The 72,089-nt window shown below is 40.7% G+C and overlaps 2 protein-coding genes across 2 annotated transcripts; one reads left to right on the forward strand and one right to left on the reverse strand.

Moving 5' to 3' along the window:
- Window positions 1-856: 856 nt before the first annotated feature.
- PNPLA8 (patatin like phospholipase domain containing 8) lies at window positions 857-36,187 on the reverse strand. Its single transcript, XM_033163484.1, has 10 exons — window positions 36,061-36,187; window positions 32,259-33,432; window positions 30,304-30,453; window positions 29,175-29,326; window positions 25,663-25,757; window positions 25,065-25,236; window positions 24,200-24,257; window positions 14,340-14,534; window positions 5,117-5,312; window positions 857-2,190 (listed from the first exon to the last, which is right to left on the reverse strand). Exons 2-10 carry the CDS (start codon window positions 33,345-33,347, stop codon window positions 1,916-1,918), a joined length of 2,382 nt encoding a protein of 793 aa, XP_033019375.1. The 5' UTR covers window positions 33,348-33,432; window positions 36,061-36,187; the 3' UTR covers window positions 857-1,915.
- Window positions 36,188-49,282: 13,095 nt separating this feature from the next.
- Window positions 49,283-51,364, forward strand: LOC117054427 (isotocin receptor-like). Its single transcript, XM_033163231.1, has 2 exons — window positions 49,283-50,328; window positions 50,813-51,364. Exons 1-2 carry the CDS (start codon window positions 49,416-49,418, stop codon window positions 51,010-51,012), a joined length of 1,113 nt encoding a protein of 370 aa, XP_033019122.1. The 5' UTR covers window positions 49,283-49,415; the 3' UTR covers window positions 51,013-51,364.
- The last annotated feature ends 20,725 nt before the right edge of the window (window positions 51,365-72,089 follow it).

The following is a 72,089-nucleotide window of genomic DNA, read 5'->3' on the forward strand; positions in this document are numbered from 1 at the left end:
AGTTGGCGGCCTTATAGCCAATTAAAATAAGAACCACCCTGCTGGATCAACCCAAATGTTCATCTAGCTGAGAAGGGGACAAGGAGGAACTGAAGGCAAGAATTCTCTCCAAGGGTTGCTCCCCCATGCAACTGGTCTACGGAGGCAGAATGTTTCTGAACCTGGAAGTTGTATACAGGCGGGAACCATTTTAGGCACGTCTGATTGATGCACAGGTCCTTTTGGAGCTGGAAGGCAGGGGCAGGCCAGAACGGGGCATGCTTATATGCATTTGGCTGATGCACCCAGGGGCTAGGAATGGAACCCCCATGCGTAATGTTCACTGCCTGTATAGCCATCATAACCAATGGCTATGGTCTTTTTAATCCAGTACTGACAAGCCAACTGACAGCAGTGGTCCATTATTTTTCCAACTAGATATTTCTGATCTTAACAAAGTTCTTAACCATAGATATCATTGCTTAAGCCAAATACTTTACATATTGCCACGTCTGTGTCTGACTACCAAGATCTCACAAACAAGCCTTCCAGGAAGGAGATTTTTAAGGGCGGCATGCAAGGCATTCATGGGGTTTATGAATAAACACAACTTGAGAGTGTTTGAAATCCCCCATTGCCACTTTAGCGTATCAGAATGAACCATGATTAGCATAAATGAGTCTTGAGTTATCTTAAACACTGGTACTGAAGTCATGTTGACTGTATACAAAGTTATACAAGGTTAAAACTCAAGTCTTTGAGCAATTCAGGCATAGAATATGAGGCACATGAGTAAACCTGTTTATTTTTTACCAGTAACCAGACTTAGTATACATATCACTAAATATATCATACAGTACTATGAACATATAAGAAATCATGTTACAAATTTATTTCCTTACTTTCAAGACATGAGTTTGTGTTGTTTTTAGACAGGGAATTACTCTGGAATAGAATCTTTGAACTTAAAAGTTCTGAAAAATCTAAGTAGGTTGCTACTGTAGACCTTACCGTAATCAGCCAAATACTGATAATATAAATTGGATAAACTATTGAGACCCAATGCACAATATACAAAGCATTTTAACATTATTTTAAAATACAAAAAAAATTGTTAACATGCACAGACTTTGTGATAAGGCAATTAAATTGCCATTAAATAGACGGGATGGCATTTAGTGGCAGTGCCAAGAACCTGTAGAATACTGCAGGTTTATAATACATTGCAATCCAATCTGATATCAGACAGTTTAGTTCCAATAATTTCTATTTGACCAGAGTAGTTTTATTTATTCTGGCATAAGTGCTTTGTAGAGCAGGCTGCCCAGTTGGTTTGTTTCCTATTCTCACATCAAAAACATTTTTAGTTAACAGGTAAACCACATTTTGTTTTTGTCAACATGATTTTGGTCTGCATTTCCAACACATAACAAAATTTGTGTCCCATAATTGTCACAAATTTAGGCAGACCCTATCAAATGTCAGATTAAAAAAAAACCAAGCCATACCAGAATTGCACTTCTGAGGAAGTTTAGGAACAGATATCCAATAAAATCTTCACTTCAAAAACTGAAAAAAACCCAGACATGAATCCTTAGATTCCACTGCGTAAGTAGGATGCACCTCCACCAATGCAAAAAGGTGTGCGAGGGGCATCATTACCCTCATCTGCATCCTGCAGAAATCTACCTTCAATCTAGCCCAGGGCTCCAGATTGGGGGAATAGGAGGGGAAAGAATCAGAGATTGTGGCAACTTTTCCGTCTGCTTTAAGTGCCATTAGTGTGCCACTGCTGACCGAAGTACTTTCCCCCAGCCTATCGTGTTCATTATAATCACAAGTAATTACATAATGACTAATAAATGTTGATCCCTTTTAGCACAGAACCGATTTCTGAAACAAGGTCCACACCTGAGACTTTACAAACTTCACATATTCACAATTTGGAAATAACTGGAAGCCCTTCGTACATGTCAGATTTTAATCTTATCCAGTCGTTAAATTTCTGCAAAGTTGATTTCTCCTGGGCTAATATTTTAGCGGCTTTTTTCAGCTTTTCTTCATTTCTTTCTAAATACCGGATGCCATCAGTCCTCAACTGATTAAGCTTTTCCTTGCGATTTTCATCCAGAGCTATATCTTCATTCATCAGAGGATTAAATCTGAAGTAGGTGTCTGAAGGTAGAAAGGCATCCAGCATAGTGTGGACTTCTAGTTTTAAAACCAACACAATAAAAACAAAACATTAGTTTGGGAAGACACATGCAAACTTCAGCTGCACTTTACTGAAGAATGAGGAATAGGTTTAGGTGTAGCACTCCCTTCCCAAATTTAAAGGGTTCTTGCTTTTTAAACTGGAACCCCCACACTCCACTTTTTGTATGATTGTGTTTAAATGGTGTTTAGATGGTGTTTAAATACATGACTCTGCCACCAACACGTGTAGTTTGGGTTCAAGTATCTACTTACCGTCGTTTTACTTATCAATAGTGATGATGGCAACCTTACTCTAAAAGTTGAAAGTAAAACAGTTGTTTTAAAATAAAACATAGTCTAAGGGAAGCATGTTTCAGCCTGGAATGTGGTACTCAAACTTGGTCAGTAAGTACGTGTACCTGGGGCACTCAACAGCCCATTGTACTCATTTGTTACTGGGATTTGTACACTATGTGGGTATGCATCTATATCTATGTGATATAGATGCATATCCAATTATTTCTGTTTAGAACATTCATCATATCCAGCTCTACATTCTAGGAAGCCAGTTAACATGAGGCTATACCCGTACAATGAACCAAACATTACCTGGCCCACTGCATCCCCACATTTGTATCAGGGCCACCCCATGGTGGTGATACAATTTCTGTGATTATAAGATGTTTTAATGATGTAATAATAATAATAATAATAATAATAATAATAATAATAATAATAATAATAATAATAATGTATTTTAAGCAGCTAACTCACAGGAAATAATGTATCTTCACCTTTAGAAGTGAATGTTGCACAGTGACATTACTGGTTTGGGAAGTGAATAATCTGAAGGCCATGGCTATGTAACCAACCAATCATTACAACAACCCCATAAGCCCGCCCTGTGGAACACCCTCCCATCACAGGTCAGGGAAATAAACAACTACCTGACATTCAGAAAAAACCTGAAGGCAGCCCTTTTTAGGGAAGTTTTTAATGTTTGATATTTTTGTATTTGATTTCTGTTGGAAGCCGCCCAGAGTGGCTGGGGAAATCCAGCCAGATGGGCGGGGTACAAATAATAAATATTATTATTATTATTATTATTAATCACATAATGCCTAGCCCACCATTTGACCAGAAAATCAGAAATCCTTTCATTGTATTCCGACTCCCGTAAATGGTGGAAAAGAGGCTCAGCTGTTAAACGATAAATTTTAAAGCCAGGCGATTGTAAATAGTAAGGCAGTTCTCTGGCCACTAGAATACAATTTTGAGATTTGGGACACCTTCGGAGTAGTCAAATCCTTGCTGAAATGCTACACCTGGCCCTTTAGTAATAATAGTAGTTATCATCATCATAAACCGATCTAGGAGAAGGTGCAACAGGATTGGAAGAAATTTAAGGACTATTTAAAAAATCGTGAAAAATTGGATATTTGAGCAGAATTAGCTTGTGGAATTGGCTTTAGCTAGTTGATGTTAGATAAAAATAGTATATAAGAAGTATTGTTATGAATCATTTGAATGTTTAGGAATGTTTTAGGATATGCAGTTTAAGTAATGTATTGTATTATATCTGATTAATTAATAACTTGAAGACTATTAAGAAGAGTGGTTGATGTTAAAAAATAGATACAAAGTTACTAAAGTATATTAATATTGAACGCAGTTGAGGGAACGGGGGAAGTCCCCCCCTAAAGAAGATAGAAACTATAATTAAATAATGATAGCTTATTGTTCCTGTGTATGTAGGTATGTATAAGTTTTCTTTTATTTTTTGTTATTTTGTTTAATGTGTTTATTATGTCTTTCTTATTATGTATTTGTGTGTGTATTGTGTTTTTGTTGTTTAATGTGAAAATAATAAAATATCTTAAAAATATATATATATATGGTGCCTTCCGTGTGTTACTAGGTTACAGCTCCCATCAGTCCCAGCCAGCATGGAAGGGGATGCAAGTTGTGGTCCAAAACATCTGGATGCCACCGAGATGGCCTTTCTCATAAAATATCTTAAATAGATTTCACACTAAAAACCATTACGCAACTTCACTTTTAAAAGTCACTCCTGTTTTAATTTAGTGCCTCTCTTCAAAGCAACACAACACAACTATGCAATTTATCTCCTGGTGGTATTCCGTATCAATCCTGGAAGGTTTTCAGTTTTAAAAGAGGCAAATGTGTTGCTGATTCAAGTCAAACAAGTCCTTAAAAATAATTTATATGAATGTGCAGAATGGAGGGAGATAGTGCTTTTCCAACAATATCAAAATAGGCGATTTAGAATTATGTTCCTACTTAACCACTACTCCCAGCATGCTCAAACCTATACCAGTCCTTGCCATGATTATTTTAATGCTCATTCTGGCATTCCTACTGAATGTCAAGGCAAGCAACACCTCCATCAGCACTATGGCCCATTTTTAGATATGATGTATTCATCAATCAAAGAGAGCTTAGTAACAACATAATCAAGGTACAGTCTCAAGCAGTTAATTTAAATGCATATTTGGCATGCTTTATCATCAGCTGCCAGCACAATCCTTATTCACCAAATATCCAGTGCAATATATTAGTCTGACAAAAAGGCTAAATCATAAATGTATCAAACACACAGACTCATACACAGACTGATTTAACACAATGCATTCTAATTCTCTTTTTATGCTGGCTTTTTATATGAACTAAACCCCAAATCCTCACATGGATGGCGGGAGATAGGGATTAACAAAATAATCTCAATTTGAACAAAGATTATGAAACATGCCCTTGATGGAAACAGAATGTCCTTTGATGTTTTTACTACCGGTAAATCTTTTTCTTAATATCCATGTATGCTGTGCTATTCCTAGTCATGAAAACCTGCATTTTAACTCTCTAAAGAGCTACAAAAAGGCATGATACGAAAACAAAACAACCTTAGCCAGTAGGTACCAACCTTCAGTATCAGTGGCACTGCTGATGACATTAGTCAATTTAGCTTTCAGACTTGTATAGGTGACGTTAGGTTTCCCTTCATTTTCATATCGACCTGTTCCCAGGGATATTACACACTGCAGTGGAACATTTGGCCAAAGACACTTGCATTCGTGCACTGCTAAAGCTGTAGGATTATTTAAAAGCAGGCCTCCATCCTGTGAATAAAAAAAAAAGGAACAAAAGCAAGGTGTTTGAGCCATTCGTAACTATAGGTGTATCATTAAAATATTACAAGATGCAAATAAAAAGTCCCAGTGTTCTGTTTTTATTCACTTTCTGCCAATACTGAAGCAAGGAAGCTACTTAAAATACACTGCTGCTGTACATGCTCAATTTAATTAGTAATGCTACTCTATGGATTCTATGTGACTGGTAAATTTTGTTTCTAAACATGTACAGTATCAGTAGCTTTGGGTAATTTAAACTAAGTAAAATATATACATTAATATTAAACAATCATTCCTTTGATGAAAGCCCCAGGCAGACAAAACAGCCAAAGCTTTAGATGAGAGCAAGGGAGGCCCTGCACAAAACTGTTGCACTATGGAGGATTCGGTCTACTAGTATAGGGTACAGCTCTGTTCAGTCACTCCATTGCCCTAGTTCTTCTTCTGTTTCTTCCCCAGCCCAGCACAATGGCCAGCAATTCTGCGCCTACAAGCATGGTCAGTCCTCACAGGTCTACTCTAAAGCATATGTCCAATGCTTTAAATTTTAATCATAATAAAACAGATAATGAATAAGTTTGTACATAAGCTACTGCATGGACACTTCTTTTGCACATATATACATTGATTGCAGCTATGTTTACTACAAGCCTAGAATATAAGCCAAATAGCCTTTTGAGACATTTATTTCTACTAGTTCAACAGGACCTATGTTGAGCTTGTGCCTTCCAGAAACCTACAAAAAAATTGTTTTGCAGGGAATGCTTGTAGCCTTTTAGCAGCTGGAAGCAGAATCATATTTTAGTGGTACAAGACACTGCAAATAAACATTTCCACATAAAATATTAAAGGGTTATTCGTGCACAAATACATAAATTGTCTGCTGAAACCCTGCCGGAGCTACAGTTGTGCCTCCTATTCTCCAGCAAAAAAAGCAAAAATAAAAATAAAATATTGCATCTTAGCCTGAAGTGTGATGGGAGTAGCTTTTCTCCAATATAGTTTATCACACAATCAAGGCTCTTCCATTGCATAGCGCACAATTGTTAGTTCTATCTTCCTAATTAGAAGTGGTGTCCCACATGCAATGCTCATTGTGCAGTTATAAAGATTCCTTTATATAAGGTTATAATGTCATCTTTCTGACAAGCTGTGCTTGATTATGAATTGCTACGACTGAACAACAACAACAACAAAGATATTTAGGAGACTTCCCTTCCCTCTGCACTCACCCTGCCCCCTGGACCCTCCTCCCTGTCTACAACACCCTGCTGCTGGCCAACACCTTTTCAGGGTATCTGGATGACACCCTAGAGGTTCAGAAGACCCAGAGGTGTCCTTGACCCCAGGGGGAAAAGCTGAGGTTGTAGCAGCAAAACAGTGACATTCATGTCTGGAAAGCTGAACTGCGGGCGTAAGAGCTAAGATGTTCTTGCTCCAAATTAAGTTTCCATCTAATCACATATCAAAATGACTTTCTGAATCATGGACTATCTTACCAGTTAGAAGCAATGATCACAATATGAATCTGCAAAATAATGGCATTGACATGGGGGGGGGGGCAGAATGACCCATACAACCAACTGCAGGTATTGCTGTCTATGAAACGGACTTTGAAATTTGGACCATTTTTTTCCTTGAGATTGTAATAGGAGAAACCAAATTCTGTTTCCAAAGGCATGTAAAGACAAGTGTTTTTGGTTTCTCCATGGGACTAAATTTTTTTTTAAAAAAAACAAAACTGTTCTAATTCTAAATTTATCACATCCCACCACAAGAATATCCAGATCACATCTACTTAATATATTGTTCAAACTGCATTCCAATGAATTCTTTATTGAAAACAGAAACTCTTTTTTTCCACAGCTGCAGTAGATAAAGTAGGATGCAGATCATTGGCCTGTTGAGAAAGTCCTTTGATTAAGCTTTCAATACAATCTACAAAAGCTTTTTGAACTCTTTCTGGACCAATTAGTATATTGTGCCTTCAGCAGAAGTAAGAAGAACAGTAGCCTCTTAGTGCACATTTTAAAATTTTGGCTAAAATCAGATTTCGCCTCAGCACCCATAGTAAACACTGTGTTTGCTCTATGAATAAGTCTACTGAATTCAGTTTAATACCCTGGTTCTTTTAAAGCTGAAGATAGTAAATATTAGCAGCAGCATCTACTTGGGATATATAACATTTAATTTTAAGCAGACCAGATTCCTATAACTCTACATCATATGTGCTACAACAGTCTAAAGGCATAATCCTGCAAATACCTTTTAAGGCATACTGATTGCAATAAAGTCACATTCCACCTGACAGTTGTGAAAGGGACAGGAAAGACAACTAAGGCCTCTCTGTCAGCCTGGCTAGGGCCAACTGCCACTAGGGGTGCCCCTAATGAAACTGACCCCACCAGTGACCATTCTGTCTCGGTTCCTACAGCACCACCACACGGTACAATGCTATGAATTTTAAGCATGTAAAACTATCAAACCTTATGTGTTTTCATTATATAGAACACAGGAAAACCTAAATGGACAAAAGCTACACGGCTTTCATATGAGCTTGTTACATGGATATTTCTGTCTACAAAAGGCAGATGGCCAACTTGTGCTCAAAAGGGCAAACAAGAGTTCACAAATGCTCTGTTTTGAACATTTAACATATTGTGCCTTTACTTATGCTCTAACTAAAGTTTCTATTTGTTTTCGTAAATACAGAACATAACTGAGGATCTGTTTAACTGCAGTTCGATCATTTGTTGAAAGCTTTGCGTCGCTAAAGGTTAAAGCTGAATTTAAAATTTCACAAGAGTAGACCAACCACATAATGGCATCTTTAAATCTCATATCCCTAGATACTTTAAAGTGTAGAAAAATCGTTATGATGGATGCCCATCTCTTTGAAATGAATGATCTAGTAACATCCATATGAAGTGTATGCACAAGCCTTGGATTTTATTCAACTGCGTGGAAACTGGCCAAAACTGACAAGCACTTCATTGCATTTATTCTCTTTTCACTTCTCATGTTGCCTTTCCTTGCCCTCTATTTTGTCTTCTCTGCTCCCTATTTATTCTTATTCCAACTGCAAGTTTCTCTCTTCACTAGTCCCCAAATATACATGAGCCACCCCTGCCTCTCTTTGTACTCTTGCATTCTTACACTGATCCCTTGCCCCGCTGTTGCCATAAGCACACTGGGAGCATTTAAAATGTTTTATGCCACTTTTGGCTGTGAATTAAATTCAAATTTAATGCTTTGACAAAAAAAGAAAAAAGTATTTGACAGCTATCGCAATCGTCAACACAGAGCTTTGATCTCCAGGCCCTTTCTGGTATAACAGTATCTGCTTATTTTTAGATTGCGACTTCTAAATGTCAGACTGGCAACTGCCAAAGGAATTTATCTACGCCACTTTTTATTATTATTTAAGAACTTTTTTTAAGTGTGAAAGAAACAAATTATGGGGCAGAACACTGTCACTTCTAACTTAGCTTTGTTTGTTCCTTGCCAGAGCAAAAAACAAGGTTTTCCTTTCTCTTTCTCTCTTTCTTTAAAAAAGAAGTCCCATGTTACGTGCTTTACTCAAAACATGTACATGGCAGTAAGGAGACAGAAACCTAAAAGTCAAATTCCACTGAAATCCATTCTTTAAAGACTTGCATTTCTTCCTTTAAGAGCTATCTTGATTTCCTTCTCCCTTTCTCTCAAAGTGCTGCAGACCTCCCTGCTGTTCATGGTGGGCAATGGAGGAAATCACTTAATATGTATGGTTTTTAGACGTTGCTAGGAATTTTACCAGTTGTCTTCTTTAAGATTTCATAGCTCATACGCTCAAGAAAATAAATTTTATTCTTCCTATTTAGTATTTTACTGCCTAGTCTAGGACAACTGGTGGCAGCACTTTTTAGAATGTTCTGTTGGCACTGGAATATTTGGTGCTGTAACAAGTGGCATCAGTACACCTATGGCAACAAAAACCAGGGCAAAATACATCCATCCTAAACTCAACAGGAGACTACTAATTAAGACTTTAAAATCTTGTTACTCATTTTCAACAGTACCGTACATGTAAAGCCTATTGTGCATTTCCCCCCCAATAAAAAGCCGGAATTTCAAGTTACACTGTACCAGGCACTTTCTTCCTTTTCCTAAAACACAGGTTTTTTTACTTTGACACAGTGAAGTTATGTGAACTGAGTCCCATGGCACTGAAAGATGCGATTTAGCAAAGCCAATTCCAATACTTGGAGTTTGCTAGCTCCATAGCAACCATTTCACCTCAATGCCTGTGCAGACATGCTTTGCATTTCTAGTTCATTTTCACAGACTTGCTCTGTTTACCTTCATTGTGCTTGTGAAAAAGAAAACTCCAAACTAGCCAAGGGAATAATCGCTTACAGAATTGTTCTATTTTAAAATTAAATTCAACATTAAAATATGAATAATGGGCTTCTGCTATACAGTACGTAGAACGGGTTTTTAAATTGCTGTCTTCTGAGAATGTTAGCACTTTCTTTTGTCTGATAAATATAGGATGGAACAGTCAAGGTAAAATATGATAACAAAAGTGTTAATGGAATGTCATTCTTGATACATGAGCATCTTTCAATCACTCCACTGAATTGTGGATTTTTATTTATATAAACAAATTAAGACTGATCTTTAACATTTATTGGTATCCCTTGGACTCCCATAAAAGCTGTGTGTTCAATAAACACTCACTTAGCACAAAAGATGTGCTTTTGCATTGCTTAAGATTTACAACCATTTCTATAGTATTCAAAATGGGAATTAATACTTGAACAACAGCAGAAAAATGACACCACCACAATTCTAAACAAAAAGGAGTGTTTGAGGGGAAAGAAAGGACATTAATTCAAGTTCTCTTTAAAATTGTGCAAGGCCAAAGTCTATACTTAACTGTCATAGCTATAAAGTTCTAGTTTCCACTCCCTGTTCACTAGTGTTACCAAATCACAGTTCTGCCACCTTTGTAGTCCCTGGAGTTCCAAGTTCATACCTCTCTCATTTTTGATGGCAAGCACAATACTACCTCTAGTCTAAACAGATGAGTGAGGAATAAAAAGCATTGCTGGACTACACTGCAAAGAGGTATTAAGGGTACCAAAACCATGTCTGGGTTAGCAGCTGACAATCCCATCCCAATTCCAAAGCTGCCCTCAACGCACACAGTTCTATTCCCTGCCAATTTCCAGGACTGGAATTTAAAACCATGGCGGAAAGGCATGGGAGACATTCCTGGGACAAAGCACTCTTATCATGTTCCAGTATTCATACCCAGCTTAAGTCCTGTTACTAGAAAATGGCCAAGGAGATGAAATCAAGCACCCTTAGCTCCATGCCACAAATAGTAGGAGGTCCCACCCCCCTCTCCATGTCTATCAATTTTTAACAACTTGAGCCCGTGTTATGATAGAAATGCTTCTTGTGTTTTGTTAATCTCCAATGATATTTCAAAAATTATCCTACGTAACTGACACAGTGATCCTAACAGTGAAGCATGGGCATAACAGTAAAGACCTTGCATAAAATCTTAAAGTTCTCATGTGGATATAAAGTCTATTCATAAAGGCAAGAGAGGGGAACAAAAACAACAAAATTTAATTGTACATACGTTGGAAACAGGCTCCCAGTTACTGTTATGAAATGAAAGCTTTCAGTGACGGTCACACTCTCCTTGTCCTATATGCTCGTCCTAATACAATTGTTTTACACATACGGAATTATTTAATCATTCTTAATTTTGGTTATGTATGGAGTCCTTTTTACATACGGAGGTTTTTTATTACCTTTTTTTTAACCGTGAAATTGTTTCAAGGTATATTTATGGGAACCAATTCATGAAAGGACTCAAAGAAATACAAGTTGCGATGAAATTATATTGGGCTTGCTTGCCAAAAAAATTAATTCTTCTTTGTGTTAGGAGCCAGCTGACATTCTGTACGGCAGAGGAACTTGACCACTAGCAGTCACATCTACATGTAACACTAATCCAGGGTAGCTAGCATGATGCTTTCCAGATGCAGTTGAATTACAGTCCCATCATCCCTGACCACTGGCCATGCTAGCTGCAGCTGCTCAGAGTTGCTGGACTCTCCTTCATTGGAGGATTTTAAGCAGGGGTTGGACGGCCATCTGCCATGGATGCTTTAGCTGAGATTCCTGCATTGCAGGAGGTTGGACTAGATGGCCCTTGGGGGTCCCTTCCAATTCTATGATTCTTTGAAGCCCAACACCTGGAAAACTTTGACAGTATCTATCAAACGACAGTATGAAAATGAGTTTAGTTGTGTAACACACAGTTAATGGAGGAAGTACTCTAAGCAGATGGCAGATTATAAAAGGTGTTACAAAGAGAAAAATACTGGCAGCTGCTGCAGTGACTGTGACAATAAAATTTAAGTAAAGCAATCCAGTTTCTTGTACCATGCAGGGAACTTTGAGAACAAGAGAAGGGGTGGATTGGAAAGTTTTACTACATCCTAAGTGGTCTGATCTCACCCCCTCCCCATTCTTCCAGAGAAATACTTTTTCAAGCACAAGGAGAAATAAATCAGGGCTTTTGGAAAAACAACAACAAAGCAGCATATGTATACTATCCTGCTTGCCTGGAAGACAATGCTTCCCAAGATTTGTTCTGAAGCACTGTTCACTTCTGAGTCACAAAAAAACCCCAAAATACAAAATGTTCCTCGCTGCGGAAGTTTAAGTCTTCATGAGTTGGAAGGTAACAGGAACTGTGACCCTTAAATGTTGCACTTGAATGTAACAGTTGAAAACAGCTCTTGAGTAAAGCCTATTCTCTTTGTATCACAAGCCCCCTTTTAAGATCTGCACAGCACAGGGTTTTCCTTTGCTTTTAGCAGCTGCTTGCAACATTTTGAGATATGTAGCATTCCCCCCCTTTTATCTACTTGTTTAATATACCACAGAATCCCAGCCCTGCCACAAACCAGAAATCACTGATCATTATTTATACCTCCCGGTGGGTGGTATTTCAGTCTATACTGACTAATTGCTGTCTGGGTTGTTGAGAAAGTTCACTGGTCACAACAGTTCTATTTATTGACAGGTCGGAAGAAGGAGCAGCATCTGAAACACTCTTTGCATCAAACTACATGTGCTATGGGAATGCAGATTCTCTTAACTTCTCCTTCCTCATAACCGACTTGAACTATAAACCGTATAAGCCTAGGAGTGCATGCATTAAGGATGCTAAGAAAAATGTATAAAATATGCTAAGTGATGCAATAATGAATAATGATATGCCTTATAGCATGGTCATTTGTCATGCTGACTGAGGCTGTTGGGAGTCCAATGACAATTGGATGGCCACAGGTTTCCCACCCCTGCTATATAGAACTATCTGCCATGTATCCTTAAGCTTTGTTTTAAGAAACCACTGTTTGTAAACCTCACTTGACAAGTATTAACAACAAATATCTCTTAACAGCTTCATCATTCAGAGTGCCTTCAGGCTCTGGAGCAGCCATTCCGTAAAGCTGGCATTGCCACCAAAGAAATCCTCTTCCGGACAGACTCCTGCTGAGCTTCAGTCAACAAGGCACTCAGAGAGAGGATCACAGCTGCTGAACTGAGAGCATGAGGGACTATATACAAGGGAAGACAAGAACCTAAGGTCGAAGCAGTTTTAAGGCTTTGCTAGGTAGGAATCAGCACACTACCCCAAGAAAAATCCCATTGCTGAACAGACTGCAAGCGAATATGGAGAACGAACAGAGCTATTAATTTAGTTCTATGCAACAGAGATCTGGTGGAGGCTGCTGCAGGGAAAAGGAAGGGGAAAGTGAAGTGATTTTCGCCAATTCCCCCTTCTTTCTGCAACCCACCAACACCCCAACAGGGCATCTTCTCAGGGGGCAAAGGAGGAATTAACAAAAAATAGTTCCTTCCCGATCCTCCAGTGAGAGGATAACACGAACAGTAGACCATCAACGGATCTCTGGGCCAAACCCTTTGTGTCTAGTTCAACTAAAACTTAATCACATTTCAGCTGAATTTAGTCTATGGCTGAGATACCATTCAATGTAATCACTATTTATTGTTAACCTGACAATTAATATTTATTTTTCATATTTATAAATTCATATTTATACACACTGTTGTCACTTCTGTTTGTTTTAGCTTTGAGCTGGATTTTAGTGCAGCAATTTTATTTCATACTGTCTTCTTAAAATTGCAAGCCACCTCGAAGTTCCTGTTGGGAGGTGGGATAAAAATATTTTAAAATGAACAGAATTCTAAGAGCGGCTTCCATTTTTCTTTTAGGGGAAAAATGCCATACAGCTGATCTGGGTTTCATGCCCCTTCCTCACAGAAATGCTTTACTTTTAGCAAATTAGCAACATATGAAGCAGCCCTTAAGACTCTCAATATTGTCACACATCAAAGAACTGGTATACTTAATAAACTGGTTCATTAGGCAGGAGGCAGAACTAAATGCAATGAATTTTTAATGCCACATATCAAAGGACTCTTCCATTCAGTGAAAACATTAATTAGCATCAGCATACAACCCTCACAGCAGATGCCCTGGCATTAGAGTTTGTCAGCATACCTTGAAACACGCAGGGCTTTGTGAGAGATCACAGAACTATGAAACCTTTATTGTAAGGTTAAGCAATTCACCGAAATCAGAAGACTCTTTGAACTACTGAAATCAATATTGCAGTATGAACACTGAATAGTGTTTCACTGCCTGAATTCATGGCAAGGAGCCATGGTTAATCTTGCTTCCCTAGTGCACAAACTATTATCATACATATGTAACCATATGTCTAAATCATGCCTGCGTCATATAAGGTACATATGTAAGGCTCACTTTAAAGCAATATGTGAAATGAGATGCAGTCTTGTTTAATAGTACTTGCTGTTAAATAATTAATCCCATTTTAACTCCCATTCTCCCCTAGATCATTTTTGTCCACAAAGAAATCTAATTATTATTATTTAAAGAAAAGCAACATTACAACCAACCTGATGAAGGTCATGGCCCAGCGCATACTCCTGGAAGTAACCTGGTGCAGCAGATGATGCTCTGATAGCTTGCCATAATTTATATTGGCAACTTCCAGGATAGTGAGACTTGACTCCGGGAAGGTGATTGTAATTTCTAAATACATAGGCTTTCAACGGTGTCCCTCTGCTTACAATGGTGCTTATTGCAGCCACCTGACAAGAACAGGGAAACAAAACATTAAATGAAGCCGATAACTGTTTCCTACAACTTCAGTGGTTAGAAATGGGACACATACACCTTATTAGACAAACTTTATTTTCACACTCAGTTATATAACAATGTTGACGGTCTTAAATGGTCTTATCAGTCTAACACTTTGATTAGAGGATGCCATAATAGTTAAGGTTTTATAGAAGTGCTTTAGTAGTTTAAAGTTCACAAAGAGAAAACAAATATTTACTGATCAATGGGGAAAACGTAACACATGGCACTCGTTATGAATAGTTAACTGAGTTTCGACAGCCCCCATCACCTGAATTTTGGAGAAGGAAAAGATATAAAATAGAAATCAACCACACAGAGTCAGAAGATGGCAGGAACATGTACATCCCTAACACTGTTTTTATTCCTCACATCTGAAGATCTTAGATTGGAAATTTATCACACAAGCATAAAGTGAGTGATAATTCATAAAGACTTCATCATATGCTTTGGTAAAAGATAAAATGCTCAAACCAACTAACTCCATTATCATACAGTATCTTGAAACACTGCAGTTTGTGAAGGTAAAATAATTTGCAAAAATTTTAGAGATTACTTAGCAACTTTATTATTATTTTTGGATATATGGTAATGTAAGGAAAGCAGATTAGCTTATGGCAGTTTCACTGATGCAAATCTATGAAAAAAGGTTAACCTAGCTGAAACAGGTTAACCTAGCTCAGGGTCCCCAACCTACGGCCCATGGGCCGGAAGCAGCCCACGGAGGCCATTTAAGTGGCCCACGAGCCACCCCCGAATAGAGCCGCATGCTCAGTGAGTTCCCATGCGCTGCACTAAAGTGGCGCAGGGCGGCATAGGGACTCTCTTCCGTGGCTCAAGAAATCGCTTCTGTGCATGCCCAGACACTAGAAAACGTGTCTGCACATGTCCGCAGCACCGGAAATCACTTCTGCGCATGCCGAGATGCCGAAAATTGCTTCTGCGCAGGCACGATTTCTGGCATCTGGGCATGTGCAGAAGTTATTTTTGGCGCTGCAGACATGTGCAGATGCGATTTCCAGCGCTGCGCTGCGCTGGCCTGGCCCACGGAGGATCTCGTGGGAGTGATCTGGCCCATGCCTGGTAAGCCTTGCCGACCCCTGACCTAGCTAATAGAGATTCTAATTATTTTTTGGCCTTTCTGTTAGGTAAACAGCAATGAAAGAACATCAAGGTTCTGAGTTTTCTTTTCCCCCTTTCTGTTCCCAATTGCTCTTCCCCATCTTGTATTTTAGATTGCAAAGCTGAGGGCAGGGGCAATTTTATTACTGTTCACAATAACCCACTCTAACAGGTTTTGGGGGGATAAAAACACTTGAAATGAATAAAATATTTTATAAATGTGGAATCACTAACACACTTTTTACTTTTATTTCATAGTTAAAACTGTAAATAAGGTGGGCAATGCAACACTAAAAGCTACCATAAGACAAGCAATCTTCCAAGTATTCTGTAGACAGAATCATTTTGAATATCAGCCTCTTAGGAAGCAAGGTAAGATTTGGAAAATCATTCACTAGTTTTTGTGTTCACAGTTCTTATATCTTCTGAATTTTCATTTATACAGCAGTGACCAGTTTTGTGCTCATAAAAGAGAATGATGGAGCTGAATACAATGAGATAGTTAAGTTGCTAAATTACCTAAAGGCAAGCAGAATGAATAGCCCCCACATTTAACATGCTTAGAAATAAATTAATGTCCCCCCACCCCACCCCCAAGAAAGGCTACTTTTAACCTCCTACACAAGTATGCAAGTTTCTACCCCAGAACAATTCTAAGAACTAAACATATAAGAGAGATTTATAGGTTAGACTTTACAGTTAACAGTGAGTGCAATACTATTTCCTATCATGTAAAAATTAGCATCAGAAATATTTGAGACATTTAGATCATGATGCACACAGCTCAAATACCATCTTTTAAATGGTTACTCTTAACAAGTCAGTGGGTGTATATTTCTATTTGTATCCCATTTAAGAATTTGCCTTTGTTTGAGAAATCATGACTCAAGCACTCAAACCCTGCATTTATGCTATTGTCGTACTGTTTTTCTCAGCCCAATTACAAAGTAAAATCATTCTATTTTTTAAAAAATAGCTTAAAAACAGAATTCTCACATGCAAAGCTGAAATGAAATATCACTCATAAAGTATATTACTTGGCTATGACAAAGGCAATGTACAGATTTGTACATTTCTAGATAGTGCTAACACAAACCAATGCTCTTCAGTATTTAATGACGCAAGCCAAATTCACCCTACCTGTACAGAGACCCTGAGCCCTGGAGGTGGAAAGAATGAACTCTCTCTGCTAGAGCATTCAATTCTAAAGCCACCATTGATTTGCAAAGCAACAGAAAGTAACAGGAGCCTAGGAAAAGCCAATATGAATCAGTCTTCAGTATCAAGACCACCCACTTCCTTATTGACTACAATCAGGTCTGCATCTTGATCTTCTGGGGAAGAAAACTATTGCTGGGATAGACTATTGCTGGAGAACAAGACTACTGCTGAGAAGCAGGGCTTGAGTACTTATTAAGAGCTTCTCCACAGTTAAGAAAGTGAGGACCTGGAGAAGAAACATCCCTGCTTTCAGCAAAAACCACAGCTGCAGAAGTAACCACTGCTGATAGTTGAGAGGCAGGCTGAAGTACTACAGATTGAGGGAGCCCCAGTGCTCGTGAAAAACTGAGAACTTGAAACAGGTTATGCTTCTGACATCTGGGCATTTGAAGCAGGCTGAAAAGGGGTAATAAAATCCTTTGCCACAGCCTGTAGTCAGGAGTAAAAGGAAGCTGCTGTTACTGAACATTTAAGTTACCAGACATATTGCCACACTGTTGAAATGAGCCACTGCTGGATTGGGACATAATAGGCAAGCCAGCACCCACTTGGGGCCGAGATGGAGAAACAGGCAAACCAGCACCCACTTGGGTGTTGGAAAAGCCCTGCGTGGGGGAAGAAGAAAAACTGAGGAATTCCTCTGTAGAGGACGGCAGAGATGAAAATCTATGTCCTTTTCCCCCTCAAATGGTTCTTCCGACTCTGTGTGAGGCACACTTGGCCAGCTCTGAGGAAAGACCAGCAGGTCTTGTATGCATGGCTGCATTAAGATCAGCATTGAAGATCAGTTTCCCCCAATATATTCACCTTGGTCAGGACTGAAGGAGTAGAAGGGCCAGGTCTAGCCCTTAAAGCCAGGGGTAGAAAATCCTAATACTCGCCTAATACTGAATCTTAAGTCTTTCTGATGCCAGGCAAAAACATTTTTACTCAGTCAGACCATTTAAAAGTGCTTTATCTTGTTGACCATTTGCTGAGAGTTCTGGAAGAGCAGCTGCTCTCTGTCTCAAAGGCCTTTTCCACCAGGCCTGAGATGGTGGGGCCCTGACTGACTCCAGCTACAAAAGCTGACGCTGCTGAACACACTCTTAGGCCAGGGTGTTGTTGCTGTTAGTTTTTTGTAATTTTTAACTTATTATTTATGACTACTTTTGTTATGTTGTAGGTTTTATTTCCCCACGTTATAAGACATGGTTTGAACTGCGGAAAGGTGGAGTATAAATAAAATTATGTATGTATGTATGTATGTATGTATGTATGTATATTGTTGAACTGCTTTGTTGTCCTGCTGTTTAAGCAGTATTTTGAAACATTTTTGTATTGTTTTATTTTTGTTTACATATTTATTGTAAGTGTCCCCAGAAGTTGTAAAACTGAAGGATTGGAACTAGATGTTTCATTACAGTCCAGATCTTAAATGGGTACTAGGAATAAATTACATGACTCAGCTCAGGCACAGGACAATCATGCCTTGCCCAATTATAGCTGGTTTTGTACAAGCTCTTCCAGGCTCATGGCAAAAGATGAGGTGGAAATCCTTTTGTCCAATACCAAGTATTTAGGGTTAAAGAAAGACAGTGGCCAGGGAACCTCTTCCTTGATTTTCTTCCTGTCACTCTCTCCCCACTGGCAACTGCTTGCTTAGAAGACACATACTGCAAAAATTAGAATCGTGTTCATATTGAACTTTGCAAGGGTGACCAAGAAATTCAGGAATCTAGGTGGCTAAAGTATATATGCACTCATCCTACTGTGCCTCAGTTTCCATCTTTCATGCACAATTACATAGCACCCAGTGCAGATTCTGGAACTAAGGACACAGTTTGGGCAGCAGATTCAATGGTTCTTCTTGAGCAGATTATTTGACTGTCCTCCATAGATGCTACAAGATGGCGACGGGAGCAGCAGCCCTGTTAGAGCAGCTCCCCCGCTCCAATTTACTTTCTAATTAGCCGATAGCTGTTTCCCTGGTCTTTGTTTGTTTTAGCCTTTGGCAATTGTTTTATTATTCTTTTTACAATCTTTTGTATTGTTTTTAAAGCCCATTTAAGCCTGTTTTACTGCTTTATGGCTCAACGTGATCAGCGAATTGAGGAACGCTAAGGTGGGTGGATAGAAGCCGAGTTGAATAATAACCCGACTGATCAAGTAGAAACTTTACTCTGACCAACAAAACTCTACCAACTGCTGGAATTACGGAAATGCCGGCCAGAAAGAGAAAACAAGGTTCAAAGAACCAGAAAAGTGAAATTGGGACCTTTAACCCCCCTAAATCAAGGAATCGGCAGAAAGCCAAGACCATCCCCCCCAGCTCAGAAGCAGACCAAACTGAGCAAATTGAGCAAGATGTGGAGGTTGAACAGGCAGAGCAAACAGTGAGTAACAATACTGGGGGAATCTCTCCCTCCCTTTTTAAGGAGGATGAAAATAATTTGACCTCCCCCCCTACCCCCCCAAAAGCCAACCTGCCCAAAAAAGCAAGGGCAGAAAGAGGGGCCCCTCTCACTCCCAATGCTCTTAATGCCAACGTATCCTCACCTCTAGAACAAGACATTAGAGGAGCCTGCAATCAGCCACCTTCCGATATGCTCCCCTACAAAGAGATTTGCCTGTTGTCAGCTGAAACCACGATCCTGGTCCTTCAAAGACTAAATGAAATTTTTACCAAAATAACTAACATTCAGAAAAAATTGGACACCAGCTCTTCCCTTTCCAATGTCCAAAGGTGTAATAGGGGGACAAACAATGATGACGTTAACAACCCACAAACCCGAACCTCGGTTGAAGTGAGGTCCTGTCGAATTTTGCAGATGAACCAGTTAATGTTAGAGATCCACCAATATCAGCATAGGTGGATGAACCGCAGGCAAATCATCATGTCCTTGTCTCAACTCCTGAATTGCCATCATCGAAATATAGATCTAGAAAATCACCACTTCCTGCCGACGATGGGAAATATTACACGTCTATTTATGACTTTCAGAACATCAGCCCTCCCATCTCGTCTTATGGAAATCAAGGATACTCTATGGTGGTTTCATTTTCTCCGCCCAGTGAGGGTATTCAAGGATGATACAAGGAAGCAACTGATCCCCAGCAAAGAGTCAAAGCAAATGTGGACAAGGGAAGTTAAGTCCAATACCAAAAATATTAACTCCCCAATGGAAGAAAAGAATCCCGTTAGTCTAGAACTACGAGATTTGAAGGAGAGACTATTGAATATAAGGACTGAGGTTTTAGCTCAAAATATAAGAACTGTAGCACCTGGGGCTCATTATTTAATGACATCCAACTCCTCACCCCATAATAAGACAACAGGGCAATTCCACGCTTCCCCTTCAAGTATTACTGGAGATGAGGAAATTGGCCCCTCCAATATCCGCACGACAATAACACCAAAAGAACTTCTTGCCATGGACAGCCTGGAGAAATCCAGCATTCAACCTGGACCTTTAACAACTTGTGAGAAGGATCGACCTTCTCCATTACACTTTTGGCGAGACAGAATAGACAGGCCTTCTGAACCCGAAGTTGGCTCTCTGTTGGCTAGCGATCCTCATTTTACTGCCCATGCTGCATTAATATTCCCACAATCACAGACAGATCCAACAGCACCTCACCCTCTTCAGGAGGGAGAGAGGGACTGACAACCAGAGAATCACGGGGTGAACGTCTGCCCCAGCCGGGGTGTGGCGGATTGGGGTTTATCTTTTAGACACATCTCCCATATTGAATACTCACCCCTCCATTGGCCCAAAGATGATTTATTAGCGAGGTGTTGTTACCCCCCTATTGGGGAGGCTAACATGAAGCTTGGGATCTCCACTATTGAAGGGCTAGGGAGGTATGGCGGTGGGGCTAGATATCACTACGGGCGAAGGGCTTTGAGATGCAATAATGCTCGAACCCCTTCCAATCTACGCCCCATCCCGAAGGACGAGGGTAGGGTGAGCAGGGATTATCCACCTCCGTCATTGGTGCTGTGCAATGCCAGGTCCATTGGCAATAAAACCGCCACCATGCGTGACTTCTTTGTCTCGCTGGGGGTTGACCTGGCTTGCGTGACGGAGACCTGGGTGCGGGAAGGTGAAGTAGTCTCCCTACGTGAGATAGCACCCTTAGGTTTTTCCATCCTCCACCAATCACGGACTGTGGGTCGGGGGGGAGGAGTAGCATTGTTAATCCGGGAGGGTTGCTCTTTCAGAGCTCTGCCAGTACCGGCGATCTCCGGTATTGAATGCGTTGGTCTTGTGTGGGGTTCCAAGGAGAACTTGGCTGTCTGGCTGGTGTACCGACCACCCAGCGCACCAGCAGCCACCCTGTCAGACCTGTTGGAGGTGGTGGCGGGCTGGGCCTTGGAGTTCCCAAATCTACTGGTCTTGGGAGACTTCAACGTCCATGCCGATGACACTCCCTCTTCACAGGCTCTGGACCTAGTGACCTCCATGGCGACACTAGGGCTCTCCCAGTTTGTTTTGGGCCCCACACATCAAGCAGGCCACACACTGGATTTGATCTTTGGTGCTGGCATAGATGTGATCATGCTCCCCTCTGTGGAAGTGCCATGGTCTGATCACTACGCTCTGAGAGCCAAGATTGACTTTCCGCTCCTCCCCTGCTCGGGTGGCGAGCCTATTTTGGCTCGCCCGCGAAGGCTGATGGATCCAGATAAATTCCGTCAGGCTTTGCGGGACCCTGCCCCCCCTGGCGACTCATTAGATGACCTTGTCGAAGACTGGAATAACCGACTCTTGACGGCCATTGATGAGATCGCACCTAAGCGCCCTCTGCGACCCCGCCGAAACCGGACCCCTTGGTTTACTGAGGAGCTCCGGAAAATGAAGCGGGAGCTCAGACGGCTAGAGCGAGTATGGCAGCGTGCTTGCGACGGAGCCTCAAGAACATCTTATAGGATGTTTATGAAAACCTATGAGATGGCAATGAAGGCGGCAAAGAAGTCTTACTTCTCAGCTTCCATTGCATCTGCTAGCTCTCGCCCAGCACAACTCTTTAGAATAATTAGGTCTTTAACAACCCTAGAGGGACAACCAAATTTAAATACAAATTCGACTCATAGCTGTGAGGCATTTGCGAGCTTTTTTGCGGAGAAAGTCTTGCTGCTCCGCCGTGACCTCCCTGCCAATTTGGATACAATAATGGAACTGGAGGCCCCTCGACTGTCCTCGGGTCCAGTATTGGACCACTTTGATCGGATACTCCCTGCCGATGTAGACAGATTCCTCCAAGCTGGAAGGCCCACCACTTGCCCCCTTGACCCGTGCCCATCTTGGCTGATTAGAGCGTGTCCAGACGAGGTACGGGCCCCTCTGGGTGAGATCATAAATTTGTCCCTTGGCACGGGGACTTTCCCACAGGAATTGAAGGAGGCAGTGGTGCGTCCGCTCTTAAAGAAAACATCCTTAGATCCTTTAGATCTATCCAATTACCGCCCAGTTTCGAATCTTCCGTACCTGGGTAAGGTAATTGAGAGAGCGGTTGCTGAACAGCTTAGCGGATTTCTGGATGAAACATTGGCTCTGGATCCGTTTCAGTCCGGCTTCCGCCCTGGTTATGGGACCGAGACAGCTTTGGTGGCGCTAACAGATGATCTTCGTAGACAGCTGGATCGAGGCGGTTCGGGCTTGCTGATTCTTTTAGATTTGTCAGCAGCCTTCGATATGGTCGACCACGATCTTTTAGACCACCGCCTTGCCGACGTGGGGATTCAGGGCACAGTCCGACAATGGCTGCGCTCCTTTATCTCAGGTCGGGGACAGAGAGTGGTGCTAGGGAGGGAATTGTCGGCGCGACACTCCTTGGTGTGTGGAGTTCCGCAGGGCACAATCCTTTCCCCGATGCTTTTTAATATCTTTATGCGCCCTCTTGCCCAGATTGTCCGGAGTTTCGGGCTGGGCTGTCATCAATATGCTGATGACACCCAGCTTTTTCTGTTGATGGACGGCCGCCCTGACTCGGTCCCAGACACACTGGCCAGGTGCTTGGAGGCTGTGGCTGCATGGATGCGTGGGAGCCGGTTGAAGTTAAACCCTTCGAAGACAGAGGTCCTCTGGCTGGGTCGGGACGACATGGGGTTGGGAGGCCAACTCCCATCTCTTGCGGGGGCCCAACTAGTGCCAGCGCCTTCCGTCAAGAGTTTGGGCGTAACCTTTGATGCCTCTCTTTCTATGGAGGCACAGGTTGCAATCACAGCAAAGGTGGCATTTTTCCATCTCCGCCGTATTAAGCAGTTGGCCCCCTACCTCTCTCGCCCTGATCTGGCCACAGTGATCCATGCGACGGTCACCTCCAGACTTGACTATTGTAACTCGCTCTACGCGGGGCTGCCCCTAAAGCTGACCCAGAAACTCCAGCGGGTGCAGAATGCCGCGGCGAGGCTCCTTACCAGGTCTTTGCCGCGGGACCACATTCATCCAGTGCTTTACCAGCTGCACTGGCTCCCGGTGGAGTACAGGATCAGGTTTAAGGTGCTGGTTTTGACCTTTAAAGCCCTATGCGGTTTGGGACCCTCGTATTTAAGGGACCGCCTCTCCTGGTATGTCCCATGTAGGACCTTAAGGTCCTCAAGTGATAATCTTTTGGAGGTCCCGAGCAACAAAGACGTTAGGTTGGCCTCAACTAGGGCCAGGGCCTTCTCAATATTGGCCCCGACTTGGTGGAACAGCCTATCACGGGAGACCAGGGCCCTGCGGGATTTGGCATCTTTCCGCAGGGCCTGCAAGACGGAGCTGTTCCACCTGGCCTTTGGGTTGGTTTCTGTTTAATATTTATGCTTCATCTTTTATTGGTGGGTTATTTTGAAATTGAGACCTGCAGTTTTAATTGAATTTTAAATTTGTATTTTAATCTGTTATTTTAAATTGATCGTTTTTATGTTTTTTGTTGTGATTTTAATTGATGTTAGCCGCCCTGAGCCCGGTTCTCTGGCTGGGAAGGGCGGGGTATAAATAAAATTATTCTATTCTATTCTATTCTACTATGGATCTGGTTTAGAATTTGTCAAGATTCAGGAACACATTTTTACTTTTTAACTTCCAATGAACACTCACTGGATTAATGTGCCTACAGACTTAAATTCTGTACCCACTTGCATGTTTAAATGCCCATTTCCTACATGCTATTAGGAACTGAGCACTGAAAAGAGTTCTAAAACAAAGACAAACAACAACTAATAGAAATGTTGTGCAACATATGCTTAAACAATCTTACATGTTTGCAGTACATTAAAATAAAAAACCTGATCAAGTGCACTGACCTTAGGACATATGGGATTTCTGGCTGTTTCAATCATAACATCTGATCCCATTCTCTCTCTATGGAAAAAGGAAAAAAAAACATGACAAGTTACAATTTTATTTTATTTTTAATATGTTGTCTGCCATTGTGTTTTTTTATATTTCTAAAGAAATACAGCTGCCCTGATCTTCAGTTGTCATTCCTTCTCACATACTATTCTCACATACTATATATTCCTGCTCTAAATGCTTAGGCAGGGGAGATCATTTATTTGGATTCTACTAGACTGCATCCAGACTAAATCAGCTGACTGTAGCCTCTACTGAAATCAATTTGATAAATTAGTCATGTTTTACTTCCGACAGAAATCTATGGAACTGAATTTCAACTAACTTAATAGTTAACTGTACCATTTTTGTTTTCTTTTAGACCAATGGCAAGAACACATTAACATTTACCACAGTTTTAGCATTTTTACCGTACAGACAAAATTCCTTAGGTGGTGAGGAATTTTAGTGACAATAATGAATCACAATGAAGAGAGCTATTGAGCAGTTGGGCATGTAAAAAGACAACAGAGGGTCCCAACTCAATTTTTTTGTCAGAAACAAAATTATATTAAAAGGCTTTCAAATGGTTTGGCAGCCTGAACACACAAAAACCATTTAAAGAATCACCAACCACAGACTCTAAAGACAGGTGTCACCATATCTACTTGCAGTTAATATTATACTCCTCTGTTGCAATAACATTTGTCACTGTGATATGAATTCTTAGAATTTACAAGGTAGTAGAATGAGGACTGTGCCTATTTAATACTTTGATGTATACTGAAGCAAAATTAGTGATGATTTTAAACAAATCAATAGATAAATTTAACTTACATAAGAATCTTCTCCCAGATTTCACTGTCATAAAACGCATGGCTCCAGCCCATTTTAACTGTCCCAACAATGACATTTTGCTTAAACACATCAGTTCCTAGTTTACGATAAAGTTCTTCACACTCATCCAGAGGGATATGGAATAACCCCAACATAAATGCCAATATAGCACCTAAAAGCAAACATGATTCATAAATTGTAAATGTGGTATTTTATATGAATATTATCTAATGCATCATTTATAGGAGCACAGCATAAAGAGATAAAAATATTTATACTCTGACTATTCTAAAAGTCTTTTTTTTAAAAAAAATCAGGATTATTTTGGTCCCTGGAATGTAAATATTATTTCAATGTCTATGCAACCTGATTATAAATATTTTTGAGACATATTTTTAGGACAAATTATTTGTAGAGTTTAGAAGTTGATAAATGCATGCTAATATAACTGAGATATTCACATTAAGCATTCATTTATAGTGCCACCTAGAGTGTAAGAAAATAATGGCCTGGTCTGCACATCACATGAAGCCATAGATAATGTAATTGAACAGTGTGATGGGGAATGCTGCTCAGAAGCCCATGCAGGACTATTTACCTGTACTCACTCCACAAATATAGTCAAAAAGATGATGAACCGGCTTTCCGGTGAGCTCTTCTAGCTTACGAAGCGTCTGAAGTGCTACTAAACCCCTGTAACACAAAAAAACCAAAAATGTTATGCAAGTTATCATCTGTTAAGTAAAAGCCAAGTGACAGTATGTTTAAGTCACTAGCTATCAAGCTTTCAGTATCATCCACTGCTATATCCTGGGAAATGTGGCATATTTAAAGGCAAAGAACATGTTCAAAACTGATTGATCTCTCCCATTTGATATGCTTTAATAAGTGTTTCCTATACAGATCACAGGAAATATATACTTTCTAGGAAAGAAAAATAAAAAGGTTACTAAGGTTGGTAAAGAATAGAGAAACAATGCTGACTTTAAAGTCAGTAATTTCCCCTCTCTACTAGTAGCTCTGAACTGGAATATTCCTAGTGGTTGCAACCTTCTGCAGTAGTATATAGTAATGGTTATCATAGAGCATATTCAAAAGCAGAGCAGTTTTGTACCGTTCCACAGCAACCAATACTCAAAACACATAAGCGATGAAACTGCATCAGTCCTAAAGTGCCTGACCACAGGGAATACCAAAATATGTAAATTATTCACCAAAGATTATTCACCTGAACTGCATTATTCACCCTGGCAACTTAAGATCTTGTAAGTTGTGTGTGTGAGAAATAAAAGAAGCCAACAAAGTGAAACACACACATTGCTGACTTACTGGTTATCTTAGCTATCAAGTGCTAAAATACATACATGAATTATTATTCAGCAACTGTGCCCTGTCTTATTCTTCAGTAAGCCAGCACAGGATTAAAACTCAAGGTGCAAACCATTAAGTTAAGATCTTGCCTCTACCATGAGTCACTCTCAACCTCAGACTTTATTAGCAATATAGGACCATAATACTTCTGTCCGTTGAAAGGAACTTTGAGGTAAGAGTCAGTGCTAGTCCTACTCAGAAGAGACCAATTGACAATAGACACAACTAGCTTAGGCTCATTAGGTAGTGTCCAACTAAGTTATACTCAGAAGAGACCCACTGAAATGAATGGACCTAACTTAGCTGTGCTCATTAATCTCAATGGGTCTACTTTGAGGAAGAACTCAGCTGTAAACAACCCTCTGAATCCAATCCAGTATATTTTATCATTTTAAAGCTGAAATATTATCATTTTGTTGATTAAGACTAACACTTTTATACCAGGTGAGAATTTAAGAGCAAAGGTTGGTGAAATTGATTTTGTGGAGCACAAATCTAATGGCAGCTTCACCGTTAAAACAGAAATTGCCAAGGCAAAAACTGAAATCACGGCATTTGGAGAGAATGTGTGCTAGAAGGAGCCCCAATACCAAGAAGACATCAAGCGAGAAAGTAGTTGCTAAGGAAAGCAGAAACAAGAATACATTACCACATACCTTCACAGCTCACTGATTCAAAACAAGACAGAATGGTAATGATTACAAGTAATTAATGCTTTCAGGCAGTTCTGTACTTTATGAGCAATTAATTGGTTAGTGTCAAATTTATGTTAGTTGACAGTTGGTGAGATTAGTCCAAAATATTGCCATAACTGGCAATGAGCACTGAATGAAAAGAAACGACAAAGAGCTTTACAGGGACTTTACCAAGGACAATCTGTTCAACATGCTCCTAGCTATCTTAACTCTAAACCAAAGGTGGCTTGTAATTCTCATAAATGGTCCATTAAATATGACAAAATACTGAAGAAAAATGGTTGCCCTAAACCATTTCTATTGCCAGTGAAATCAACCGGATATACGCCACAATTTTTTCCACAGGCAATTATATAACCAATGAAGTTTTCTTTTCTTCTTAATTTAACATGCTCACATGCATCATTCTTTCCTGTTTTAGGAGATGGCTCTGGATTAATAACATTCAAAAGGAAACACAGATATGGCCTTGTATATTCTAGATGCATTAGCTAAATTAAACAAGGGTGCCAACAGCCTCTGTGTTTACTACATATCTCTTTGATTTTCTCTTCAGATATGAAAAAAGCACCTTGTTCTATCTAAGAAAAAATGACTATTACTCAGCAAGGTGATCAACATAAAAGCATATTATACAGCGCCTTTCCATTGGTCTGCTTAAAGCATCCACTCTTCAGTTCCATTTACATCAGTCACTCCATCCAGCTAAGAGAAGAGAGATGGGACTGCAAGACCTCTTCATCTGCTCCTCTCCAAATTTTTCGATTCCTGTTGTAAACCTTAAGATCTCTGTAATTAAGGGATTAGTGTCTGAGCTTGCTATTTTCTTTCTCCCACCCAGTCCATTCTCCTTTTGTGTCGTGTCTTTTAGTTTGTGAACCTGACAACAGGGACCTGTCTTCTCACTCATAGTTGAGAAGGTGGTATTCAAGCACATTTTGCCTAATGAACAGGATAAAAATTCTAATAGAGGATGGAGCAGGTGGTCATGACGCAAGAGAAACAAATTCACAAATAAGTTTAAACAGAAGTGTTATTTAAAAACCTTGACATATTTGTCATGTTTACACTAAAATAAACTGGGCTGAAGATGCAGGTTGCTATCGTTATCAACTGAGAATTTCAGTCTGTTAGTAAATGAAAGTGGGACACTCTCAAGTGACCCTCATTCAAACAAGTATGTGGGTATCAAGCACCGAAAATAATATAGTTGTATACACTTCTGTTAGGAATTAGACTTGAAAGATCATTTTATTTAAAAGAAACAAAATTCAGGCTAATGACAGGCCAAAAGCAGGCAGGCAAACCCCCTCCAGCACTTTAATATGATGATAAAGTCAGAGACCCATAATTATTCTACGGTCTTGTCACATTTCCATCTTGCTAATGGAGAAAACTTTCCAGTTATCATGGTTATAGATAAATTCTGAAAAATGTGTTAAGGCTGGTGCATCCTTTACACTGATTCATTGTTTAACATTACATGTATGCCTGTGTTTTCTCCTCCATTTCAACTTTAGTTCCTTTCACTTTTGCAGAAAGTCTAGTTTGCCACTATGACTGAATCCTCAAACTATATTTGCATGAAGATTGCAAACTAGCATAAAGCTATTCAGATTATATATTTGTGCAAACATTATTTGCTTGTTCAGATGTAATGGCAAACTCAGGTTGCACAGAAAGGGGAAGACAACATGAGGAGTGAGCATGTAAACACAGTCATGTTCATGAATTGGCACACAATGGTGCTGCGTGTAAATCAACCCTCAAGAGACTGACTTCACTATGAGAATCTCCAATGCTCTTCAAACGGAGGCAAACTATTATAGTCCAGCGGCATAAATGTAAATTTACAAATCCAGTGACACAACGAAGCATGCAAAATTGTATTTTTAATCTCCAAGAGTGCTACATTATTTTTCTCTCACAGCTCAAATAGGCAGAGGACTGCCTCTGCTGATTATACTAAAAGGGAGATACACAAATTAATTAAAACTTTTAAAATAATTCACTCCGTAAGGACATAGATGTAACACAGCCCTACCTTGTTCCCCCGCCATCAATAGTGAGAACTCGAATGCCCCACCCTTTTACAGGGTCTGTATAGCCAATTACAGCCAATGCTTCCCTGACAGCAGCCTGAAGAGCTTCATCATTTGCCTGCCTTAGTCGCAACAAGCATGGAATGCTTTTTTCCTGGAAACAAAATAAAGATTTTAAATGCAGCACAAAAAATGTTAATCCAGAGCACCAGATATAAAACTATAATGAAATTTACGAAAGTAAATATTGTTAAATTTAAAAGAAAGCACTTTTCTTACACATACTATACTTGGCCTGAAATCCTAAGCACACTTCTCAGGAAACAAACCCCAATAAAATTTGTAGGACTCACAGGATCATGTTACCGTGTTTCCCCGAAAATAAGACATACCCATAAAATAAGCCATAGCAGGATTTCTAAGCATTTGCGTGATATAAGCCATACCCCGAAAATAAGATATAGCGATAGGCGTGGCTATGCAGCATACCAACGCGGAGCGGTTAAGAAGATGGGCAGCAACTGACGTAATAAAATAAGACATCCCCTGAAAATAAGCCATAGTGTGTCTTCTTGAGGAAAAATAAATATAAGACAGTGTCTTATTTTCGGGAAAACACGGTATTAGAATCTTCCAGTTATTGAAAAATGTAGTTAGTGTTATTTTTCAAGTTGCAGGGCAATCATGACAATCAAAATACAGTACTCAAAATGTGTAACTAGGTATCCTCAACTCCAGATTCTACTATAAGTCAGAAATTACTGTGATTATCTCCAGAAAACATTTGAACCTTTTGTGTATTGCAACCTTGTGTTGAATATTATGTAACATTACTGTCCCTGCACCAGAGAAATTTATTGGTGTAACTTTAGTGCAGTGATGGCTAACCTGTGGACCTTCAATGCCAATTGTTCCTGACAAAAGGCTATGCTGGCTGGGCCTGATGAGAGCTGGTGACCAACATCTTGGCAGGATATAAGAAGCCACTGGTTCTTATAGCCTGATATCAAGTGGAATATGCACTTATATGTTATATATTGTTTTAAAATACATAGCTCACAATTATTATTTCCAAAATGAGGATGTGATTTCATTCCCAATTCATGGTTAGATGATAGAATTGATTTGTACCTTAACAGCAACTCCTCTACTTTCTGGAAATTCCAAGAGATGGTATGTCAGTTCTTCAACCCTGTTGATACAGACTCTTCTGTTAGATGATCTCCGTAATGCTTGCACTAAAGCCCGGGTTCTGTTATCTATACTCACCCTTGCAATAATCTAAGAAGAGAATGTTTTATTAATTTTAAAAATCCATCAAATATCTAAGACAGATGTCTTCAACCAATTCAAACTCAGGACCCACCTTCAACCCAAATGTGCATTTGAGGCACCCATTTCTTAACCTTTAATCATATATTTGTATGTTGGCAGTGCTGCTGCTGTGACCCAGTAGTGGGTCCCGACCCACCTGCTGAAGATGACTGGTCTAAGGGATCTAGCAACACAAGCTTTTGTGGGCCAGAACCCACTTTATCAAGCACATTTAAAAAATGACAGGCAGGCAGTTTGTTCCCTCCTTTTCTCTATGAGCAGAAGTTAAATACCCATCCACTTAAGGCTGCAATCCTATGCACACTTATCAGGGAGTCCTTTGAAAATACAACTTCTAAACAGACAAGCATAGATTTACCATGACCATTCCTTGCATGTGATTACATGAACACATGTACTACAAGTGTCATGCAGTGCAATCCTATACATGTATACTCAGAGGTCCCATTGACTTTAATGGGGCTTACTCCCAAACAAATGGGTACAAGACTGCAGCTTTTAAGGTACCAGAAGGGTTTTGGTGGTTTTGTTCTAAGAAAATGCCCCTGGAATGAATAAAAATGCATATATATATTTGCTAAATAATATTTTCATCATTTTTATTTTTTTAGACCAAACTTGAAAATAACCACTTACCTTGTTACCTCTGCTGAGTTAAGAATTGTAAGAACATAGAAAAGCCTGCTGAATCAGAACAATGGCCCATCTAGTCCAGCATTCTGTTCTCAGAGTGGCTAGCCCATGTGAAACCTGTAAGAAGGACCTGAGTGCAAGAACATCCCCCCCCCCCCCGGTGTACTTTCCAGCAATTATTTCTATGTCTGACAAACAGGGAGAGCTTTATAAGCATTTCAGATTTATTTTTTTTTAATCTCAAGGTGCTGGGCTAATAAATAAAGTGGCACCTTGGTTCTTGAACTTAATCCATTCCTGAAGTCCGTTCGACTCCCGAAACATTCAAAAACCAAGGCGCAACCTTCTGATCGGCACAGATGCCCCAGAAACAATAGCCAACAGCCGCTTTGGACATTTGGTTTCCGAAAAAAGTTCGAAAACCGGAACACTTACTTCCAGGTTTTTGGCGTTCGGGAGCCGATTTGTTCATCAACTAAGCTGTTTGAGACCCAGGTTCGACTGTATTGTTGTGCACCAGTAACTTACTGAAGAGAGTTGTAGGGAAGACAGTAGAAAAAACAAGAAAGTGGGACACACACAGCACTTTAAAGTGCTCACTCTGGCAGCCCTTACCACAGCCCTATAAGGCCAACAGCAGTATTCTGAACATGGATTTGTCTGTAGTGACTAAAGTCCTCCCGGTGAACAGGTAGGGCTGTTAAACGCTAATGGATTATCTCCTGACTTCAAGGCTGCTGATGTTCTGTACTGTACCTGATTTTTGTTACTTTTGCATAGGCAGTCATTTTTGTAGACTATTTTACAGAGTTGTTGCAAACTAGCACTCTTTAAATAGAAAGCCAATTCATCCAATTACTTAGTGCTTTTATGGTAAGATTGTACAAAATAAATCAAAAATCTCTACATATACTTTAACCATGTAAGTATTTTCACAAAGCTGCTTCTTAAGTTGTACAACCTTTAAAAAATATTCTATACTCTGCTCTGTTAAAATCAATGACACAGGGGTTTGGGGTTGTTGGTTCCCCCCCCCCCCCAATTTTATTCTGTGTCTACAACTATATTTTATGTTACATAACAAAATAGCTGATGAAGTGATGATTAAGGAGGTTTACCTTTTCCCTTTGAAGGGACAGTCTCCTCTCTTTCTCTTCCGCACGTTTAGCCTCCTCGTCATCTTTCAACTTATCCTCACTTTCTTGTACTTTGCTTTTTTCTGGCAAAGCGGTTTTTGGATCAGATCGTAACTTTGGGACGAGTCCTCCAATGTAACTATCCACAAAGGCCTGTACACTGTTACTTGGGTAAGAAAGAAAACTTGCAATACCCTTTTTGCTGGAAGCTGGAGCGGTAGCACTGGCCTTTGCAGAGTCTGGAGACTGTGCTGCAGGTATTAAGGCAGATACTGCATTCATTCTGTTTTCATTACTTAATATGTCATCTTCTGGTGTATCAGGTGTCTTCCCCTCCTGAGTCTGTGATTTAGGAGGGGAACTATTCCCCTTTTTCTCTTGAGCCATACCACGAGTGCTAAAGTACCAATTGATGTGATTCGCTAGAAAGTTGTATGTTTCTCCAAAGTTTGTAGCAAAATAGCTAACATGAAAAAGGCTATTTTTGAAATCTGCAAGATCTTTCAATGAACCACAATTAGTACTACTGGGATCCAAGTCTTCACTTGCAGGCACAAGCTTCTTACCGTCTATGCTATCATTGCAGTCTTTCTGACTTCTGTTGTTTGCAGCTTGTCTGACATTTTCTGGGTTCGTATGAAAACTATTTTCTTGGCCATTATTTTCAGCCGATCTATTCAGTATACCAGAATGTGGCTTAAGCCGAGCTATCCGTGAAATCAGTTCACTGTGAGTTCCAGACACAGCTTTTGAAACAGATTCTAAAGTGTTCTTAAATCGTGACATGCGACTGCTTGTTTTTGTCAATTCCTTAGAAGTACTAAGTTTAGAAGCTCTGTAATGCAAGGAGTCATGATAACAGAGATGCTTGTTATACCATAGTGCTTTGCCTCCTCCCCATTTATAATATGGTTTGCTTGTGTGAAAAAGTCTAAAAGGAATAGCTTGGGTTATACTCCAAAAAAGCTTAGGTCTGTACAAGTAATACAGTTGTCTGGTCTTTTGTTTACAAAGGCTTTTTGAACTAGCTACTAAGTACAGATAGGCATCTAAAGACAACCGAACTGACATTACTTATAAATAATGAAGTCATCCATAAATTTGTTCTGTCCAAAAATCTTTTTTTTAAAGGAAACATCACTCTTCAGGATGTTACCTGAAATGAAAAATAAAGAGTGTTAGTCTATTGAGCAAAGTATGCTCGACAAAGAGAAATAAGAGTTTCCAGTAGTGAGTATACTTGATCTTAGCCTAAGAGGCAGCTCATCAAATTTAGAATTGTATCATCCTGGGAAGCCATTTCTTTAAGGAGTTAAACAAAAGTAACCTGAAATTAGCTATAGGGATTACCAATACTCAAATACAGTGTCATGCATTGAAGCAAGGTATCAGCGCATCCCCAAGAATAGCTACATATTACACAATAGAAAAAACCAGGCACCCCCCAAACTCGGCCCTCCAGATGTTTTGGGGCTACAACTCCCATCATCCCTACCTAATAGGACCAGTGGTCAGGGATGATGGGAGTTGTAGTCCCAAAACATCTGGAGGGCCAAGTCTGGGGATGTCTGGAATAAAACAATAGAGAATATGCTGACTCCCTCAAAGTATAGACTATGAGATAAAAGGCACCACTGTATTCATTCCTATAAGAACAAGGCAAGAGTGTACCGGTAATTGGGCACAGAGTTAGCTAACCATACTAGAAATAAGATTCCTTCCCATGGTGGTTTGCATTAGTGAAAGTGCTTCTGTTAGTGTAAAGCAAAGCACCTCTTTTTCACCCCTACCAAACGCAGGTCTCTATGCCATACCACAGAACCTTCCAACCTCCAGGAGAAGCTTTTTGGGGGCACAGGATGTGAAGTATCAGTGAGAATTAGACATTCTGCCCTGTGCAAATGGAAGCACTTCCATAACTGAAAAACAACAACCACCCACTGCCAGTTGCATCACTTCATCAAACAATTCTACTCTAAGGCAACTCTTTCACCACATTAAGTTTTCACTGAACTTTGGCACCAACCATTACGTCTTCATTGCACTTTGGCATGAATAATCTATCGAATTTCTCACTGCAATCAACTGCCTCTGGGGAAAATGTTTCAGGGAAACTTCCTAGAATAGTTCTCCACTGAAGTACTGCATCAAATCAGCCTGTGTGTGCCCCAATGCTGCTTGGTGCATTTCATATTTTGGGCTGCCCTTGCATTTTAAGGAAAGAAAAGCTGTATACAATCATTTTATTTTAAGCAATGAACAAGTTGAGCGACAGAGAATAGCTAGCTGACAACAGGGCACATGACACTTGCATGATCTGTTCCTAGTATCTTTCTTGTACAGCCAAGATCACACATTACAAGGCACTATTTATAACTGACAAGATGAGCACTTGCATACAGGAATACACTTAAAACCAGGAGGAAAACATTGAGAGCCTAATAGCTTTGGGTTTCAGTGAGACATGATTAGAGGATAAGCTGGATATAAGCTCACAAATACACTTAAGCAAATTGCCAAGCATTACATGTGTTTTCAGGACACAAGACTGACCACACCAAAGCCATACGCTAGTCACATAAACAATATAGTGGGCTTCTTCCTTAACATATATTTAGCCCAGTGGAAGGCAGAAAAGCTAGAGAAATAACCAACCACATACACACCCATTTTTTAAAGATTGAGAACAGTTCAAAACCTTGAACAGTCAGAAAATATGCCAAAAGCAAACATTCTTGCGGGAAAAAGTCTTAATTATATGCACACAAACAAACAAACAGGAATATTAAAAGTTATTTTGCTACTCAGTCTACTGACCATGATACATTTAATCTCAAGGTCGTGGGTTTGAGCCCCAAACCTTGCATTTCAGGGGGTTGGACTTGATGACCCTCGTGGTCCCTTCCAACTCTACGAGTCTCTAGGGGTTTTCAAATGATGGGGAGAGAGGGAGCTATAGAGGGAAGGCAACACACATACTATTGTGTTCTTTCCTTTATATTATGAGCCAAAGCTAAGAGAGAGAAAGAATGAAAGGTCCCAGGGCCCCATAATACCAGGTGGGCAACTTTTAGGGTAACAGTGTCAGTGGATGTTTGAAGTCTCAGACTTAAGCAGAAGCTCACATCCCCCAGACACCAGGTGTATGAGGAGAGGCTGTGTATTATCACTGTCTGGTTTGTTGTTTTTATTTTGTTTATATATTTTGAGGTTTTATATTTTGAAGTGTTCTGTGAACCACCCTGAGACCTCTGGGCATAGGGTAGTACTGTATATAAATTCAATAATAAATAAATAATAGCAGCAGCAGCTGACTCACAAACCCCTGGGACAAACTACCACGGGACCCCTGGCTCAAGCTCCTAACCTGCTCACTGGTAATAGTAATAACAAGAACAAAAATAATAATTTTATCATTTATACCCCCGCCCACTTCGGGAGGCTTTCAACACATATAAAAGCATTACCTATACTATAAAAACATAATGGTACTATTGAAGGCCTTTTAAGCCAGGGACAACCCGAAGCTACGCAACGTACACGAAAGGCACAAACAAACAAACAAACTCTCTCTCTCTCTCTCTCTCTCACACACACACACAAATACTCCGTAACCAAGGAAAACAAAACACCGCGAACCTTAGAGGGGCGACTCACAGAGCCAGGTAAACAGGGGCGTTCCAAACATGGGTCAGGAAAGGCGCGCACGACGACGACGACAACACCAGGCAAGGCAGCAGAACGAGGGGACGGAAGGCCAAGGGAGCTGCTGGCTGCCACTCACCCCAAGCAGGGCTCCCCGAAGGTCGACGGTCTACCCTCTAGGCCGCCCGGCAGGACGCCCAACGCGAAACCCGGAACAACAGTCTCACCGGCCATTTTCTTCCCAGCCGGTGAGCATGCGCGGCCCGCCGCGCACGCGCGCTAGAGACGCGCCGGCCCGAGATTTATTTATTTATAAAGGTCTCTCTCTCTCTCTCTCTCTCTCTCTCCCCTCAGGGGTCGTGCGCCTACCCCCCCCCCCATCTTTACCTAGTACGCATGCGTGCGAGCTGGAACGTTTAGCCGCGCTCCGTTTAACGACAACAAACAAACTCGGTAGCCGCCGGTCTCCTAAAAATGGCAAAAGATATAACAAATCTTTAAATGGGCGCGTCTCATTCTCTAGTGCAGGGAGTTTCCGGGTTGATAATGAGGATGCCGTATTTAACGCACACGCGCAAAGGAAGGAAGAAGTATTGTTGTTTTATTTACCCCGCCCACATATAAAGCCATAAAATAAAATACAATACAATAAAATAAAATATAAGATTGTAAGGTATCTGGGGTTAGACCTCGGCGTGCCCAGCTAGAAACAAACAAACAAGGTCGCAGCAAACATGAGTTGCTGCTCTTAAGTGGAGATTCCCCCCCCCCTTTTAAGTAAACACTAGGAGGGGGGGGGAACAGCCTTTCCTATTATAATTTATAAGTGTGCTGGCATGGCTGCGTGGCTAAAATACTGCAACGGTTTATGACATTTCCGCAGTTTAGTCCGTATTACAATTTGGGGAGCAACCCTGTAAGGATGAGACAGAAGTGCTGTTGTTCAATAATATATATAGTAATCTTTAAGTAACTGTATAGGGCAGTAGTGTCCAAACTTTTTTCAAAGAGGGCTAAATATGATGAAGTGATGTGTGAGGTTTTTTTAACGATTGCTTCCCACAGGAATTGTTGGGTTTAACTTTCATTTACACTTGGGTGTTGAGGAGACAGAAGAGAACACTGACTGTGGTGAAACTTCAAACAAAAATGCTCTCCATTATTGATCGACCCAAGGAGTGACGCAGCTGGGGACTCCCTAATGGCGTGGGGGCTAGCCACGTCCCCCGCACAGAGGGGAGAGCTCGTGGCAAGCCTGCAAAAAGGAAATGGCTTTGGTGGGCAGGCACTCGGGGCCCACAAGAGATTGCTTTTTCAAAATTTCCTGGGGGGCCGTTTGAAACCGCAAGTGGCCCCCAGGCTGGACTTTAGACATGCCTGGTGTAGGGAGAAAAGTTTCAGGGCACTGAACAAATTCTTGCCCCGGCATCACCTTTCCTGGGCTCCTTCAACTCCTGAGACTCTACAGCAGCCTTTGTCAACCTGTTGCACCAGATGTTGGAGACTACAACATGCAGCAGCAGCAACAGATAGCATGAGAACTGATGCATGAATTGATGAAGTGAACATGCATGAGGCCCGACCATTTTGCCTGACATTCTTAGAAGCGTTAAAATTAAATGCAAAATTTATGCAACAATTTTATGCAAAGTTTATTGCAAATGGCATACTTTTCATTTCGTCACATGGATGACAAATCTATACAGGTGTTAAATCACTCTGCCTTTCATATCTGAAGGCCAGATGAAAAATAAATCCAGAAGGTTGAAATATATGTCAGAAACATTGTAAAGTACATTACACAGTAATAAAGGTTGTCTGTCAACTTTTAAGATTATGAACAGGAAAATAACACCAGGTATAGGCCTACTTGTTGTGTCCAAATATATTTATACCTGATTTAGACCAACTGACATTAACAATTTCTCCTCTAAAGGACGTAAGATATTGTTATTAAATACCATGGTAATTTTTAAAAATGCATAATATTAACACTGAAAAACGGGCAACTGGAAGATGCCTGTAGTCAGGAGGGTTTCAAGCACCAATCCAAGCAATTCAAATGGATTAAAGCACTGTATTGCCCTGGCACAAATAATCCACTTAAAAAAAAGATTTTTGTGATGTTAGAAAATTGGCAACATATCTATTCAGCATCAGCATCCTGATTTGCTTGAATTTACACATGGTGCTTAGAATATCTTACTTCTTTATTGAGTAAGTCATTCTGATTTGTTTACTGGGCAGTTATATGACAACGAGCAACTTGAATTTGCCAGTGCATGAGTAAATCCTATCTAAAAATGGAGGTTGTTTGGAAGAGCAGAGAGACGTGTAAACAACCTGCATTCAAATTAGGATGAATGCAGGATAAATGTTCATTGTTGTGTAACTGTCCCATAAGTAAATCAGAATCAGTGCTCAGTAACGGCTGTTTACAGGATGCTTCCAGACTTTAGCTGTTTTCAGATGGCACAATTGTAGTTGCTTAGACTTTTTGTGTTAAGGAAAGCAACAGGGAAAAACATATTGGAAAGTGTGGGATGACGCTTGGTTTGATGCAACATAATCTAGCCTCCCCACAAACAAATCAGAAGCAATGCTCATTAAATAGTCAGCACCATCTAATCTACCTGCAAACAAACCAGGATGAATGCTGAATTATCAGGTTTCTGGAGCAGCCTGAAAACAATACAGTACTTTACTACAAAACTCTTCTACATTCAAACACTAGGTGGCAGCCCGAAATGGAAAAGGAACTTGTTTTCTGTGTAATTAAGTACACTGGTAAATATCCCAAACTTACAAATGAAACATACTAGCCAGCAATAAACTTTATTGTCCTTTTGTTTATATGAATCTAGTCTCTCTCCTTCACCATGACTTTGCCATTGTTATAAGCACACTATCCATTGCAAATGTCTGTTTAGTTTAGTTTGGCAGCTAAGCCGAGAGACTGTAGGGCATAGTTTATGACATACGCATAAATTTGACAAGAGGCAACTCTATTTCCACCCTCCTCCATACTTCCCTGTCTCTGGAGATGGGAAAGGATCCTGTGAATGGAAAGAGGCAGACACAGGGAGGATTCTTAAAATGGGTCTATTTATGCATAGCTAGCAGAGAAGAAGAGGGTCTTGGGAATGGAAGGGACAATGTTTTGAACAGGTAGAAAGGAAAAGAGGAAATTACCCGGTACTTGAGGTGGCAGCATAGAGACAGGAAAGTCTGGAGGAGGGTGGAAAAGATGCAAGAATGCCCTGCATTTATTTGGGTTGCAAACACTGAACAGCGCGGCAAATCTGCCATAAATCCAGTTTGAGACAGGTGGTTGTTTGAGTGGGTGGGAGGGACATGGTAATGGCTGATAAATAAGGAGCTTATCCCTAGTGGGAAGGCGAACAGGGGAGCTGCCCTGTGCCCTGTGCTTTTGGGTTCCTGTGTCTGGCACCAATGGCCACAGACGAGCGCTGCTGATTTCCAACCATCAAATGAGGCTCTCATTCTCCTCCTTAGTGCAGGGCAAGGCTTTTATAAGGTTGACTTTTAAAAGGTAGTTTAATGTTCCTTTTAAGCTGCCTTGGTATGGATTTCATATTGGAAGGTGGGATGTACATTAGGTCACATTCACACCATACATTTAAAAGGCAACTGTCTACCAGCTCTGGGTGAGACCCTACCTGCCTGCGCACTGTCTTGCCAGAGTGCTACATGCACTGGTTATCTCCCGCTTGGACTACGACAATGCACTCTACGTGGGCTACCTTTGAAAGTGATGCGGAAACTACAACTGATCCAGAATGCAGCAGCTAGACTGGTGACTGGGAGCAGCTGCTGAGACCATATAACACCTAGTGACGTAGGAAGGTGGGGGCATTGAGAGCGGCACGCCCCCGGTTCCAGCCTGGAGGAGGGGTGACACTCGGCGCCACTACCCCATGACTCCCAAGCCGCTGTCCGGCACCATTTCCGTGCGGCGGCGGCTCACACAGCAACTCTCTGCTTGCACCCAGCAGCCTTGCAAGTTGCTGTGCGAGCAGCTGCTGCATGGATGGGCTGCCGCAGCCTGTCTGTGCAGCAGCTGCTTGCGCCTGGCAGCCCGGACGGACTGCGCTCCATAGTGCGCATGCGTCATGATGTCATGATGCACACGCGCTACGGAGCAGCACCCCGCCCCCGGGGTGTGCCCCTGTGTTTGCTGCTCTGGGCGGCAAAGTGGCTCCGTATGCCACTAATAACAGCGGTCCTTAAAGACAGTCAGTAGCAAGTGTAGGGCCCAAAATGGGGTTATGGGGTATGTGTAAGCAGAGCCAGCCAACTGAACCATACACCGGAGAGAAACCTAACCCAGGCCCCTCAGCTATGCCAACTTGGAGCCAGCACAACAAAATAAGTAAATAAATAAAAACAAAAACAGCTCCCCTACCTTCTTTCCTGGCTGGCGTAATCTGGCAGAGCTTCAGATGCAGCAGCTTATCTGCCACTCTGCCCCACCTTGGCAAGGATTTGGACCGCTCTGCCAATTCGTCTAATTTGGCAAGGCGCGCAGGCAGATGCAGCTTAGAATACCTTGTAGAGCCAGTTACAAGGAGATAAAGGAGATTTTGTTTCCCAACAGAAGAAGAAGTCACAAATACAGAGACTGATCTAGGTGAGCCAACACACTTTTTACATTTAGGTCAAGCCCTGGGTTGCCTTTAAACATGAACGAACAAGAGCAGGCGGACCAGTTTTCAACACAGCAGGTGTTAATCAGCTTACTAATGTCTGGATGTGCACTTTCCTTTACCCCTCCCCCCCTTTTTACATACATTTAAACTGCAATGAAATTGACATTATCTGTAGTATCATCATCATCATCATTATTTACATTTTCTTCATCTCTGACTAAACTGCTTACATTTCTTTCTTCCCTTCCACCCGTTTCTTTACATACACACCTGCCAAATTAGGAGAACTCTCCATGCATGTGATGAAGTAAACTCTGGTCTGTGGAAGTGTGTGCCATTGTTATGCACACCCTACCTCTGTGGGTTAAACATTCCAGTGGTCCATGAAGCACTTACCCAGGTTTGATGTCCTTTGGCAGGAGGTCAACTGAAGTCTTAATGACGTTCTGTAGCATTTGCTTTATTGACACAGGTTGCTCATAGGTGGAGGTGTAGCTTAATCAGGGCTTTCCCCCCCCCCCCCAGCCAGAACTCACTGGAACTCAGTTCCAGCACCTCTCAGGTGGGTGCCATTGCGATTATAAGAGAACAAGGGAGGTGTTTGTTATGAGTTGTGGCACCTCTTTTTCTAGAAAAATAGCACTGAGCTTAACCATTCTAACAGATAAAGTTCACAGCTCCCATATCATATATTTAAGGGTATTGCCAGCCCCACTCATGCTTTTAGATCACAGTCCAAAATCACAGCTCTCTGTGTTTATTTTTCCTTCTGCTCCTGTCTGAAGCCCCCTTTTCAGGAGAGGAATCTAGGTAAGTCATCTTCTCCAACCATCACTGAATGAAACGCATTGTTGGAACACCAAGGCTATCAGCAGGCAGGGATTTATTTATTTTTTAAATTTGTATGGTTTTCCACCCTGTTCTTTCCTTCCACAGTAACCAATAATGTAGAATACACAACATTAAAAACACAATTTAAAACAACAGTGGCAGAGATCACAGATAAAAGCAAGGTGCGTGGGCAATACTCAGCAATCAAAAGTGGACGTGACATTCACACAGCTTTTTCCATTTTCAAAAGCAGTTTGAAGAACCTTCTTGGGTTTTTCTTTCAGCAAACAGATTGATAGAGGGGAAAGTTCAGTTACTGTCATCCAACTGGATGTGAGTTGGGAGTCTCAGGGGCAAAATTCATGTGCAGGCAGCGCTTCCCCACAAGTAAGTGACGCTTTTGTAGTCGGTGAAATCCATCCCTATAAATAAGAATCCAAGGTTGACCTATGACCCCCGATATACAATGACACTGCGGGTTCCATTGAAAGCAGGTTAAAAGATTACTATTATAGATAGGATCTCCCAGAGGATAAAAGGAGTCATGTACTGATCTCCTGTTGCGCCACAGGTCTTACTCCTTTGTTAGATTAAGGTTCAAGTTCCCCTGCTTGATTTATAGTTTGTGAACTGCAGGGAAATAGAAGGTGTGTCTGATTAAGTTATCTGAGCACAGTTACATCTGGTTTTTTAATCTAATGGTAACAATAGTAATTGGATGTATTTCTTTTCTTTGGAAAAGTATTACTAGGCACTCCCTGTTTTGAGTACTGAGAAATCCCAGGGGCAGCACCAGCACTACAGGGTTTTGCTTACACTGGAGAATTAGGATACAGTGGTACCTCGGGTTACAAACACTTCAGGTTACAGACTCCACTAACCCGGAAGTAGTACCTCGGGTTAAGAACTTTACCTCAGGATGAGAACAGAAATCGTGCACCGGTGGGTGGCGTGGCGGCAGCGGGAGCCCCATTAGCTAAAGTGGTACCTCAAGTTAAGAATGGTTTCAGGTTAAGAACGGACCTCCGGAACGAATTAAGTTCGTAACCAGAGGTACCACTGTACTTTTGTATAATCTGTTTTAATTATCCAAGTAGGAAGTTAAGTGCAGGGCTGAGGAACCTGTATTCATCTAGAGCAGGGTTTCCCAAACTTGGGTCTCCAGGTGTTTTTGGACTACAACTCCCATCATCCTTAGCTAGCAGGACCAGTGGTCAGGGATGGTGGGAACTGTAGTTCAAAAACAGTTGGAGATCCAAATTTGGGAAACACCGCTCTAGAGGTTGCTAGACTCCATTTCCCATCAGCCTCAGCCAATATCGCCAATGGTCAGGGGTGATGGGAAATGTAGTCCAGCAACATTTTGGAGGACCATAAGCTCCCTATCCTTGGCATACAACATGCATTCTTACAGTAAGCAGGACACGTGTTCAGCCCCTCCAAAGCTAAACCTGTTACAGCTAACTCTGGTAGGAAACTCAGCTGGTTTTGTTTTTGTCTCTTCCAATCTCCACAGTGCTGTTTCAATTTCACACACACTGTTCACTGTACACACACCTTTTTCTCTGAGGTGCTCAGGATGGCATACATGGTTCTTCCTCTCCTGATTTGATCCTCACAACAACCCTGTGAAGCAATTTAGGCTGGGAAGCAGTTTCTGACAAAGTCACCCAGTGAACTTCCTGGCTGAGTGGGGATTTGAACCCTAGTCTCCCAGGTCCTAGTCCAACATTCAGTACACCGAATTGGTACACCACAATGGGTGTTACAAAGGCATAATATTTTAGAGGAAGGAGATGCAAGAATCACAAAATATCCACTGAAATAATGGATGTGTGAAGCATACAGGGCTGCATACAGACTTACAGTGCAAACCTAGCCATGTCTACTTGGAAGTAAGTCCTATTGAATTCAGTGGGGGTGTACTCCCAGTCCCAGTTGGGTTAGGACTGCAGCCTTAGTCATGCTTAGAGTACACTTAGTGAAATCAACAAGACTGAAAGTGAGTCATCATTACTAACATAAGTTACACTGATTTCATTGGATCAACTCTAAGCAAGGTTAAGGTTGGATCCAACCAATGGCCAAAAAATTGGGCAATATAATACGAAACCATTACAACTTTATCAATGAAGGTGCTGCTGACAAGTAAAAAAATCTAGAGGGTTGCGAAATTTTACAGAATCTCTGATATTCTCTCTTCATATTCCTGCATGCTGAAACTATAAATATTCCTTTGGTAATCTTGTTTTTACGGCTATATACATCTGCTAGCAATCATTCTGTTCCTAGAAGGACTATGTTTATGTTACCATAATTACACTGAAAAATCCCAGATTTTGCAGAGCCTATTTTTATCCTAATGATAAATTAGTCAACAGCTCTAGCGTGTTTAGACCTTTTGCCTTTCCCCAAATAAATTCACACAAGACTCAGATATTTGGTTTGGTTTTTGGCAGAAATTTAGGCCACAACTTTATTGATTACAACCAAGTGAGCGGTTGCATAGGTTCTGGTTCGACTATCTCCCTGCACCCTTGCAGGCAGTGCTGTCCCAGAGCCACGTTCGTAGGAAAAGCCAAGGATGAACACCAGGGACAGCTGCTGGAAGGAGCGCCAATCAGCCGACCTGATGTCCCCTGGACTCGGACGCGGGCCAGACCCCTTTCGGGGAATGCCAAACCAGTGAGTCCCTGGATTCCTCTACCAGAATATCCTTCATTTGCATAGGTGTGGCCACGTCACGTGCCACGCCTACCACCTGAACCAGAGCCTATCCGCAACTTACAAGTTGTGACTATTTGTTACACGGTAGGCGAAACCCAAATGGCACCAGACAATCAGCCAAGTGGGGAAAATTCCTACCGTGCCCCTGTCCCAACAACACACGACACACGATGGCATACCAAGGTCAAACGCAAGCCCTAAATCTAGGGAGAGGTGGGCGGTTGTTCTGATGTGAAAGCCCCAGAGAGGATGCTCAGTAGCCTCGCATGGGTTTAAATAGGTCCCGCATTGCTGCTTTTGCGACACTCCATTGGTCAGATTGCACCCCGGCAACATGGGGCCGACCTATCATGGGTTGTGGCTGATTCCAGATAACCCACAACACCGGGTCAGGTGGCCAGGTCGTACCTCTTTTATAGATGACACGCTTTCCTATCTAAACATCCTAGCTACTTAGCCAAACTATGAAGTAAAGGTCTTGCGATACATTTTGTGGTTGATAATTACAGCACACAAGGGAGAAACTATTCTAAGCTATTCATTGTGGGTGCCTCCACGTGGCAGCTTCTTCTGTACTTGGTGCTGCTCATTTTTTATTATTTTATTATTTTTGCAGCACCCACGTGGCATCAACCTAATCAAAACGCCAACCTTACTCCCCTACCACAATTTATTCCAGATTTACCTTTTATTTGTTTTGTTTTGCTACTTATTGGCTTTTCCACAGAAATTGTAAATTTGGATTAAACGGGGAAATAATATGGGTAAACTTTCAGATTAGGAAAATGTCATGTGAAAACTGTTCCAAATTTGCATGCATGCACAGCACAGACGCCAGAGTGAACTGTCACGTAGAAGTGCTCCATGTAGCTGCAAGGAATTTTAAATTCACCATTTAGTGCTTTTAAAAAGTCAGTTAAAAGGTAACGGTACCCCTGACCATTATGTCCAGTCGTGGATGACTCTGGGGTTGCGGCGCTCATCTCGCTCTATAGGCCGAGGGAGCTGGTGTTTGTCCGCAGACAGCTTCCAGGTCATGTGGCCAGCATGACTAAGCAGCTTCTGGCGAACCAGAGCAGCGAACAGAAACGCCGTTTACCTTCCTGCTGGAGCGGTACGTATTTATCTACTTGCACTTTGATGTGCTTTCAAATTGCTAGGTGGGCAGGAGCTGGGACCAAACAATGGGAGCTCACCCCATCATGGGGATTCAAACCGCCAACCTTCTGATCGGCAAGCCCTAGGCTCTGGGTTTAGAGAAATATTTCCCTTGAGCTTAACTGAGAAAAATTGCCTGGTTAAGTTTCCTAAAAAATATTATCTATATTCATGCTGCAGTATGTATTTACCTAGGAATAAGTCTGAATTCAATGCGGTAGGCAAACTTTTTTTAACTCATCAATTTTTAGACAACTGGACAAAATATTTTTAAGTGGTCGATAACCCCATTTTTTATTAAAATACAAATGAACAACCACCACGATTCTAATGTAATTGTAAACTTCTAAGGACCTTGGTTTTGTTATTTTTCCTCTAGCAAATGTAGTTCCTCTCCCCTGTTAGGGGATATCGAATGTCCATCCAAACTAAGCAAGAGGCCTTCTAGAGTTCTTCCAGGCTCCCAGAGTCTGTACAGACTCTGCTTCACTTAGTTCTCTTAAACAGTGTCTTGGGAACAGAGCCAAAAACCGAGGCAGAAGTTCTCAAGCAAAACACCATAATGGGGCAAAAGTTTGGTCAACAGTAGCAGAAGCCCATATGTTCTATGGGGCAAGTTATGTGAGGTCTTTGGTCTAATAGACCCGTGTATTTTGGCTCATTTAAAAAAACGGGATAACTTCAATGAACATTGCATATTTGTCAGGATGCACCTCTACATTTCAGATTCACACACTAGCGTAGTCCCAGCACACATTTTTCAATGGGAGAAGGAAAAATGAAAATCAGCTTTAAAAAACGGATATATTGGAATTGAAGTTTGCATGTGCGTTCTTGACGGAACTTTATGATTCAAATGTTAACTCCAGCTTGACTCTTAAATCCATTTTTGGGGGGTGGGAACCTGAAAACTCACTGTAATGTGATATATCTCATGAGCACGAAGAAAGCTTAATGATTTAATATTTTATATGTTTGGCATGATTCTCCATCTGCAGTCATAATCCCCACACACATTTCCAAAGGGAGAAGGAAACACACAATAGCTGTGTACACGCTACAGCTTTAAAGCACATTCAAAGCCCATTATTTCCCTCAAAGAATTCCGGACACTGTAGTTTACGCCCTTACAGAGCTACAATCCCTAGCAACTCTTTACAAACCGCAGTGCCCAGAATTCTTTGAGGGAAAGAATGTGCTTCAAATGTGCTTTAAAGCTGTAGCGTGTACACAGCCGTAGATTGCAATGTGATATCTGCCTTGAAAACTTGATAGCAGTGCACAACTGTTTCTGCATTTCAGTTTTGGACATTGGTTTGACCTTTTCGTTCATTTACAAAGAGGCCAGGAAGGCAAATTGCATTGAAAGGTATAATCTGATCCAAAGAACTATGCACTTGCCTTGTTGTGTTTTATTTTATTCAAACACAAGAAAGAAAAGGAATGGTGCAGTTTCACAGATGTCCACCCGTTTCCTGAGTGTTGGCATTTTTGTGATGAGAGATGGAGAAGCAGGTACACACTTGTTCCTTTTTCCCCACAGATTTTGGAATAACCTCAGCAAAGAAGTGATCAAACTGGCAGGAACAGCTTGAGCTGTTAGCCAAGGACGCAGATGTCGTCTTGGTCAATGGGGACTGGCAAACTGCCTGCTGCAGAAACCCTGGAGAGCAAGATCTTGGCTACTCAAGTTGCGGTCCTTGAGGATGCAAAATCCTTAGATGTGGCTCACAAGTGCCCACATTCATACGTAACTGTAACATGAGAACTGGTGCATGTGGTTTGGCACATGGTTATGAATGAAATCTAAAATAGATTTAGGATCTTGGCAGTCTGCATTTAAGGGGGATCAGAAGAGGTTTGGCTTAGGACAGATCCATGCCATACAATTATAGCACACTCAGTGCACACTTAAAGCACGTGAATACCTCCAAAGAATCCTGGGAACTATAGTTTCCTTCTCACAGCACTATAATTCCTAGCATCCTTAATAAACTGCATTTCCCAGCATTCATGCGCATTAGACTTGTGTTGGATGTGCTTTCAGGTTAGCAGTGGAAGAAATGCATAGCTGAATTAAAAGCGGCTTTCTGGTTTTGTTTCGTGAAGAAGATCTGCAAGCATCACCTGCGAAACTATATGTTGCGGAAAAGCATTTGGAAATATATTGGACTGTGACCAGCTACGACTTCCTGTAAATGTGTAGGAACCTGAACACAAACGTATGGCATGCCATTTGCCGTAACTTTTGCCATTGTAGAAGGCAGGCTTTCGCAGTTTCAGGAACATCAGTTTACATTTCTAGTCCAAACAACATGAATATATAGCACACTATAAAAGAGAAGCGGAAAACATGAGGCTATGTTTATGTTAAAGGGAAGGATTTGATGAACTTGCAGCAATTTCACGCATCCGGTGACTAGGAGTATTTTCTCTTGAAAACCTCATCTAAATATAAATCAAGTGTTCGCTGTGGAAGAATTATTGACCCAAGAGCAGCCGAAGTACATTTAAGAGTTTGCAATATAACAAATGCAAGGACATCCTTCCCCCCCCCCCCCAAGAATCAAAGCTGGAGAAATATTTCTCAGTCACTCAGTTATTGCTATGCAGCTTTAAGCAGGCAGGGGAATGCTCATTTTGAGGATACTGTGGATTCATTTTGCTTTTTGGACACAAGACTTAACACCTGCAAAGCTAAGTAAGTACAATAGCCCTTTTTAATGAATACAGACTGAATACTTGACCAGTTAGTTTGCCGATACACAACATGTCTTAAATTGGTGGAACTAAGAAACAAGGGACAAGGTTTGCTTGGGATCATTTGATATTTATGATAGTAGGGTGGGGAGCAAAGGGGGGAATTTGAGGGAATATTTGTCGGAATGTAGACCAAAATATTGCACACCTCTGTTTGATAATACTATAGAGACTACAGCGACAGGTGTAGGATTTTTGCTCTGCTGTGGAGCTGCTTTGTACAATACTTGGCAAAGCAGCCTTGTGTTTGCTTCTGAGTATACCCTCATTGGGAATCTATTCTGGAAGAACTGGTAAGAGGAACCACTACAAGATTGTGTATTTGCTATCACATTTTTGTTGCGTTCATGCATTGCGTATTTTAATTGCAAACTAATATTGGCACATCTTAAAAATGCAAATGTATGAAGCAGCCATGCCTTTCCCAAAATCAACAGTAGTTTTTTCTATAATAAAACAATGTAGTCCGTACCAAGAAAAGAGGAAGGCTGGAGAGCTGTAAATCTGCTTGGCAGTTTCACAAGCTGTAGCCATTCAAACGGCAAAGAGTATCTTATCTGCACTTTTAAAATCTGCATCCTCCATTGTATTTTTGCTCAGTGTGAAAAATACAAGAACAGATGTGTAGTTCTAGGTTATATTGACATGGATTTATTTTGTATGAACAAAGGAATTCCAATTGTGATATTTAATTTTGTACAAGGAAAGAACAAAGGAGCACTAGGATTATTTCTGGAGACATCTTTTATAGTGAATGCACTCTTTTTGTGGTGGGAGAACAAAGTTAATGGGAAAATATGGTCCCTTTGTTGAATATATTGTTTTTAGCCTACTTCTTTGTTCTGGGGGTTTTCATTCCTTTTTGATGAAAAAGTGCACAGCTTTTCCATGTACATACGTAGAAAGCTTTGTCTTTATATGATGATGAGAATTACGGTACATTAAAGAACACAGTCGTCACGTAGATACTAGGCAAATATCTCATAAGCAAATGTATAAGCATGAATTTGGCTGCTTTTATTTTGGGATGTCAATGCAAATAGGTAGTTTACTTTCTATAAGCCAATCAAGTTTCAGTGTACGTGTGTGTTTCTGATTTTCCTCCTGGCTAAGACAACTGCAGTTTCTCAAGTTACATAAAGATCTACTTGTTAAGAGTAAAGTTGCTGGTTGTTTTTTTTTTTTAGTTTTTAGATGTTTTTATTGGATGACGAGAGACAGCATTTGAAATTCAAGTCCACTGGTGCGTGAACCCATATGTTCCAAGACACACTGAAACATAAACAACTGGCGGTATATTTAATAGCTTGCCTTCCACGGCTGCCAACCTAAGTAGCTTTTCTTCATTATGAAGAATTTCTCATTTTCCAAAGATGACTATGAGCCTGGCATTCCTTTCCTTCCCGGCTTTCTCAACTCCACAAATGCACCAGCTCTTCCCGAAAGGCAATCGAGAAATGAACAATTAGCTCTGGTAGAAATCGCTGTGCTGGGAATAATATTTGCGACAGCGTCTGTGGGCAACATGATCCTCACCCTGGTGTTATGGAGGAGAAGACTGAAGCTGTCTAGGATGTATGTGTTCCTGCTTCACCTGAGCATTGCAGACCTGATGGTTGCATTCTTCCAAGTCCTTCCCCAGCTCTTTTGGAAAATTACAGATGTTTTCATGGGCCCAGACATTCTGTGCAGAACCATCATTTATCTCCAGCTGTTGAGCATGTTTGCCTCCACTTATATGATCGTGGTTATGGCAATGGATAGATACCAAGCGGTGTGCCACCCCATGGCCTCTTTTCCCAAGAAGGCGGCTCTTTGGAACGCTCCTATCTGCACAAGCTGGTTCATTTCCCTGGTCTTCAGTGTTCCTCAGGTATTTATCTTTCGGAAGAGAGAGGTATCCCCGGGCATCTTTGACTGCCAAGCTGACTTCATTGAACCCTGGGGCACAAAGGTGTATGTGACTTGGATTTCCATAGCTATTTTCTTCTTCCCCGCAGCTATCCTCATCATATGTCATGTGAGGATCTGCCGAGCAATCCAAATGCATATGCATTTGAAAAGCTGCAATGAACTGGAAGTAACGAATCAGAAGCAAATACAGCCATGCCAGGGAAACAATGCAAGTTGTACATCGAAGGCTATGATCAAGACTATGAAGATGACAGTGGTGATAGTTGTGGCTTATATTTTCTGTTGGTCGCCTTTTTTCATCGCGCAGCTGTGGACTGCCTGGCACCCCAGTGATGCTAGGACTGAAGGTAAGGCCAATAATCTTGCCCAATACATAGCCAATAATCACATTGCTATATTTTTAATATCTGGATGGATTTATATTCGTTCTAAATGTGGGCATAATATTAAACGGCTTCATAAGAAGGAAAAAAATCAAATGGCATTTCTTTGCCAATTTAAAGAACAAACACAGGAAATCAATTGTTTTTAAATTAGTAGAATTTTGGTTCAAAACTTATTGAAATGCTTGCACCCCAAAGGCCACTGAATGTTACGCCCATTATGATTTACGAACAACTGGAGCAGATCAGCTGGAGTATTTGCTCAAAACTGAACGGGACATTTCCTGTTACGCTTATGAATAGTCTATAGTGCATGAGAAACACTATGTTGAATTGAACAATAATCTGATTCTAGTTTTTAATAAAGAGAGAGAGAGAGAGAGAGATCATTTCCCCTGCATCATATTTCTTTGTTCTCTGAATGACTTATAAATTCTTTTCCTTTCAGGTCCAGTAATAGCCATTCTTATGCTCCTAGGGAATCTTAACAGCTGTGTTAATCCATGGATTTATATGTACTTTTGTGGTCAAATACCACGTTGTTCAAAAAAAATACAGGACAACGCTGCAGCTCACGAAGAATCTACCATTACAGGCAGTGTTAACTTGGGAGAGAAAGAATCTGAAGACAATATCACATCTGTGTAATTATAAACTCCTGCTTTTTTGGCTTATATGTATGTTTCATTGAACTATTTTTCTAATATGGGCACGTGCACATGTGGTAAGAAACATTGTTTTCTTTATATATGTATTTCCTTAATTCTGAAGCAAATATATTCAAGGTTTAAAAATTCCCAGCACAGTGTAAAAGGCATGTTATATGTGAATATTTTTGTATGCCAAGTGCTGAACTCCATACGTACCAAGGTACATCTCAAACTACACGCATAAATAGGCTCCTCTCAGTTCTGTATCCTCCTCCAGCAAGTTTAGTGAGCATATTATAATGTCTCTAAGACCTTTGCCATGGTAAATGCATATCTCAACAAATTATGCCAAGCACACTTTTTTTTTTTTTTTTAGTAATATGACAATACAACAGGCTTTAGAGAAGGGTGGGGGAACCTCTGTCTCTAGATAGGTTTTTGTACTCCAATTCCCATCAGTGCTAGTCATCATGTCCATGTGGCCTCTGGAGGGTCTGTATTAGAGAGAGAGAGAAAGCGAGTTCCCGTTAGCGATCGTCCTATGTGCAGATTTCATGTACTGCAGATTCCCTTCATTGAGCACCAGGTAATGTGCTTACATATGAGGTAATGTGAGCTGCACACTCCACACTAATTAAAATACATGCCTAGTCATGGACTGGGCACTATCTTGGCAAAGCGGATGAGCACTGACCTCAGCTTACAGAATTATTATGTGAAGTAAGATTGACCGTGAAGCACGCTGCCTATTAAAATTGCTTTATGAGCTATTGTTTATTTTACTCCTACTAGTCCTGCGGGCAGGAAGGGATAGATATGTCAGTGAGCAGAATAGAAATGAGTTATTAAAGTCACTGGTGGCTCCAGGGAAATGCTTCAAGGTTGAGTATGAAATCCCACTGTTACATGGTCATATTACATGGAACTTTGGATCTAGAATGTCCAACTGGAGTCCTGCCTGCCAGACTTTACTTTCCAGGATTTTCTTGTACTCCTGCTTCCTACCTTTTTATACAACCTTTAGTTTTTCACCTTCTGTTCCTCTCAAGTCTCTCTGAACCTCCTCTACTGACATGCTGTGACCAATGAATCAGCTTCTGGCACTGCCCTTTCAAAAACTTGGCAGGGGCACTCAGTTTCTTGGTATTGGCGTTTGGCTCTACAAACGTACGTTTTGTAAAATTGTGAGAGGACTGCAGCCTATTTCCTGGCTGTCGGCTCACGCTGTGACTCACATCCCGGGCAGCTCCTTACAACCACAGTCCCGGGAGGACATTATCACAATATCTCTTTGTGGGTCCTCTAGCACTTGATTGTGTTGTATCAACCTCATGCTGTTGGCAAAGCAAATTATGCACTTAAGCTGAATTAATTGAGATAGGCTTAGTCAATTATTTACGGATGATCTTTCTGTAACTTTGATATGTAACAAAGAGTGAGGACTGCTGCAAACTTGTAAGAACATAGCAAACTATGTTTGCTAAACAGCAACCAATACTGTCTACATTGGTTGGCAGTGGCTATTTGGGGTTTTAGGCAGGACAGTCTCCTGGTTATACTTGGAGATGTTGGAGACTGAGCCTAGGATCTTCTGGGTGCAAAAGCAGATGGTCTACCACTGAGCTATAGTTCCTTCATGATCAAATTACTGCCTCATGCAGGCAGCTTTTCCTGATATGAACGCCTTCCTCTTATAAATATATGATCTGGGGTTAAATTCACATCAGTTTGGGTAGGCCTTTGAACTGTGGATGGTACATAATGCCATTATGATAATGACAACACAGTACATTCTTTGGGGTTCAGGAGGCACTGGCAGCTCTCCGATTATGGGATACATGGTATAGTTGTGTCCCATTCTGCAGCTCACAGCACAGGAAGACTGACAATCAGCAAAACAAAATAGAAATTTTAAAGCTTTCTTTTTGTCCTTATTAAGCACACTTTTTTAAAAAAAGGAAGGGTGCTTAAACAAATAATTAGCTCATTGTTCATCACATTGAGCCTTGGCACTATACAGTGAAAACTGATAATTATAAATTCAAATTTTGTTAATTTTAACCAAATTACAGGTGTGTATATACATGCACTATATCACATGTTAAATCAGTTTGTTTTCGTTTCTGAAAATGACTGTGCAAAGTTACAGATGGGCTTTGAAGCAGTCTACCAGCTGATAAGTATGTGCAATGTTCAAATGAGCTTTGTTTTCTAAACTCTTTGCACCATACCTAATTCAGAATCATTTTTGTTATGGATAGCAAATAAAGACTTGTGGCTTCCTAGGTAGTTCCAATTATCAGGTATAGAGCTTTGATAGAAAAACCATATGTTTAACAACATGAATACTATATTTTAAATAATAGCATTTAAATCTATAGATATATATCAGTCTGTATGTATTTGTCTCCAGGACAGCAGCATAAGTTTGTAATTTGGTTTATGGCACAAAATAAAACATCCTGGGAATTTACCGTAAGTGTCCCCAAGCTTCCCTTTTGATACTAATGAATATTACACTGACACCATTTCAGCAAAGGCTATTGTTGGAATGTCAATTGCTTCAGCAGAGAGTTACAGATAAGTTCACCCAGATTGGAGCTGCTTTTTAAACCCACTCAATGGAAAGGATGGAAAGGAGGCAGATCCAGAGGAATTTTTGGAAGAGGAGGACATACAAGTTGGAAAACAAGAAAGGCTCCCTTGGTGTGAGAGACTGGGAGCCTATAGTCTGACTCTGGACACTACACTGAGCTCTGGGGGTGAGAGCCCAAGGGCCCAAGAACAACAACCATGGAAAATACAATATGTGGCTGAGAGTGGAGGAGAGATACTTTATGACGATGCCAGAGCAACTACCTACCAAGAAGAAAGCTACAATCTGGAGGAGAAGAAGCTACAACGAAGAATACTAAGTATAAAATTGAGCTTGAAGGAAATAATGGAAGAAGAAAAAAGCTGGAAAGGGTGGATTGGGGGGGACCTGTGGGGGATGGGAAAGGTAATGGGAGGGGTTGCGATGGATAGGAGGGGGGTGGGGTAAAGGATTATTATTTAAAGGGGATATTATAAAGGCTGACCACGGAACTCCGAAACCAGAGGGAAAACGGTGTATGAGACTGGAAGAAACATTTAGGTATTTGTTAAGATGTGATTTATTAATATCTGAAATTGGAATCAGAAGGAATATAGGCTACAGTATTAGAAAGTTAAGTTAAGAGAGGATATAAGAAGTTGCAATATGGAATTTGATGTTTTGTTTGATAAGAATAAGATTTAAGATATGTTGATTATAATTGTAAGATTAAGATTAGGTGTAAGAAAGAAGATTTTACAAGGTTACAAAGTTACTAAAGAAGATTAGAAATGAACGCAGAAGAGAGGACGTGAGGAAGTCCCAAATTTAGGATTATAAAAAGGATAAGGATGGATAAATAAGTGTTTTGTTTGTGTGTATTTTGTCTTGTATTTTTGTAGTATGCTTATTATTATTAAAATCCAATAAATTCTTACTAAAAAAAAGATACTAATGAATATTAAAGATGTTCTTTAAATAAAAGAGTGTTATAGCACCATAACCCTTTCAAAAGACAAAAACAAAAAAAAAAATTATGGTCACCACCATTTTGGCACTTTGAATCCAAAAGAAAAGTTCGGCACTCTGGGTTCTCACATTTCATGGACAGTGGGCAACTGCACTCACATTAGTAAGCATGTGTAGTGCTAAATAAATTACAGATTTTTAGTTTTAAGGATCAACAGGAATTCCTCCTCCCAAAGGTCTGTTAGGTGAACTACACCTTCCCTTTCCCCTGACACAACAGCTACATCACATTCACTAGTATCAACATAGTGGGATTAACATTCAGAAAAAGTGGAACATCCCTGAAAGTGTTGAAAGTCACTTGCAATTCTGCATCTTACAGTAGAAGAACAGTATTTTATAAGAGCTTGGAGCCACCCATCTGGTAGCGGCTGTCACAAACGTGTGTACAGCAGACCCATAAAGTCCCCAAATTGCTCTTTATTTTGAGAACTGCTAAAAACCAGAATAGTTCAGTCTATCCAGATGACAACCACTGTGTATTGTTCCATGTGTCTTGTAAAACTTCCAATTCTCCTTATTTATTTATACAAGAAAAAAAAATCTGACTCCAGCTGTGGCTTAAATTTTGCAAAGCATTCTTCTTGTTGTCTCCTACCTTCTATTCTGCAAACCAAAACAACCTTATTTATGAGAGACCTTTTGCCAAGTAAGTCAAAGAAACAAAGCATAGGCTGGCTTGGATCCAAAGACCCCGCTGTGCAAATCTAAGGCCCTTCCTCTTGTGCAAAGTAGTTGCCAATTTCCCCCTCATCTGCATCCCCCTCCAACTTCTCCAGAGCACACCCCAAATCGGAGCCAGTTTTCAGGGGTTGCAGATGGGGAAGGGAATTAGTGATTCCCCTCTGCATGTGGACAAATGTATTTCACTTACGCAATGTGATCTTTGGAACCAAACAATTTACAATACTCCTCTTCGTTCGTTCCAGTATGCTTATTTTTTGAATTAGCTAAACAGGTTTAAAAACACCTATTATTTCTAAATCTGAATGGTGGTGTGAGTACTTTTGTTCTTCTGTCTCGATAGCTGCAGAGACACCACAAATAGATTAAAGCCCAGCTGAGGACTGTCATTATTTATGGAAATGTTTTCCAAGAATGCCAATCTTAAAGCCTCCTCTTCCTCCTACTCACACCCTCTTCTCTACTTCACAAGGTTGAGAAATGAACCATCCAGCTAAATCACAATATTGCAGGGATGGTCCCTGGTGCCTTTCAGATGTTATTGAACATATAATTGATGGAAGTTGTAGTAGTTCAGAAAAACCTGGAAGACATTGTGTTGAATATTGTTCAGCCACAACTGCCGACAGCTGAATTTTTATTCTGCCTTTCCTCCAAAGGGGCCAGAGCAGCGTGATGTAAGTTAGGACGAGAAGGAAATGTGTTTTCCTCGGGCATCCACTGAGCTTCATAGCTAACCAGGGATTTGAACACAGGAGGTTGCCTTATACCAGGGGTGGCCAACTTCCAAGAGACTGCGATCTACTCACAGAATTAAAAACTGGCAGTGATCTACCACAGGGCAAGGTTGTTGAGCTTCTTTGGGAAGGAAAGCCATCCATGTTTTGGGGGGTTCGGGTCAAAGTTGAGCTTTTTTTTCAGGAGGGAAAGTCCTGTTTGGGGGGCTTCAGGGCAGATGGTTGGACAGTGTTCTCGAAGCTACTAACATGAGTTTGGCCAAACTGCGAGAGGCAGTGAAGGATAGGCGTGCCTGGCGTGCTCTGGTCCATGGGGTCACGAAGAGTCGGACACGACTGAACGACTGAACAACAACAACAAAAGCTGCTGAGCTTCTTTAGGGGGACCCAGTGATCTACCACAGACGTCCAGTGATCTACCAGTAGATCACGATCTACCTGTTGGACATGCCTGCCTTATACTGAGGCAGACTAACAGGTCCATGTAGTACAGTGTTGTCTGCACCAGTGTTCTTCAACTTTGGACCACCAAATGTTGTTGGGACTACAACTCCCATCACCCAGAGCCAGATTTTCCATGGCCAAAAATTATGGGAGTTGTACTTCAACAACTGAGGACCTAAAATTGAAGCACACTCATTTACACAGACCAGCATTGGCTTTCCAGGGTTTCAGACAGCAGTCATTCCCAGTCCGACCTGCCCGGGATTGAACCAGGAACATTTGACAGGTAAAACATGTGCTCTGTCACTGATCTATGGCCCTTCCCCAAGCTGAGTTTATCATTCCTCTAAAATAATAATGATGATCTAGGTTGCAATCCAAACTCCCTTTCTTGGTTTGCTTGTTTTGTGTGGTGGAAGTGTCCTCCACCCAGCCCTGATGGTCTTCACTGGCCTCCACCCACAGAGTGATCATTCCACTCACACAAAACTCCCCATTTGTTTTGTCCAATGAGTGGGAAGGTGGAAGTGCATCTACTTGTATCTCCACCAGTGACAGCCGGCAAAAAAGCTCCACTGACAAGTTTGCTTCTTGCTTCAACCAGAATTACTTCCAAAAATGTTGACTTAATTCACCAAATTCAAGGTAACTAACTCTGCAACCCTATGCATGACTATTAGGAAATCAATTCTGTTGGGTTTACTGTTGAGGGGGATGGATTATTGATATGTTGTTTCTGTTTTAACTATTTATTTGTCCTTTTATCTTGTATTTTTATCTTGTGAACCACCCTGAGATCTTTTGATGAAGGGTGCTATATAAATCTAAACAACAACAACAATGGAATTTTAGCCACTCCACCACACTAGTTTTCAAATTTTAGCAACCTGAGCTACTGGTCCTACTTGCAGGTAGAAGATGAAGCTGGATTGAACACCACATTCATAAAAACGTGGTGTGAACCTTCATCTTTCCCCCTCACAGATCTTTTTTTCTGGCTTCACTAACTTTGCTCACTTTAATCTGACTTATGTATATTTCATTGCTGATCTTATTGAACAAAATAAAATGCAGTGACCTAGATGTAGTATAACTCATTTTAATGTCATAAAATGGATTGCCTTTATCGAGCTGCACAGTATTTTATTTGCAAAGCTAGCAATAACGCAGAAGTGTTTTACGATAGCACCACATGTTAACACACCATTGTCTTCAGCCATTATATTTCCATGGCTTCGATCTCTATATTTTCTAACCCACAGATTATTCTTTTCTGAAATAGAAAGATTTCTGTTGATTAGAAAGATAAGAGTTTTCTCTGCAGTCAGAATTCCTAAAATGAGACACTAACAATGTTGCGAACTTCTGCCTCTGTGTGGGTGTGGGTGTTTTCTGGAATTTGGTCATCTTGCCATTGTGTATCAACTTCCTAATGACTACAGTCGTACCTTGGTTTTCAAACAGCTTAGTTCTTGAACGTTTTGGCTTCCGAACACCGCAAACCCGGAAGTGCCTGTTCCGCTTTGCGAACTATTTTTGGAAGTCGAACGGACTTCCAGAATGGATTCCATTCGACTTCCAAGGTACGACTGTATAACTAATGTAAGGATGCACCTGAACAACAAAATCCAGAAAAGTTAGATGCCTGCAAATAAATGAACAGATCAGCCTGCTGGGAGCTGGCAGAAGAGCTAGGGAGAATTCAATCCCTCAGTTAGCAACCCACTATATTTCTTTGCTGCATGTTGGGAGGGGCAGAGTGCTTCATCTCTCATCTACCAACCCATTCACTCACCTGCATGCCATTTATTTTCACCTAGGGCTGAAATACAAGGCTGAACGAAGTACAGAAGAATGGTGCCAGACAAGAATACACTTTCACTGAAGAACTGTATTTCTTTGAAGTATTTTATTTAAAAGATTTATAGACTGCCCTCCATTTATTTGTATTAAGGTTTATTCCCAAATGGAGATATCCATAGTGGCTATGAAGCAAACACAATTCAGAATCTTACAAAGAAAAAGTGGGGCAAGAGATAACAAAGTCAGCAGAGAGCCAGATTGAATTAAAACTCTAAAAAAAAAAAACCCAAAAGAAAACTAAGTGTTGCTATTCCCATGGTGACTGTCAGTTAAGTAAATGTGGTTTAACGGCTGTTAAAACAATGATTTAAGAACAGCAATCAGTAAAAGAAACAAAGAAAAGTAAAAATCAACAATGGAACGAAGCCTAAATACTGGAGCTGGGAAGATAGAAATGGATAGGCCTTTGCACTGCACTGGAAAGATTTAAGCACAAGCTTCATTTAAGCTTCTCTGAGCTAAGAAAACATTCTTCCCAGTCTCTACTAGGGATGGGCAAATCTGTCAATTTCAATTTCTCAGTTTCTCCTTTTTCAAATATTAAGTTCCGTTTTCCACATTTCCACATCACTTTGTGAATTTTTTTTTAAAGTACATATTCATGAAAATCCATCAGCATTTTAGTGCAAATTTCTTCCAATATGCACTTTTTTGTATGCAGTCTTGCCTATTATGCACATTTTCTCAAAGCCATTCCCCTAATACACCACACTTTTGTCTGTTATTTTTGCCAATCTATGCATTTTTATGCACATTTTGCAGCCATATGCGCATTGCAAAAAAAAATTGGAGAAGGATGAATTTCTAAGGTGGGCTGATTGCTTCTGAAAGTGCAAATCAGGCAAATTGAATCCAATTTCTTCCCAATCAATCATCACCGCTCAGCTGACTTCTTAGAGGATGGGGGAGCCAGTTCAGAAACACAGTAAATTTCATAAACACGATTAAAGATGCTTATAAACAAGATACTGAGAGACCAGAAATTAATAAAACAGGAAGCCCATCCAAAACTCTTGAACTGGCATTGTTGCGTCAATGGATAATTAATTAATTAATTAAATTTGTATGCTGCCTTTCATCTGAAGGTCATATGGTAGTTCACAGCATAAAAAATACAACATGAGGACATGAAATACACAATAAAACAAAAACAAACCAATAATCCCTCTCTCATGAACACATTTTTAAAAGCCATAAAATGTTTGTAATCAACCAAAAGGCCTGGTTAAAGAGAAACGTTACTCAGAAACGTTAGTCACATGATACAGGCAAAGAGAACCTGTGAGGTGTAAACAGGGTTTTCCTACACCTTAACATAGTTACACTTGATTACTGTTATTCAGAACTATACACCAAAGTGCCGCCATTTCTGGAAAAAAATTGCTTGACCTTTAAACAATAGCACGGAAGCCAGCAGGAGCCTATATTAAAAGCTGAGGTGTGTTCCCTGGAGAATGTAACTAGAAGAGTTGCGAGAAACATAATTTGATGTGAATGAGTCACGTCTGAGAAAAGGCTGTTAGTGGACCCACCAAGAATTCAGCAGCACATTAAGAATGGGGTAGATGGATTCAATGAGAGGTATAAGAACAAAAAACAAACAAACCTAGAAATGCTCTGAGATCTGCAAGATTTTCCAAACATGTCTGCTCCCTTAGAAGACTTCACACTTTCTCCTTTGCTACCTTCCAAAACACCTGTGGCCCACACTGGAAGATCAGCAGATATAATCCAGATCGAAGGATGGGTGTCAAAACCAGTTTAGTGTTATATGCTCCAAACATGTGTTTTTGATAAAGCCCCCCAATGTGCTATCTTTGCTGCTGTTTATTTCTGAATGGTAATTAAAAACCCACACCCTTTCAAACACCTACTAAAAAGAAAAGGCTTGTGGGTAAATGACCCGCCGTCCACTCAAGTGCAAGCACAACATGTCCATATCCTACACTGATTTATCAGATATTTCATTGGAAAGACTTATACATTTAATAGCTCCAGCATCATCATTGTGATGCGCAAGCCTTCTGAGAAGGCAATCATCATCTGGGAACATGTTTATCTTTTTATTCATTGATTCCAAGTTTTGAGTTGGCTGGTCATGTGATTCACAGTCATCATGATGCTCAGTTCAGGTTTGAAGATCCATTCAACATTTGTTTCCAAGACAGCATCTATTTGGTAATGATAAAAAAGGCAAGTTGCTCCATCTAAAGACAGTACCTAGTAAAAACCAGGTACTGTCGTATTTTACCCCTTGGGACACAGCTATGCCTGCCAGGGTCTGCATCAAGGGTTGGTACGATTCGGCATGGGCAAAGGCCTCTGACAAGAGCCTCCTGGACCTCTTCTCCACCACTGCAACCTGTTTGTTGACCTACCTTCCATTCTGGCAACTCCCCAAAGCAGTGGTGAGGAGGAGGAAGAGCTAAAACTGCCTGCCAGTAAAGCATAGTATGAAGCTGGCATGTTTGATTGCCTCAGGTCTTAGAGAGGTCCAACAATGGCAGCTGGCATGGTCAGGCAGCTGCTGGGCCCTATATACCAGAAAAGAGTCTGTAGCAGACGACTAACACCAGCCATTACCATCTTTAGGCCATGTGTACAACATGCTCAGATGTGGATAAGTCTACGGGGCTGCAAAGTTCTGTCATTACTCTGTAGCCCTGGTAATCTCCAGGAAGTCAATATGGACCAGAGGGCACTGCACAATAGTCAATGGTCTATTAAGAGTTGTCCTTGCAGGCCCGCTAGCTTTTCAGAAATATGGACCTGATGGTGTTGCTGACTCCATTGTCGCTGTTGCCACAAATAGTCCTGTAATTAGCATTAAATAACTTTGAGGGATTCTTGGGTATCTTGATCCCCAGACGTTGATGCACTTCTTCAGGACAAGCTGCCTTTAGGCATGGTGGCTGGTCACATCCTGCTAGGCTTTCGGTCTCTGATCCCTCTAAGCCACCCAGAAATGCAGAATTATGCCAAAAGTGGTTCCTTTTTTATAATAATATTTATTAATTTTTTCACATAACAAAAAAAAGAAATAAACAACAAACAATAACAGCAAACATTAACAAAAAACACAACAAAAATTACAACTTATTTCTTCTAACAAAAATAATTCAATTTTCCTCACATCTTAGTAGGACTTCCTCCTATCACCTCCTACTGCGTCCCTTGTGAATACCTTTTTCGTAACTTCCTAATGTTTCTAATTCTAATCTATTTTCTTACAGCTACTTAACCATTAATATCTCTTATCTTTTAACTCATATTTCCTCATCTAATTAATTATTTCTATTTCTTATCTTATCAAAAATTATCATCTTATATCAAAAACTTCTGATTTCCCCTCTACAGCCTTTAGGCATGATGGCTGGTCACATCCTGCTAGGCTTTCGGTCTCTGATCCCTCTAAGCCACCCAGAAATGCAGAATTATGCCAAAAGTGGTTCCTTCTTGATAGCTTGCCATTAGAATGTTCCAGTTTCATTGTTAATTCTACTGGAATATGCAATTGGAATATTATAAATGTATAAATGAGCAAAATCCAGTTTCATATGAAGCCAGGAAAAAATGAGTTCATTGGTCTGAAACAAATAATTGTCTTCGTACTCATACATATACAGTATATTGTTCTGAATGGTTTTGAGCAGCATGTGTGCCAATATGCTCCAGGATATTGAATTAGTAAATGATCAACAACATCATAATAAGCCAAAAATGTAATATTACCTTTCAGTTCCTCATGTGACTGGGGGAAATGTTGTTTATTGCATCTGCGGTTGACAAATTTGGCACTGGTATCTGCACAAAGCTTCACTTAAGGAAGCACACAGTGTGTTGAAAATAATCAAGCAAGCAAATGATCTCTCCCCAGGGTTTCTGTGGGTGGATGGAAGTATGCGCTTGAGATTCATTGAGCATGTCTGATTGCAGGAGCACTTCAACTCAGCTGTAATCTGCTGTAAACCACTTAGGCAGCCGGATGCTCAGTTTGCCATATGAAAAGAACCAACCATTTTTAAATATTCCCTCCTGACAGGTGGCCTGCTGGTGGTAGATCAGACCAAGCAACAGCTTGCTCTAAGCCTTTACAGTTTCACAAATGGTTGTGTGAATCAGCCCAGATTCTGCAGCCAGAATAGGAAAGGTGTTTTTTTAATAATAATAATAATAATAATAATAATAATAATAATAATAATAATCCAATATGCTATACTCCAACGTGGACCTTGAAACAAGTGACTGGATAGATAATTTCTTCCTTCTGGTTTGCCCAGAAGGGATTTAAATAGCCTACCTGTTGTGTACCAGGCAATTTATTTTCCAGGGTATCCTACCCTGCCTGTTCTCTTATTATCAACCAGGTTAAGTTACGGTGTGGATCAGGGTTTAATAATAATAATAATAATAATAATAATAATAATATATTTATTATTTATACCCCGCCCATCTGCCTGGGCCTCCCCAGCCACTCTGGGCGGCTTCCAACACAATATTAAAATACAATAATTCATCAGACATTAAAAGCTTCCCTAAACAAGTTTTCCAAACTTTGCAGTACAAGTTTCCCAAAGTTTTCATGTTGGTGATACACTTTTAAGACATGCATCATTTCACGACACAGTAATTCAGTTTCATTTGAAAACCGGAGGTTTACCAGACCCTTTCTAGCCCTGGCCAAGAGCATTGGGAAGCACACTGCAGTTGACACACTAACGTGTTGTAACACACAGTTTGGAAGCTCTGTAGACACAGAGCTAGCCACCATGTTCCCAGGGCCAAGAAGAAATCGTACTGAAGACCACCAATGCTGGATCTACAAATTTTGCCACAGAGGGCAAAAGTCTGCACTACAGCTCCACTCACCCTGACTGTGAACTGCAAATTGCAAGCCTTGGATCCCAAAGTAAATAGAGGGGGGTAGCCACAGGCTGTGAAAGATTCCCACAGAAAGTTTTTCGCAATGCTTTTTGCTTGGATGCACCCTATCAGGTTTTAAACTACAGCCATGATCCGGGTGGTCTTCCCTCACCCTTTTAATTAAGTTAAGCAAGTCTGCATCTAATATTTAGATGGGAGGCTTCTGGGGAGGCCTAGCCAAAGCTTCCTTGAAGAAAGCCTGCATAAAGATTAGCCAATAAATAATTACCACATTGTCAGATAGCTGAAGAAGAAACCTACACAGGCTGGCAATAGCTTTCAAGGGTTCTCTCCCAGCCATAATTGAAGATGTGGAAGATTGAACCTCCTACTGAGCTATGCCCCTTCCCACTTTTGAAGCTTGTGTTGACATTGGGAGAAAATCCCACCACTAATGCCAAAGAGATTTTGGACCTGGGCAAGACAGCTTTCTCTCCTGCAGTTTCCAGCAACTAGTATTAAGAAGTATAAAGAGATCAACTAGATTACTTCATAAAATGTATATTTAAACTAAACAAAATAGAAAATTCTTTCCAGTAGCACCTTAGAGACCAACTGAGTTTGTTCTTGGTATTAGCTTTCGTGTGCATGTACACGAAAGCTCATACCAAGAACAAACTCAGTTGGTCTCTAAGGTGCTACTGGAAAGAATTTTCTATTTTGTTTCAACTATGGCAGACCAACACGGCTACCCACCTGTATTTAAACTAATGAAGTGATGAGTGTTCAGTGCCATTTATTTCAAAGGCCTTTATTGAACTTGAATCTGACCTGGATTAGGGCCAGTATTCTTTGGCCATTTCAAGTAACCGATGTTGCCTTGCCTTTGGTATCTTGAAATGCTGGTCTTCTGAAAACGAACCTGATTGCTTGCTGTCAGTCATCTCATCTTGTCTGGAGTTTTCCCAAATGACCTCGAGGCACTAGTGGAACAAATTGTCTGGGTAGTACATAACAATGAAATGTTTTACTACTTTATGTATCAGTTTGTTATCTTGCCCTTCTCTCATGTTTAGCTTTCCTGGCTGTGGATCGTTCATCATCTTCTACTACTGCAGGCTGTAATAAAATATTTCATTGGAAGTTTCCACCTCATTGGCTTTGAAACATTTGATTGACTCCCCTCTGACACTGAGAGACCCACTGCATTGTTTTCATTTTATTAGTCATTCATTCATTCCATATCCATAATTGCTTCCACATTGTTCCTTTCTCTGGAATTGCCACCTTTTGTTCACTGATGACACTGATGTCAAATTGTTGCAGTACAGTAGCAATTTCTTTGAAATTCTCCTGTGTGTTTTCAGATCTGAGTTGTGGTGATTCCCACCTCAAATAAAACATTGTTGCAGTACAGGTCTGTTTTGTGTGCACAGGCAAAGCACTGTTCAAGTTTTCTGGGGCTCCTGTGCCATTAAGTAAAAGTTTCCTGTTTGCAACTCGTGTTCATTTTATTACTTCCTGTTGATCAAGGCTGAGAAAACTGTAATACATAGCTTCTTAACTCTCTGAACATATGGGAAAATAATACCTAGGATTCCTAAATGGGGGGCGTGGGGCGGTGACTCCACGCCCCCAGTGCAGCGGTGATAACAGGGTTCCTGTTAAAGGGGCTTGGGGGAAGGCATTGGCCATATGCCCAGAGATTGCCATTGCCCTCCCCCTCCAATGGCGGAAAACGGGGGGGGGGGCTATCTGCTTGAACACATGTTCTCCAGACTTAGCCCAGTCCCCACACATGTTGGATAACCCTGAAGTTACCCAGACCTCCGGCTGGGGGGCTGGGAAGGATAAACGTCCAATGCCTGAGTCAAGGTCTTCCTAAATCTGAATCTTAATAAAAGTTGTGGCCAATTTTAATCCCATAGCACGTTGTCTTGTGTCATTATTCCACTCAGGGGCTGCATGGGGTTTGGGGGACTCTGCCTGGCCACGCAAATGGAAACAGACATTGGGACAGTTAATATATATATATATATTTAAATGTGTTTAGATGGTTTTGTGTCTGAACATATGGGAAAATAATATCTAGGATACAGCAATTTCTGAGTGTCTACTCAGACACAGGGGGGGGGGGGTGATTAATGGCATAACAAAAAGAGATACCTTCCATGAAATTTGAACCTCTTTCTTTTAATATGTAAATGATCCCAATCAAGACCTTGTTATGCCAGCCACTCAATCTTCTCAGTGGAGAGGTTATGTTAAGTAATGTGCTTGAACACTGAATGTGTAAGCTTATGTCTAAAGTCAATGGAGAGAACAAACACCATTAGATGTACTGCTGGATACGTGTTTAATGGTTCTTGTATTTGTAGTTGTTTAAGAACCAATTTAAAAATGTAAATAAAATAGAGGGGTTTTAAAAAAATGTTTGCAATGTTTGAAATATGTTTTCATTTCATTTTAAATTGTATTGTGCTACCATTTTGATATTTGCTACCCTGAGCTCCTTTGGAAGAAAGGGCCTGATACAAATTTAGCAAATAACTAAAAAATACAAATAAAGGTGATAGACATCACTGTTCCTTTACTGTACTTAAGGAGAAGCAATAAATATGCTCAAGTCCTGCATTTAGCAAACATTTTTATTATCAAACCTTTGCTTGTGCCTTCCTTGTAGGACAATATTACAGAAATAACTTGGTCACAGGGAAGGGGTGGATAATATAGTGCTGTTTTACTGCGTGAAGCCTTCCAGCTAATTTTAGAAAAGCGATGTCTCAGCAGTGCTAAAGTGCTCTAATGTGGAAGCAAGCCAAATCTCTCTAGAGCTGTGTTATAAGTCAAAAGTCCATTGCTTAGGCCACCCACACTTGGATCCTTTAAAACAGATTCAGTGGTATAAATAAGGTTACAATGAGCACAAATGTGGTAATAGATCATATTCCTGCACTTTCTTTGTCCTTATAAATATGAGGCACTGCCGCCCGTTCACACTTCCTTTCATTTCACCCACTGCTAAGCTTACAGGAATCTTCCTGTAAAAAGGGCTTTTAGTGATTGCTCATCGACAAATGCCGCCATCTCAAAAATTGTTGCCACTTGAAGTGGCCTATCTATTATTTCAAATTACAGAAGAGCTCTGGCGATAAAACACAAGGTAAGGAGTAGACAAATGCACAGGATGATGGTTGCTGAAGAATACAATCTACCAACAAAGATTGTGGCAGGAGAATGGAAAGCCTGTCATTTGGGGCTATCACGGTGATTACATGTGTAGCAACAGCATCTACCTCATGGCTGCGTTTGTTTCGTTTGTCCACCTTAGGCTGGAAGTAAGTTCCACTGAACTCAATGGGGCTTATGTCTGAGCAGAAGTACATAGGATTGTTCAGTTTACTTAGCTTGAGGATGCAGATGAGATAGATGAACTACTTGGCCTGGTAATGGAAGAAAAGAATAGCTCTAGAATGGAAAGTTATCATTTTTCTTGCATGCCCCATGTTTCTGTGAGACTAGTTTAGCCTCATACAAGTTCAACCAACCACAATAATCCTCCAATAAATGTTGATTTCCACTGCAAGATAGTTTGAGTCTCAATTTACATTGTTTGCTACTCCATATATCAGTCCTATGTCATAAGGCCATGTTTTCGTTTCTAAATATCTCTGGACTGTGATTGAACCACAATTGGAAAATGCCATGGGAATGACTGAAAAGAGCCCATAATTGACCCGCCCCATGCCCCCAAAAATATGACTATGGTTTGTTGAATTCATCTTGTGAAGGCTTCAATGTGTTTTTAGGTATAACCATGTGCTGAAAAAGTTTTTTAAGAGCGGGTTGAAAGGCGCAGGAGTGCCAAAGTGAATTTCTGTAGACTGTCCCCACATACTCAAATCTCCTGGAAAAGTCGGTGTGCTTTTATGTGGCTAGGCAAGAAATGGCCACATGTCAGATGCTGCCTTAGTTTTACCTGCCAAGGGCTTTTATTGCACTAGGAATCCAGAAAAAAGACACAGTTAAGGTTAAATTATCATAATCAGTAAGAGCTGATTGACAGAAATGCCTCTGTAAGTTCCAGCAAGTAGAAAAGGTGTATGGGACAGGAAAGAGTATGTGACTTTTAGATTTTGAGGATTATATATATATATTTAAAAAGCTTCACATTTTCAGGGGGGGGGGCTGTTCCCCAGTGGCCCCAGTGGATCAGTCTCCACTGACTACATGGTGCAGCCACTACAAAGATTCTCCAACTCCCTGCCATCTTGTCAACCATAGGAGCCAACTCCTAGGGGGCAAGGTCCCTTCAGCCCCCCATAAAATATTTGAGCTCCCCACAGAGTTGATGGGCATTGCCATTCAACCTGCCCCCCAATATTTTATTCACGTTGGCATCCCTGTTGTCAAACTTGTGAGGTGTTCCACCATTTTGAGTCACTATGGCATCAATGCAACCATCTGGAACGTCACTGCATTCAGTATTATCTGTCTTTCATTTTGCACAACATGGTCTACTTTACTGTTATTTTTAACAGCTGGTTTTATGTTCTGTTCTGTGATTTTAGTCTTTAGCATCTGAGTTGTTTTCTTTTTCTTTTTATTTGTTTTGGCATAATGTGAGCCCTCCTGAGCACTCTGTGAAACCATGTTGGCCAGATAAAACTCCCGAAAATAAATTAGAATGATTGCACAACAGATCATAGAATTGGCCACAAAATCTTAGAATTCAAGTGCAGCCTGACCCTATACATGTTTATTCATAAATAAATCCCATTTATGCCAGGTAAGTATGAGTGTAACGGGAATATCTCCACTCTTCTTTCTTGTTTTACACAATAAGCGACATAGCAAAGACATCTGGATACAGTGAATTTTACCAGTTCTCTTGTTCCCTTCAAGGCTTGATACTACACAGATTTTTTTATATATATAAAAAATCTATTTCTATTCTAGGGACCTCTAGCTGACCACATTTGATTTTGCATCTGATTCAGCAAGACACTTCTTCATGTTCTGTGACCATGTGCCTTTGTTTATTTGTTGTACAAAAGAAACGAAAATATAGGTGGTCTTGTATCTCTAGATAAACTACTGAAAAAAGAGTTCTGGTTTAACTGGGCTACAGGCTTCTTGTGATATATCAGATACTGTGTTTCTAACCTGAGTTATGGGCCAGCACCTTCACATTTGCTTTCAAGGAAGAAAATAATATTAATGGAAATCATCTTTCACACCCCACTGCACTTCAGTACCTGAAACGTAACAAGCGGAAATTGCATTTCTTTCAATGGCTACAGCTCTGCTATTACAGAGGCAAACGTGACTTGACTCTGAAAACCTCCTGAAGAAAGGGAATGAAACTACTGGACGAATATCTGTGAGGAATTTTGCGTTAGTAGTTATCAGTGCAGCCTGGTTGTCCTCCTGGTTGAATATTCATTTTGTTGTTGTTGTTTATCTCTTTATGCTCTAAATTATCAAATCCTCTTGATTGCAGTAAGAATTTGAGTGACCACTCAGGCACGATCTGCTGTAAGAAGGTTATTCTTCCCCCAGACATCTGCAGCATAAGATCCTGGTTTATTCATCTTGGTAGGTTCCTACGCCCCACCCTCAATTTCCTCTGGGAACACACGGAGCCACTGGTGGTCGTCTGACATGTTGAAGATAATGCAGAGATGCCATTGGTATGAAGTGGCTTCTTATTGACAGGGCACACAAACCCTCTTCATGCAATTATCAAAGAGACTATATAATATAATTATAGAGCCACCAACACCTACATGTTGGGCATGTCCAGTAGGGAAGCCTATGCACCTCCATGTATGTTTCCATGCATTCTGAAACCATTCTTCTATGTATCTGAATGGGAGGACGCCTCTTTCCCCATATGCAGCATTTCCCCAAAAGGCCATGGCTTCAGAAAGGCAGCATAGTCAGTTTGGCATCATGCTAGACCAGAGCTTTCCAGACTGTGCGCTGTGACACGTTAGCGTGTCAGCTGCAGCATATAGGTGTGTCACGCGAACACTCCCCTCACTCTTCCCAGGGCTGGAAAGAGGTTGGTTTAACCTCCAGTTTGCTAGTAAAACTGAATTACCGTGTCCTGAAATGATGCAAAACTGAATTACTGTGTCACGAAATGATGAATGTCTAAAAAGTGTGTCGCCAACACAAATAGTTTGGGAAGCTCTGTGCTAGACTATAATCCAGGTTTAGTTGATTGTGGATTTCAGTTAGGTACCAGAAGTATGGAGCTATGGGCCATTCTGGCTTCTTCCGTCACCTTATGGGAAAAGCAGCATCTACTGAATGTCAGCCTTCTTCAGAACTTGCTCCATCTGTTTCGTAATATAGCAACACTACACCAGTGCATTTCTTGTTCCACATGGTTGTAATGGTATGGAAAGATAATCTAAGCACTTCATCTTGCAAGTCTGAGATCTGTCATGCATTGGGTTGCCAACTTTTGATTTCAAAAGGACCCAAGTATTAAAGTTGGGTAAGAACCTCATAGGTTAAAGTAGAATAAGAAGGAATGTGGCTGGTCAGGGGAGGAACGAAGCAGATTATATATTGCATCACTGCCTGTACCTTGATTGGTAATCAAACATTCTCCAATAAAAAATATTAACATTGCAGGTCATGGGTGGAGACTGGTATAATCTCGAGATTTTCTGATTTCATTATTAGTTTACCTGCCAGAACACAACTTTATTGGTTGGACCAGTTAGACTGGTTGGCAGCTTTGACAGTGCATAGAGTACTATTACTAGCTCCCAAATAACCTGGGAGAATCACATTGTGCTCATGGCTGCTTTCAGATCTAAATCTCACTCTGCTCAATCTCTCCCCCCCCCCAGCAAGAATGTACACTTCCTCTAATGTCTTTGACATTCCGATTTAAAGCTACAAACAAAACTAGCTTGTGATAGTCAGAGCAGTGAAAACAAAATACCGGTACTCAATCAACATTTTCCACATGGGTGTCTTGCTGTCACTGCGAAACAATAGGCAGGGGACAGGCAACACTCGTTCTGGCAAGCCTCCTAAAATTCTGCTTTATCAAGATTTATCAAGAATATACAGACCTTGTTTGCAAATGGAAATTAGCCGCAACTAATTCACTAGCAATGAGCAAACCAGCAATTTATCCCAAAGCTTACAACTGTTGTTGCCTGGCTACAAATCCGCTCAAATGCCTTTATATATGAAATGATGAGGGAGGGAGTGTTGGAAGTAATTTGTTTTGATGACAAGTTGTCACAGGGCCAGGTCATGCAACAAAACCACATTAACCTTCTAAAGGACTTGCTGTCTATACAGCTTCACCAGTATTAGGTATAATGCTTCAAAATACCCTGCTGGATGAATTACATGGGAGGAGATGCAGTGTAGCATCTTTAAATGCACCCATTCATTTATCTTCAAAGGGTTAGACATTTTGCAGCACAAATCATGAAAAAGTCAGCTGGAAACATCAGGCAAGCACCTCATTTGCTGTGTTTGCTAAGGCAAAGTAAAGCAAAAAGGGAGCACATAGAAAGCTGTCTTACATAAGAGTCAGACCACTGGTTCATTGAGTTCAGAGGAACATCCGATGTGGCTTCCGATTGGCTGCAGGAGCTTCCTGCAGCCAATCAGAAGCCGTGCCTTGGTTTTTGAACGTTTTGGGAGCCGAACGGACTTCCGGAAAGTATTCCATTCGACTTCCAAGGTACGACTGTAATAGCAAATATCAGCAATATCATAGAGGCAAGATCACAGAAGCTTAACCTCATTCTCAGCACATTATATTGAAATATGCCTCTTGGATTGCAATAATTCTTATTTCCATGTATTGTGATTAGAGCTGAGATTTAAACTCCTTAGGTTCTGTTAACCCATTTCTACAACATTCAAATGACCAAATAAAGGCTGTCTTAGACACCAAGACAAAGCTTGTATTCCCTATTTAGAACCCCCCCAGCCTCCTCTTTCTCCCAGCCACCTGAATCATTACGTTCTCTCCCCCCCCCCATGGGGAGCCAGAATGATAATGCGCCACACATCTCTTCACTGAAATTTGCTGCTAGATACGGCAAAAAAATAAAGACACAATAATAATAATAATAATAATAATAATAATAATAATAATAATAATAATAATTTATTTATACCCCACCCATCTAGCTGGGTTTCCCCATACACATACTTGTGTCATATTTCTTACTACCTCTTGCTTCACCTTTACCTAGCTAGCACAAGTGGCAAACTCTAGTCTAGACTTATGCAATATCCGAGCAAAAACAGAATGGCTACAAGGCAAGTAAAGTTGTAATTGACCTTAGATTGCAAAGAAAAAGAAAAAGAAAAAGAAAGAGGGTCTTAGATCTGTATGCTGAAGTACAGCAATCACATGCCGTTTCCATAGCTGTAAAAAAAATGCTCTGTTTGCTCCAGTTTCTGCAATGTTTACCCCTGTGCTCCATCCAAAGCTATTTCAATTTCCTAGCCAAAGCTGAGCTACTGAACAGTACTTTTGATCTCGAAAGGAGAATTAACATTATGCCAGCTAACCTGACTGGTTTGTTCAAAAATATCTGGACCGGTCCTTAAGCTGTTAGAAAGCTGAGCAAACTAAAAGAGTGCCCTCGCTAAGCTTCAACAAAGGCTTGTGCAAAGGGATAACACTGACTTCAAAGTTAAGGAAGTTCACTCAAAAAAAATCCTGATTTCCCATTGATCATGATGACAGCTGGGGGGGAAAGGGAACCAAATAAGAAGATTAGCTTAGAAAAAATGGTAAAGATTTCAGAAGCGAGCAATTCCTTTTTCACGTTGGAAAATCTTAAGGGTAAAACAATAGCATCTCTTGAGGTCCCCATCCCCCCC

The sequence above is a fragment of the Lacerta agilis genome, chromosome 10, assembly GCF_009819535.1.
Source record: "Lacerta agilis isolate rLacAgi1 chromosome 10, rLacAgi1.pri, whole genome shotgun sequence".
Lineage (NCBI taxonomy): Eukaryota > Metazoa > Chordata > Lepidosauria > Squamata > Lacertidae > Lacerta > Lacerta agilis.

Coding starts and splice junctions, on each gene's coding strand:
- PNPLA8 (XM_033163484.1), bottom strand. CDS start 33,347: ATGTCAGTTCGGTTGTCTTTAGATGCCTATCTGTACTTAGTAGCTAGT. Junction 25,237..25,662: donor TATTTGTGGAGTGAGTACAG/GTAAATAGTCCT, acceptor GTTTGCTTTTAG/GTGCTATATTGGCATTTATG. Junction 5,313..14,339: donor TGGGCCATGACCTTCATCAG/GTTGGTTGTAAT, acceptor TTTTATTCACAG/GATGGAGGCCTGCTTTTAAA.
- LOC117054427 (XM_033163231.1), top strand. CDS start 49,416: ATGAAGAATTTCTCATTTTCCAAAGATGACTATGAGCCTGGCATTCCT. Junction 50,329..50,812: donor CAGTGATGCTAGGACTGAAG/GTAAGGCCAATA, acceptor TTTTCCTTTCAG/GTCCAGTAATAGCCATTCTT.